The 72089-nt window shown below is 37.3% G+C and overlaps 4 protein-coding genes and 1 pseudogene across 4 annotated transcripts; 3 read left to right on the top strand and 2 right to left on the bottom strand.

Moving 5' to 3' along the window:
• Positions 1 to 9476: 9476 nt before the first annotated feature.
• Positions 9477 to 11710, top strand: LOC137728114 (protein terminal ear1 homolog). The gene is made up of 3 exons (XM_068466995.1): positions 9477 to 10075; positions 10688 to 10829; positions 11486 to 11710. The coding sequence occupies exons 1-3, from the start codon at positions 9477 to 9479 to the stop codon at positions 11708 to 11710; spliced, it is 966 nt and encodes a 321-aa protein (XP_068323096.1).
• Positions 11711 to 16309: 4599 nt separating this feature from the next.
• Positions 16310 to 18473, top strand: LOC137729775 (CRM-domain containing factor CFM3, chloroplastic/mitochondrial). The gene is made up of 2 exons (XM_068468799.1): positions 16310 to 16949; positions 17945 to 18473. Exons 1-2 carry the CDS (start codon positions 16359 to 16361, stop codon positions 18218 to 18220), a joined length of 867 nt encoding a protein of 288 aa, XP_068324900.1. The 5' UTR covers positions 16310 to 16358; the 3' UTR covers positions 18221 to 18473.
• A 9170-nt stretch (positions 18474 to 27643) lies between these two features.
• Positions 27644 to 34495, bottom strand: LOC137728828 (protein DETOXIFICATION 46, chloroplastic-like). Its single transcript, XM_068467601.1, has 14 exons — positions 33961 to 34495; positions 33775 to 33869; positions 32658 to 32766; positions 32442 to 32497; positions 31739 to 31794; positions 31129 to 31267; positions 30852 to 30989; positions 30205 to 30273; positions 30004 to 30114; positions 29682 to 29810; positions 29014 to 29091; positions 28198 to 28269; positions 28043 to 28105; positions 27644 to 27959 (listed from the first exon to the last, which is right to left on the bottom strand). The coding sequence occupies exons 1-14, from the start codon at positions 34415 to 34417 to the stop codon at positions 27858 to 27860; spliced, it is 1674 nt and encodes a 557-aa protein (XP_068323702.1). The 5' UTR covers positions 34418 to 34495; the 3' UTR covers positions 27644 to 27857.
• A 4563-nt stretch (positions 34496 to 39058) lies between these two features.
• Positions 39059 to 70633, bottom strand: LOC137728113 (protein DETOXIFICATION 46, chloroplastic-like; annotated as a pseudogene).
• Positions 49612 to 55321, top strand: LOC137728829 (rab escort protein 1-like). Its single transcript, XM_068467602.1, has 10 exons — positions 49612 to 49747; positions 50619 to 51452; positions 51980 to 52096; positions 52572 to 52671; positions 53156 to 53191; positions 53281 to 53509; positions 53605 to 53683; positions 54030 to 54219; positions 54529 to 54609; positions 55064 to 55321. The coding sequence occupies exons 2-10, from the start codon at positions 50731 to 50733 to the stop codon at positions 55157 to 55159; spliced, it is 1650 nt and encodes a 549-aa protein (XP_068323703.1). The 5' UTR covers positions 49612 to 49747; positions 50619 to 50730; the 3' UTR covers positions 55160 to 55321.
• Positions 70634 to 72089: the final 1456 nt, after the last annotated feature.

Genomic DNA, 72089 nt, shown 5'->3' with positions numbered 1-72089 from the left:
ATTTTGCTCACAAACCCAATGGGTGCTTAAAACTTCCCAATGTTGATTCGTCTTCTACAGTGGTCCAACGGCGTCAAGGTTGGTTGGGTTTTGCTCCTGGGATGATGGGCTACAAAGCCCAAGTGGTGGCATCGGCCATCGCTTTGCCGATTTGCCGAAAAATTGAAAAGAGTGGCCAAAGCACTGTTGATTTTCGTCGACTTTTGTGGCCTCCAACCGCCATATACCATGGTTAATCAAGGTGGTTCTTGGGTGAGTTTTGTAGAGGGGAATGAGAGCTTCAAGATGGTGGTGGTGGCGTCGAAAAACTCCATCGGAGTTGGCTGGAATCGACCTTGGAAAATGGGTGGTCACACAGGGTTGGGCACGGGTGCATGGGAAGCTTTCCCATTTCTTTCTTTTCTGATTGGGTCTCACCCTCTCCCTCTAATTCTAATTGGTTCCTTGACCTTATACTTGATTGGTCCTTCCTATTTGTGCCTAAAATCTGATTGGCCACTTTCCCACAAGGTGGGAATTCAAATAATTTATAACTAAATTTTGAATAACCATTTTCAAACGTCCATAATTATACCGTTATAATCCAGACTCGTAAACGGCTTTCGCCTATGCGTTCACACCAATGAGTATTACGAGAATATGTTAAAATAATAAGTCATACGTCTCTCTAGACGATGATCAACGTAAGTCAAAATCTTTACCTCTAGGGTATTTTCGTAAATTCACGCTTCTAAAATAAAATAAAAACGTAAAATTTGGAACGGGTTGTCACAGTTTATAATTTAAATTATTTATTTTATAAATTATTTTGTAAAAATTATTTTTGTAAAATATTTAATAAAAATAAGATTGTTTAGTTAATTACTGTAACAAATAGATAAACTGTTTATAATTCTTTTATCGAATTCGCTCATTTGTTTTATACAATTAACTGACTACACAATGAGAATTACAATTTAACCCGTTAAATCCGATTTCCGCATGTAATCGATCCAAACGATTTGGTTTTGGAATTAAATTTCGAGTATTGCCTAATTATGGCTATACGTCATAAAAAAAAAATTTGATTTGGAGTTTGGTTATAATTATTGGGGTATTTGCCCCGAATCTATACCCAACATGAACAGTTTTCATTTTTAATAGATAAATATAAATATTTATTATATAAAGAAACGAGTTATCAATAATCATACATTATTAAAGATGAAAATTTGTACTAGTAACTGTATGCATTTTATCGTTCATATGTATCAATATTTCTCGACAATATATGTCACATCCCGGCCCGGGGCGGATCACTTCCCGGGCCCGCTCCACCACCGTAGCACGATATTGTCCGCTTTGGGCTTACCATTCCTTCACGGTTTTGTTTTTGGGAACTCACGAGCAACTTCCCAGTGGGTCACCCATCATGGGATTGCTCTAGCCCCCTTCTCGCTTAACTTCAGAGTTCCTACGGAACCCGAAGCCAGTGAGCTCCCAAAAGGCCTCGTGTTAGGTAGGGATGGGAATATACATTTAAGGATCACTCCCCTGGGTGATGTGGGATGTCACAATCCACCCCCCCTTAGGGGCCCGACGTCCTCGTCAGCACACACGCGGCCAGGGTTAGGCTCTGATACCAATTTGTCACATCCCGGCCCCGGGGCGGATCACTTCCCGGGCCCGCTCCACCACCGTAGCACGATATTGTCCGCTTTGGGCTTACCATTCCCTCACGGTTTTGTTTTTGGGAACTCACGAGCAACTTCCCAGTGGGTCACCCATCATGGGATTGCGCTAGCCCCCTTCTCGCTTAACTTCAGAGTTCCTACGGAACCCGAAGCCAGTGAGCTCCCAAAAGGCCTCGTGTTAGGTAGGGATGGGAATATACATTTAAGGATCACTCCCCTGGGCGATGTGGGATGTCACAATATTGTAGTATCCCACATCGCCCGTGAGGGCGTGGTCTTTGGGCCTTATATATCCATGCCCAGAGCTTCAACTTTGAAGAGGCCTTTTGTGGTGGGAGATGTGGTCTGCGGACTAACACTCGGCCACAAGAACAAAACCGTGCGGTAGCTGGGTGGCTGCGACATAGTCCATGCCCAGAATGCCAAAGCGGACAATATCCGAGAGGTTGGAGTCTGGGATGTGACAATTTGGTATCAGAGCCAGACTCACGGTCGTGGTGTGCTGACGAGGACGTCGGGCTCCCTAAGGGGGGTGGATTGTAGTATCCCACATCGCCCGTGAGGGCGTGGTCTTTGGGCCTTATATATCCATACCCAGAGCTTCAACTTTGAAGAGGCCTTTTGTGGTGGGAGATGTGGTATGCGGACTAACACTCGGCCACAAGAACAAAACCGTGCGGTAGCTGGGTGGCTGCGACATAGTCCAGGCCCAGAATGCGAAAGCGGACAATATCCGAGAGGTTGGAGTCTGGGATGTGACAATTTTGTCACATCCCCGCCCGGGGCGGACCACTTCCCGGGCCCGACTCCACTACCGTAGCATGATATTGTCCGCTTTGGGCTTACCATTCCCTCACGGTTTTGTTTTTGGGAACTCACGAGCAACTTCCCAGTGGGTCACCCATCATGGGATTGCTCTAGCCCCTTCTCGCTTAACTTCGGAGTTCCTACGGAACCCAAAGCCAGTGAGCTCCCAAAAGGCCTCGTGCTAAGTAAGGATGAGAATATACATATAAGGATCACTCCCCTCGGCGATGTGGGATGTCACAATCCACCCCCCTTAGGGGCCCGACGTCCTCGTCGGCACATTTCCGGCCAGGGATTGGCTCTAATACCAATTTGTCACATCCCCGCCGGGGCGGATCACTTCCCGAGCCCGCTCCACCACCGTAGCACGCTATTGTCCGCTTTGGGCTTACCATTCCCTCACGGTTTTGTTTTTGGGAACTCACGAGCAACTTCCCAGTGGGTCACCCATCATGGGATTGCTCTAGCCCCCTTCTCGCTTAACTTCGGAGTTCCTACGGAACCCGAAGCCAGTGAGCTCCCAAAAGGCCTCGTGCTAAGTAAGGATGAGAATATACATATAAGGATCACTCCCCTGGGCGATGTGGGATGTCACAATATAAATGTTTAATATTATTTATTATCTGCATTGTTGCACTATTTACTATTTAATATTTAATATTATTTATTATATGCAATGTATGTATTGTATCATAGTATATTATTCTCTTTTTTTTTTTTAAATTTAAATTCACTATTTCTTAATAATATAAATAAATATAAAAATATTATAATAGGGAAAATCGTTACTTAATAGAAAATTTGTTATTGGACAGGCTTGGTTACGAGAAAAACCCGTTCGAAGATTTTGTGGTTTCGAGTTTGGGTATGGGGATAACACATCTGAACCCAATCCATCTCGTTTCCATCCGTACTAAACGACCTCTATTTTATTAATTTTTTGCAAAGATGATCTTTCTATAGTGGTTCATAATATGAACAATTTTAATTATGAGCACAAAGTTCCATAAATCGGTCCAATATTATCTTGAGGAGGAACTCCTCAATCTTAAGGAACCAAGTCTTTACATTTTTCCTTTAAACTTCTTATCTACTAGTGCTATCTTCACTTGTAAGTATCTATATTCCTCCTATGTGAAAGATGGTTTTTGTAGCGAACTATAGTTGGAACGTTATGTGACTTAATTCAGTTTCCTCACTGCAAGTATTACTACAGTATTTTTGTAAAACAATGATATAAGTAATTGCAAAATTAAACTAATTATTTAGATTGAAAATGAGAAGTATAATCAAACATAAGAGCACCTCTGGTTGTGGCAAGAGCCATTTTATATCATAAATAACAACCCTAATATTATGGCCTGAAGTAGTTAGTAAATAGCTTCGGTGAATCGGTGATGAAGTTTGCCTATTGAAAGGCGAGTAGAATGACCTTAGATGAAGAGAATCATACTATTAAAAGAACTAATAATTTTGTTATCAAACATAAGGCTATCTCCAACCGAGGGCTGATCAAAGGGTTCGTTTTGTAGCGAACTATAGTTGGAACGCTATGTGACTTAATTCAGTTTCCTCACTGCAAGTATTACCAGAGTATTTTTGTAAAACAATGATCTAAGTAATTGCAAAATTAAACTAATTATTTAGTTTGAAAATGAGAAGTATAATCAAACATAAGAGCACCTCTGGTTGTGGCAAAAGCCATTTTATATCATAAATAACAACCCCAATATTATGGCCTGAAGTAGTTAGCAAATAGCTTCGGTGAATCGGTGATGAAGTTTGGCTATTGAAAGGCGAGTAGAATGACCTTAGATGAAGAGAATCATACTACTAAAAGAACTAATAATTTTGTTATCAAACTTAAGGCTATCTCCAACCGAGGGCTGATCAAAGGGCTCGTTTTAACCCTATGATCCTCCAAAATATTAATATTTTAATGAACATTACAGGGCCTCCGTCTCCAACTGAAGGCCAAAGGGCCATATGACTCATTTTACTCTGTCACAAAAAACCGTCTCCAACTGAGGGCCAAACATAATTTATTATTTAAATTTAAAAACTACAACTTAAATTTAAAAACGACGAATTAAATTTAAAAACTACAAATTAAATTTAAAAACAACATTAACTTGAATTTAAAAACTATAACAACTTAAATTTAATATCCATAATCAACATTGATGAGTGGATATTTTACTATATATTTTACCCTATTCTTAGTATTAATTTATTGGTTATTTTGTGAGAAGTTTGATACTTTGTTATATATTTTCAATATAGGACATTCAACTTCCTCTGAAGCAAAAAGTGATCAAACGGATGAATTTTGGAGTGATTCTAATTGGAGAATGTTCGTGTTGTGTCAAAATTTCAGATTTTTCTACCAAGCCGTTTGACCGTGGCGATGAAACTAAGGCCCAGCGCGCAACTTTCCCAACTTGACGTTTCTGGATGTTTGGGTATTTTTGAGGTCAAGATGGCATATTTTGAGGAAGATTCCTTCTGAAGATTTGTAGGGGACATCTTCAGCTTTCAAAAGAGACCTATTGGGACCAAATCGGAGTTGATTTGGTTGGTCAAAAGTATGATTTTCTGAGAAGTCCGAATTTTAGTTTAAATAGGAAACCTTTTATTTTCTGTTTTATTATTTTTATTATGTTTTGTAGTTTTCTTCTAAGACCTTTTCAAGGTAGGATTTTATTTTGTAGTAGTATAAATAAGGCTTTTTTAGCCATTAGGTTAAGAGGGGGGAGGACCCAATACTTTGGCTTTAGAGAGCCTTGACGATTCAAGTTTATTTTCAAGGTATTTTCTATCCATGTTCTTAATAATATTTTATTTTATAGTTGTTAGTAACTAGTTTCGTTTGTTAGGGCGAGGCCACGAGCCTTAGCAAGAATATGTAGTTTTTTTTCAATTTACTTATGATATTAAGCATGCAAGTTTTGAATTATTAATCATTGTGCTTTAAACTATCTACTTGTCTTGATGATTGGTCACCATTAGGATATTTAGAAAAGTAATTTGATGCAATTTTGATGGAGGGCTGTCCTTGGAATTGACGTTGGCTTCTTGTGGTTAATATGTGTAACTTCTTAGGATGGACGACACGTCTTAAGGGTTATATAGTTTTTCATAAGGATTTCACAAAACTTAATGAGTCTTGCATGTTCACATTCGATCTGGATGTCACGGACGGGTTGTATGTTAGATATACGTTCTATGTTGGGGGTTCCAAGTAGGGCATACTTTAGGTAAACCTAACCTTCAAAATATGCATGTGTAATTCATAAGTAATTGAAAGAATTACGTAGAATTGTTAAAGTGACAGCGGAACCCTAGTGCTCAAATTTATTTTCAAAACTATTTTCTTTTGTTTTCTTTACTTTGTCAATTTATTTAATTGTTTTTAATTAAACTTGTTTTTAATAATTTTTTTTAGATCATTAAATCACCTTTTTCTTAACTTTGTTTTCAAATAATTAATTAAGATTTGGTTTTAACATAAATTATTCATTCAATCTCTGTGGAAAACGACATTGCTTGAGCTGCTATACTATGACAACCTTGTACTCTTGCAAGTATTTTTAATTGTTTTTAACCCTTTTGCGCAAGTGGTAAAAAATCAAGAAACTGGCGTCGTTGCCGGGGAACATCATCTTCATCATCCGCCATTGTAGGAGTATAGTCAGAGGTAAACAACTGCCATCGGGTCATAATTTCTTTTTTTCTTTTTCTTTTTTTCTATCAAAATAGACCTTACTCATTGGAGTGTAATTTGAAGTGTTCCTTTCCATATTCTTATCATCCATCTCTTCTTGTATTTGTTTGACCCGTTCTTCATGCCTATTTTTCCTTTCTTTTGCCTCAAGGGCATTTTGCTCCACCATTAATAGCAATGAGGCCGTCACTTCATGTTGAGCAGCGTAATCAACATTTGCCTTGCCCTTTTCCTTCAACCTCCGCGCCTTGTTTTGTCCCACAGCCCTAGGTATGAAACCTTGACCGGAAGACGGATTTTCTACCCTTGTTTGTTGAATGGTTAGAGATCCATATTCATCCATATCTGCAGCTGAGGATGCAGTTCCGAACACCGACGTAAGAGCTCTATATGTGGATCTTCAAATAACACCCACCCTTTACAAATTTTCCAACAACTGTGAAACTGAAATGGTTTTGAGCTGCTCTTCATATACAATTCCTCCGCTTGGCATACCTAGAAAAAAAATTAAAGGAAATTAATTTATGAAATTAAATGTAATATAATTAATATTTAAAATAAATTGTGAAAACACTAACTTTGTCGTAGTAATTAGCGGTGCTTTTATGTCTACTTGCGGCTGCTAACAATGTTTAATGCCATTTGTTCAAACTTGGCTGAAGATGTTTCTTCCATCTTGAAGAACAACTCTCGTGGTTTCGAATATTCACTGGAGTGGTGCCTTCATAGAACTCTATTTTTTTGACACACGAGTCCAAACACTGTCTTTTGTTTTACAATTCCCCCTCACACTATCTTCCAACACCCATCTATAAGCCTTGCAAAGAGCTTTATCTTCTTTTCGGGTCCAAGCCCTACCTTTCATTGTAGACGAGACCATTTGAAAATTATTGAAAAAAATTGAAGGATAGATTTTTGAAAGAGGAAAGAAAATATGAGAATTGAAATGGTGTAGGAATGGTGAAAATTTTGTGAGGAATGGTTTAGGTATTTATAGGAAAAAAAAATTAGAATTTTTGAGAATTAAAAAAAAAAAAGGCCAAAAAACCATAAAAAAAAAATCCAACGATAACCGGCGCCAGCTAGCCGTTGGATTCAAATTTATTTTTAAGTATTCCTATTGGTTATAACCGACAAGATTAAGGTTTTTTCTGGCCAGCCCCGAGCTGGCTGCATGTAACCAGCCCTCCAGCCCTTTGACCCTTTAGCCCTTTCAGATTCCGTGGGGCTCTCTCAGATTCCATAAGCCCTTTGGCCTAAGCCTCGATTGGAGACGATTTTCAGGCTATTTTCGGCTCTCTAGCTCTCTAGACCATTTGGTTGGAGATGGCCTAATAACTTATCGGTGAACATTTCTAACCCTTGGAACCTTCTTTAACCCCAACAGGTGAGCAAAATGTTATTTTTATATATCAATTTGATTATAGACACTTTGTACAGAAATTCAAGATATATACAAAAAGTCCGTTTTTTGGATGGCTTAGATTATCTCTAAGACCATCTCCAACCCTTGGAGTAAAATTCAAATTTAGGTTCTAAACTTATCCCAACTTGCTCTAACTCTTGGGGCAAATATTTGTTAAAACTCAAAACTCATTTATGGGGCAAATTTAGCCTATGATTCCTCCTGGATTATGAGAGATTTTTCAGTGCGACCAGTACATGAGATGGTACATCACGTATCACTATAAATGGTGGGATATATGTGCTAAAAAATTAATAACTTAGAAAATAAAATTTCCCACCACTCATATTAAAACACGTGGTGTACCACTTATATTCCCATCACAACTAAAAATTTCTCCTGAATTAGTGGGGCTGACCCACCATATATGTATATTTTTTTTGGTTTTATATTTACAAATTCATTGAATCCAACGATTAAGATCTAATTTGATCAAATCCAACGGTTAAAGTAATTAAAATTTTTTTTATGTGTTTCATATTCTTTCGTAGTGTTCCACGAGTTTCATGGTGTCAATTTAGTGATTTTTCAATATTTATCGGAATCTAAATATTTTTAGGTTAAAATGTTCGTAAAATTAAATTACGATAGTCTACATAATTTTTTTTTTTAAAGTTACTTTAAGAAAGAAATTATCCTAAATTCTTTCTTTAATAATCTCGGGCTAAAAACTTAACCCATAAGAGTTGGAGAAGAAAAGTTGTTTATAGGTCAAAATCTAAATTTCCGGGGGTAAAAAATTTAGGTTTAACGCAAGAGTTGGAGATGGTCTAAAGGAGATATCCAATTTTAAACATAAAATTTAAATTTGAACGTTTATGTGGTACTTTGATCATTTTTAAAATTTTGTTCTCCACCTAATATGTCAAATTTAAATGATCATTTATTGCATTATTTATTTTTATAATTGTAATAATTATTTTTAGAACAAAAAATAATAAAAAATTATTAGTCACTAAAAATAGATTTCAAGTTGTCAAATTTAGCAGCAGCCACTTTGATTTCACGCCATGCCATGTAGAAATTGTCATTGGAAAACGCTTAAGATAATTTTTTTATTGTTATTGTTGGTAGAAGGCTCGATGAATTAAAGAAAACCTCCTTAAAATTGTTGTCCATATTTAGTTTTTTTTGTCAAATTTTCAATTTCAGATTTTGGTTTTCGTGTTGTACATTCGATCACCAATTCTTCAAAATCCTTTTCTATCTCTAGCTTGAGTTATTTTTTCAAGTGCCAGATAGTCATGTGGTATTTCGTATGTCTTAATATAAGCAAAGAAAATGATATATTTTTCGTATCTCTTCAGTTATATTATGAAAATTTTCTCCTCTATTTGTCTTTTTCTTGTATTTTTGTATTTAATAAATTTATAACAAAATAATTATCAAATTGACTCTTCAAGTCTAATTTCCAGAAGACAAATCATACATATAATAGAACTATTAACTTGTTGATGGTTATTGCGTTATAATTAAGTTAACCATTGATTAACTTCATCTTCAAAGAGATTTTCTAGACATAATCTAAACATTATTCTTGCCCAAAAAAAAAAAAAAAAGGCATGAAACACAATCAATTAGAGGAAAGAATCAAACACAGATATTTCGTAATCATGTTCGACATTAGCTCATAAACAACTGGGAAGGGCTCCTTAAGTGAAATCTTCGAATCTATACAAATCAATTGCCAAAAAAGGAAACGCTCTGTCTTGCTCCTTTTGCCAAAATCGCTCTCTCTCTCTCTCTCTCTCTCTCTCTCTCTCTCTCTCTCTCCCAAAAGCTTCTAAACCCGCCCCTTTCACCTTCCATGGCCGCTGAAATTACAGAAGGGCTCAAACGGTTGAACCCTTTTGCACCCGAGTACTTCCCCTCCTCCTATTGCCCCCCACCGCCACCTCTAAACCCTAGCTACTATTATTCTTCATACTCCCATCAAATTGCCACTACCGTTTTCTTCAATACCTCTGTTCCCACTGCTCAAACCCTACCCTCTCATCACTTTGCACAAGGACCTCAAGTGCCTGAAAAACTGCAGCAGAAAAGCTATGGCAATGATGGGGTCGAAAACCAGAAGACGACGGTTCCTCGGCCCACACGGCTAGTTAGGGGAAGAAGGTCCACCTCCAGTTATGGAGGTCTAGGGAGTAGTATCGATGGTAAAAAGCAAAAGGGTAAGTTCGAGAAGAGAAAGGAGTGGAAGCCAAGGGTTCGCGGCAGCTATAGGATATCTGACGATAAATTTGGAACTATTAATTGGAAGGGATGTAATGATCTCCGTGTGGAATACTTAAATAATTTCTCTATGCCGAAGAAGGTGAAGACCAAAAGTTACGCGGATGTTTTGCATGTGGAAGAACATGGAGAAAATACAGCCGTCATGATCAGAAATATCCCAAACAAATACACGTATGTTTATATGTATGATGTCCCCATAGGTTGCATGATTTTGCTTATCTGGGTTTTAACTTGTCGGATTTATAATGTTTGATTGATAATTATCAACCGGGTTTTGTTTCTATACTGATGCTTTTGTTATTAATGAGAAACATACTAGCGGTTCAATCTTTATTTTCTATTGTTACTGGATTAGTTGTTCAATTTTTTTAAAGCTTTGTTTCTTGGTTTTGAGATTTTGGTTGATAATTGCGTTCTTGAGTTCATCTAATTGGTGCATGTATATATATGCATCATGCATGTGCTGTTATCTAATGATATTTGGTTCAATTTGGGATTCTGTGAATCAAAGCCGGGATATGCTGATGGCGTTTCTGGATGCCCATTGCGCTGAGGAGAATGATAAACTTGAATTAGGAGATGAGATTTCATCCTATGATTTCTTATATCTGCCTATAGACTTTAAGTGAGTTGTACTTACTACCCTACTTCACATTCCAATTAATTAATGTCTGATAACTTATTTTTTGAGCTTTGTTTCTAAATCAAAATATAATTAATGAAGATAAGTACTGGTAATTTAGATGATTTTGATCTAATTGAGGCACATATATATGTACACAGTACTGGGTTTAACAAAGGGTATGCGTTCGTCAACTTCACCAACAGCAAGGCAGTCTGGAAATTTTCTGAAGGGACTGGTGGGAAGACTTGGGATCTTTTCTACTCTTCAAAGAAACGTGAAATTGCCTACGCCAAAATCCAGGTATGGGCTTAATTAATATTAAACATATAAACTTTAGTTTCATGTCTCTAATTAGATTGGAGCAGTCGCTCTAGATTCAATGTATAACTGATGTATCCCTTCAATTTATAGCCTTGATTGATTTTAAAACGGGTGTTTATAGAATTAAATTGGATTGGAGAAAGTCATTAAATTCAATTCGTCTTGAAGCAAGAAATCATTGCAAGCTTGAAAGTTGAAACTTTATTCAAGTTGAAGATAGCAAACGGATTATTCATGAACGAAACATGTAATCTCCATATTCTCCACATCCTACCATTTTTGTGTTGAATTGAAGGGATGACTTTCTTCCGTGAAAAATCCAACAGTATCTTGAATATGGATACGAAGTGTACTAGTTGTATCTACTTCCTCATTTATACATTGCAATTAGCTAGCATTTCATATCAGTCTTATAACTTCAGGGGTTATGACCCAGTCGAATGTAGGAGCGGATTAGTAATGAAAATTTTCATTCATGGAAGAACTGTCATGTGTTAATTGTTCAAAATTTTAGTGGTTTATACAATTACGTTGCAAATTTTCTTTTTCTTTTTTATTTTTTTATAATTACGTTGCAAATTTTCAATTGATTCATTAATGTATGATTTTTGATTTTGGAAAATAAATTTATATAGCAAAATATAATGAAAGATACAATGGTGTTAGTGGTGATTAATTACGACGTAATTGGTGATCAGGGCAAGAAGGAGCTGGTAAGTCATTTCGAGACGATGAGGTTTCCTTGTGCATCAGAGGACGTGCTGCCGGTGTGTTTCGACCCACCTCGAGACGGTTCCAGGATGTCTGTTCAGATCTCGACTGTAGGCCATGCAGTGGATCTTAATCGACATGACAATTAAGGCTCGTCATATCAAAGAAAGGAGGCAATCATGATGGTTGTCGGCCTACGTCAGTCTCATATCTCCTTCTCCACCGTCGGATTATTCCGTACGACTACTGCCCTAGTGTTGTAATAAGAAACGTAAGCCCTAGATTTAGTTTGGTTAAGTCTCCATTTCCCTGTCTGTCCTAGTTGGTCTTCCTTCCTTCAGCTTTTAGGGTAGATGTACTAGATTGTTGCTAGTACAGTAGTGCATGGCATGTAAAAAGGTATGTAGACGGTTGAAGGCCAAACCCTAGAGGGGGTGGAGCTTGGCACCTGGACTTCGTCATGGTCCTTCGTGTCCATCGACATGGATATGAGCCCATGACGTAATGGAGCAGGTGGTGGGTTCCACCTTCCATATATGGACGGCCCTGATTGTCCTGTTGTCCCATGGATAATGATATCATCTCCATTTTAAACTTTTAATTTCAATTGGAGTGATTTTTGCACACTTTTTACATTTCGCACAGGAATAAGTCGCATCCCTAAAATTTACAAAGTCAATCTCCAACTAGAAGGCCAAAGAGAATGGGGCAAAAGAATTAGACTAAGTTTGCCTTAGGTAATATACATGTAGCTCCAGGCATGCTAAGTTTGGCCAAAAGAAGTAAAATGAAAGTGAATAAAATATAGCTTTGCATGGATGAAGGTGAAAAATATAGTACTAAAGTAATTTTGAAAATATTAATTTTTGAAGAGCGAAATCATAATCAAAGGCTACGTTTAGCCTTCAATGACTTGAAGATGACCATAGGGAAATCATACCTTTATACTAGTCGTGTATTTATGGTATGGCAAATGAGGTGTATTTGTTCAGTCAATTAATAAATTTGTCTTATTATATTTGTTACATTATGTTTTATATTTCAATTCACCTTATTCAGACTTGAAAAATTATGGTTTCACAGCTCTTAAGAATTCCATCTGCTCCAATAAAATTAGAGGGACTTTTCTTCAACCGTCAACATTGAGTTTAAACAACCCATCTCGAGGTGGTTCCCAATGAAATGCAAGGGTTGGGGCACATTATATCACACATGGCTGTCCAAAAGTCAGAAGTCGAGGGACTCGAGCACTTTCTTTAAATTGGCATGAACGTTTGGGACACTTAGGTTGAACAGTGATGCGCCACATACTTTTCACTAGCATCTCCTTCTTCGAAGTAAGAATCTTGCACCTACAGCACACTTTACCAAGGCTGCTCATTGAGAAAATTGGATTTCTATATCATCTCTAGAAAAGATACTGCATAACCCTTTTTTTACATGCATTCAAGCGAAAAGTTATGGACCAATCAACCAAAATCTAGACCATTTAAATATGTTATAGTTTTTGGTTGATGTATCAATACACTAATCACTGTCCACACGTATATGCCATTAATTTTCTAGGTGATTTTTACCTTGAGAGTTCACCACCCTGATTAAGTCTAAAATACTAGATAATGCCGAAGAATTTACGTTGAAGATTTTTGGTAATCATTGCATGTTTTTTTTAGATTGAAGTTAAGCATCATGTTCCTAGTTCACCCCCAAACAATCTCGCAGAAGCGGTCATAAAGCGCTTAATCAATTGGTTGCCCGAACCTTAGTGAATGCACCAAGTTTTCGATTCTGCCTAGGGCTATGCAATCTTGTATGCAACTATGTTGGTCTGCTTAAGGCCTATTACCACCCAACCTATTTTTGGTGTAACAGTTGGTTACTAGGTACGACGTGAAGTAAATACTTAAGCATTTGGATGTGCATTTTATGTGCCACCGCCGCAACATATCCAACATGGGTCCTCAAAAGAAGGATATGAACCTTTGTTGATTATGATTCTCCTTTGAATATCCCTTTAGAGCCCCTGCAAGAGATCGCTTATTTTGCAGATTGCCACTTCAATGAGACAATCTTCTTGTCATTAAGGGTGATACGAGCGTCAACGTTCCTGAAGAACAGAGCTAATTGCCATGAACGTGACCATTATGTCTCATGTCTATCTCTATACCGCACAAAATGATAAGCAAGTGTGATGTTTCTAGCTTTCAGAATGTTGCTTCAGACGCATTTATCTAATCTAGCTAAAGTGACAAGATCATATATATTAATTGTAAACATGCATGCAAGGATAGCGTAGCTAACGAACTTTGAGTTTACATCCTTGATTGAATATGCCACTCCTGAAGGATGATTTGTCATCCCTGATAAGTTATTTCGCCTCTATATAGGCACATGGTACAAAAGCTGCTAGCCAATCATTTGTCCTTGGCTAAAAACGTGGCAAATTACTTGGTTCCTAGGATTCACTACCCCAGAAGAGGGAGGATAAAGCATAAAATGAATGCCTACTCGATCACTATTCAACCATTCCATCTCAAGAGATTAGTTTGGATTACCTCGAGACTTGAAGTTGTTGGTCCAATATACTAGCTTGGGTAAGATATGAAATTGGAATGAAATTATCTCGATGATGTTTACTTATATAGTAGCTACCGACATAAATGAAAAGCGACGATGTCGAACTGCGTTCTGTTGATTAGTGACAACGTAGAACTTATTGGTCAAATTACAATCCGGGTGAATTATATTCCTTATCAAAGTGTGGTTGGACCTATGGTTCCTACACTGCCCAAGGTAACCCCGTCGTGTTACAAGTAGGAAATGAATTGTAATGAGATAAATGAAATCGTGTGATATAATGCAAGCCTTATAGAACAAAACTTCTCTTAAACGCCCGGTGATTGATTGCAACTTATGAATGTGGTTATAACGTCTCTCTACTAGGATTTGGACACGGAGATTTATATGTAAGTTCATAAAGAATTACATGGTTTGCTGTGATGAGGTGTCCACTTTGGATTCAAACAATCAGGGCAAATTTGGTACATCCGTCTAAGTGATTATTTGACTAGCCATGAATATGTAAATAAACTATGCCTCTAGCGTGTTCCTTAAGAAGTATTCCGAATTTGCTAGAGTTGCAGTCTATTTCGATGACATGAATATCACTAAGACTCTGGAAGAGCATTAGAAAAATGCCTTGAACTTGAAGACGATAATTAAGATGAAGGGTCTTGGGAATACTTCATGTCTTAATATGAAGTTTGAGCATTTTCTAACGGTATTTTGGTCTACTAGTCAAATCAAAAGGTGTTGCTTTTGAGTACACCCATAATCATCCACACACTAGAAATAAATGAAACTCTTGAAGATGTTTTGGAACTCGGAATTCTGTATCTAAGTTCAATTTTCACTTTATGGTAGTTAGCTCATTGCATTAGGCATGGCATCACCTTGGCGAATGATAAGATACAACACTATGCATCCCTAACAGATTCAACCTTTCTAATCCTGAGAATGATGCTTTCCTTTTTTTGTTATGCTTACGTCAGTTCTTTATCAAACTTGCACCAGGCACAGTCCCAAATGGTTGTGTATTTACCAATATAGGACACCACAAAATCTTGTAGATCCACATAATAGACCTTAATTGCGAAATCTTCAAATCGTGCTAAGCTCACTGCACCTTACTACGCCCCACATGAGAGATATGGTTGAGGTCTCTTTTCGATCATATTCGAAGTACCTGCGGAGTTCCATCCATCATTGGGTTCTAAACTATCCATAAAACAATGCCACTTATATCAACTACACAATCCGAGAAGTTAACACCAACAATGTTGTGCCATCGAAGTTCTTCTTTACTCATTAGCAAAGCATCAGAAGATTGAAGTTAAGGAGATCCGATCCTAACACAACCTCACTGATCTCTTCACGAAGTTATTGCCGATGTCTATCTTCCAAAAGCTTACCAAGGTATTGTGTCATTTGACCTATCTCATTTGCAATGCTTGTAGTGTCAGAAAGAGTATCCTAAATTATACTCGCTTTACTTTGTTGTACCCTTTTCCCCTAAGATTAGGAGTATTTTTTCTGTTGAATTTTTGCTAACCCGATGAGGTTTTAATGAGGCACCCACATCGGGATGGACAAACCTTTGTGTGCATTTTCTACTACTTGATGCATTTGAAGATGACATTGCATTAACTTGTCTTTTCTCCTTAGACTATGGGTTTGTCGCACTTTGTTTCTTGTAGCCAAGTTTTGACGAGACTTTATCCTTTTTATGCATCCTTACTTTAAGACTCGTGTATGCATTGCTTGTACCAAACCAAAATTGACAACAATCCCCATCTCCTAATGATGAAGACTTGATGCAGTTACTTCTTAAGTTCTACACACTCAACAAGGAGTGATATAAATAGTGTCTTACTTTATGAGTGATTGTGTAAAATAAAAGTAGGAATCCAATAAGATCTAGAAGATCATTTTCTTGTACAACTTGTATTACTTGTAAGACAAGTAAAACCTATTATAATTGGTATAAATAAATGTATTAGCATGAAAAACGTGAATTATACATGTACTATTGAAAAATATGTAAAAATAAACTTGTATTAAACAAAACAAAAAACGTATATTACGTTTATAATACGCGAATTTACTAACTAGTCCTCCATATACGATCTGCTCTTGGGCTTGGGCGGATTGTTATTAGAGTGACTCTGCGGCCCGCATTGTTAAATAATAGACATCTTTCGGGTTGTTGGGTAAAGCTAAGAACCGACCGAAAAGAAAATGGCGGCGGCAGCAGCAGTAGGAGCTCCAACCTGTCACCGGCTCCACCTTCTCCTCCACCGCCCACCACCACCACCATCTTCTTCCTTCTCCCTTTTCCTCAAACCCCTTCTCACCTCCACCACCACCGTCACCACCACCACCACCACCACCATCACCATTCCATTCTCTCACCTCCCACGCCGCTCACTTATCTCCCATTCCCTTCCTTCCTTCTCCTCTCGACCTCTCTTCTTCTGCCACTCTCCCACCGCTACCCACTCTCCTCCCCCCAAAGCCTCTTTACAAGAAGAAGAAAAAACCCAACAATTCGAAATTCCAGAAGATAATGATAATGGTGAAGAAAGTGAGATCGAAATTGAGAACTCGGATAATAAAGAGGATGGCCAAGTGAGTTCGGAGTCTTCACCTGCTCTAAAGAGAGATGGGGTGAAGCCGCCGACGCTGACGGTGAAAGAAAAGAAGGAACTTGCGTCTTATGCTCACAGCTTGGGGAAGAAGCTCAAGTCCCAGTTGGTGGGGAAGTCCGGCGTCACAGCCAGCGTCGCCGCTTCTTTTATAGAGAACCTTGAATCCAATGAGCTTCTCAAGGTAATTTCTTATTCATTTGTTACTTATTATATTTTGGAAAACAAGATTTTGGTGGTTCAATTAGTACCCAGTTGGGCTTTAAGGGTTTATGCCGAAGTTGAGGGATTTTGTTGTGCTAGTCTGAAATTGGTATGATGTTATTGAAGAGAGTTTCTGCTTTGCAAGTTTCACTTTGTCAGATTTGTCATAGGAATGGATTCAATATTGTTTAGAGTCTTATCCTTTTCTGTTTTGGTCACAGAAATGTTCACTTTTTGAGTTCTTCAGTTTTCGAAATGTGAGATTATTGGTTCTGACAGTTGTAGAATACATCTGTGTTAGCTTTCTCACTGCTCTTTGAATATCTAGCATCAAGGGATTTTGGTAGGAAAGATCATAAATCTATACTCCATAAATTGTTTGCGAGGATCGGACTGATATTCATCTTACACGTGGGGAATTCGAATTATTTGAGGATTAGGGCTTTGTTGAGTTGAGATGATATATTGAGCAATCATGCTTAGGTAGTAGCAGCTTCCCTTACAATCACAGTTGAGTTAAACTTCGTAGTAGAAAAAGAAAACAGAGTTTACAAATGTACGATGTTTGTAGCATACACTGGGGGCCTTACTTCAGCTGCTCGGAGCCTCAGACTCGCATAAGAGGTAATATATCACCATGTCCCAATTAGGGGCTATGGGGTTGGTTGAAGCACCACAAATTTAAACCAGCAGTATCCAACTTAGTTTTGAATGCCAGTTCATGTAACTGCTGCATATTCTGATACAGAACTCCATAACAGCTCTCCATGGGAACTGAAATCCAGAAAACTCTTAACATATCTCTGGCTTGTTGAGTTGATTTGAATGTCTGTCCACGTATCCAACTTGGTTTTGAATGTCGGTTCATTTGTTGTACGCCATTCTGTTTTGTCTCTTGATTATACTTTTACCAATTAAAAGCAAAGAAACATAGGTGTGCTTAGCTAACACATTGTCACCCAATGTTCTGAACAGGTGAAAATACACGGGACATGTCCTGGTGAGCTAGAGGATGCCGTTACACAATTAGAGGAATCAACTGGTTCAGTTGTTGTTGGCCAAATTGGTAGAACAGTGATTCTTTACAGGCCCAGCATCACCAAGTTGAAAGCAGAGGAGAAAAGGCAGCAGTCGCGAAAGATATTCATGAGACGTAAGACATATTCGAGACCCACAGCAATGGAATTTCAGAAAAAAGGAGAAAGACCAAGAATGAATGGGCGTGACAGCCGAGGGAGAACCAGGGTCTAAGTTCCTGCCACATATGGTTATGGTTATATAATTCCAGAACTGTGTTGAGAAGGTTCTACGGTAAGGTGTTCTTGCATTTAACTTTAAAGCTATGCATGTTTGGATACGTGCAGTATGATGTTGAGGACAAAAGTAGACGTGTTTGACAAATGTAGGATGAGATACTTGCAATATGATGATGCTGTTGCTGCTGCTTGTATTTTGCTTGTTTGGATGAAATCTGCGTTGTACTTATCAAACTGGCATTAAGATTATAACTCATTTATTTTTTCATTGAATCCAAAATTTACATTTTTCCGAGAGCAAAGGATAATAAGGAAGGGATCGACGATCCCTTCCATCCGGATCCAAAGGATCCTTCAATCCTATCTGTTCAAAAACAAAATCGAACGGCTAGAAAAGATTTAGGCAGCCTTGATGCCATTGGAATGAGAAGAAGATGCGATGGCAGCTGCGGCCATGGTGTTGACAGCGAGAGGTTTGAGAGGGGCGTGGAAGTGGAGGAGATGACGGCGTTGTTGGGATCAATGGCTTCACAGTCCTATTTCGAGGCAAGGTAGCGATTGTGACTTTGAAACCCTGTTCGAGGAAGAAGTAGCTGCGATGGCTTCTTGGCTCTGTTGGAGGCAAGCCTTGCAGACAGTCTTTGGGATCCTGAGGATCCTATAGGAAGGGATCCGGAGAGGATTAGGTTGGAGGGGATTCGGAGAGGATTCTTTCCCAGATTTTACATCCTCTGGAGACGTAAATGGCGATCTACATGTGGTTATAGCCCTAGAGTTATTTTTAATAAAATTTTACTAATCTGTAATTGGAATGAAAACATCGAATTGGATTGCGGTTATGGAGTATTTTACCAAATAAGCATGAAGGAATCAAAATAGTCGTGGTGTCCACACGAAATAGGAATTTAATTTTTCATTTGAGGAATTGGACTTCGAGGAGAGGTGGTATGCGCATCAATTGCAAACAAACTAAAATAAAATAAAACCAAGAAAAGATTGTTCATTAATAATATACATGCATCCATGTCTTCACACAAATTCTCATCCTATAAAATAACATTAAAGTAAAAAAAGGCAAAACGTATGTTAGAATGAATGTAGCAAATTCGGAATTTTATCCCTAATTATAGGAATGACCTTTTTATTATAATTATTTTAGGATTTCTTCCTCATAAGTTTTGTCGAACCCTAAATGTATTTTTAAACTTTCTATCAAATTAATCAAGGAATGTTGTAGCCTATTTTATCTGACAAAGGGAAGGGGGCCGGCGGCAAGAAGAGAAAAGAGAGAGAGATGTGTTTGTAGAATTGTAGGGAAATGTGTGTGTTATTCCCTCTTACGTAGTGTTTTTATTTATAGTAATAAGAGGGAGAATAAATCCTTCATTCCCAAGGAATACAAGTCCATATAGGAAAGAATAACTAGAATCAAATCTAATCTAGGATTTACACATCACACTTAAACTAGGAAAGTTTACAACACTCCCCCTTGAGTGTGTAAATACTCAAGGTAGATTCAGCATCATGTAGAAGTTGAGGAAGTCGATTCGTCGGCACTGATTCTTGGAACAACGTTATTCTCAATAAGGTAGGAACTTGCGCATAAGGAAGTAAGTCTCACTAAAAACCCTAAGGCTATGGCAAAACCCCAAGTAAGGACAAAATCCATAGTCTAAGGAAAAATGCATGAGTAATGCAAAGTCAAATGAAATGTCGACGGGACGTCATTAGGGATATGATCAACCCAAGATGGGTGTCTCATTAAAACCTAGTTAGGTGGCAAAAACCCAGTGGGAAAAATGCTCCTAGTCGTAGGGAAAAAGAGTACATTAAGATCAAGCAAGTATTCTTCAGGATACTCCCCCTGAGTTTGACACAATTCCAAAGAGAACTAGCAATGTTACAACTCAGAAAGTTTACGCATACCAATTCCTTGAACAAGCTTCTGAAACATCGCATTCGATAGTGATTTGGTGAAGAGGTTGGCCAGATTGTCTTGTGAACGGATTTGCGTGACTTCAATCTTCTGATGCTCTTGTTGTTGATGTGAGAAGAAGAACTTCGACGCAATGTGGTTGGTGTTGTCTCTTTTGATGTGACCCTTCTTGAGCTGTTCGATGCATGCTGCGTTGTTTTCATAGATCGTTGTCGGGACATCAACGATGGGGTAAAGATCGTAGGAGCTTCGAATATGGCCCACACCTACTCTCAACCAAAAGCATTCCTGAGTTGCCTTCATGTAAGGCGAGAATTTCAGCATGGTTAGACGAAGTGGCAACTAAGGTCTGTTTAATTGACCTCCAAGAGATTGTGGTGCCTTCAACGGTAAAGAAATAACCCGTTTGAGAACTTGCCTTGTGCATATTAGATAAGTGTCATGCGTCAGCATGACCAACAAGGCGAGAATCGACTTAAGAAGCGGGGGTGCGGCATCACTCGAGGATCCGTAGGGATAGAACAAGCCCAAATCCATAGTACCCTTAAGGTAACGGAAAATGTCTTTAACACTAGTCCAGTGTCTGCGTGTTGGTGCATTACTGTATCTTGCCAAAAGATTAACATCGAAGGAGATGTTGGGTCTAGTGCATTGAGCTAAGTACAATAAAGCGCCTATCGCACTTAGTTAAGGAACTTCAGGTTCCAAAATCTCTTCATCATCTTCCTTCGGACGGAAGGGATCTCATTTTGCATCTAGTGATCGAACGACCATAGGAGTACTCAAAGGCTTCGTTTTATCTTCGTTAAAGAGGTGCAACACCTTCTGGGTGTAGTTCGATTAATGTACTAAAATTCCATCGGAATAGTGCTCTATCTCGAGATTGAGATAGTATCGAGTATTTCCCAGATCTTTCATCTCAAATTCCAACTTCAGGTGCGTGACAGTTCTCGCAAGCTCTTCAGGAGTTCCGATAAGGTTCATGTCATTGACATATACTACAACTATTGCAAAATCGGAATGTGACTTCTTAATGAATACATAAGGGCATAGTTCATTGTTCACATATCTCTGACTAGTCAAATACTTACTCAGACGGTTATACCACATTCTTCCGGATTGCTTTAAACCATAGAGTGAATGCCTCAGCCAAATTGAGAACGCTTTTCGGGGTTTGGAAATATTTGATCCAGTCAATGTAAGTCATTCGGGACCTTTCATATAAATTTTTGTATCAAGATCCCTATAGAGATACGCAGTTACTACATCCATTAGCTGCATACTCAGTTTTTCAAAAACTACCAAATTGATAAGGTAACAAAAAGTAATCACATTCATAACGGGTGAATAAGTTTCGTCATAGTCAATCTCGAGGCGTTGTGAGAAGCCTTGCGTAACAAGACAAGTTTTGTAATGCATAATTTCGTTCTTCTCATTAAGCTTATGAACGAAAACCCACTTGTAGCCAACGGGCTTCACATGTGGAGGAGTAGGAGCTACAGGTCCAAACACCTTACGTTTAGCAAGCGAATCAAGTTCAACTTGGATTACTTGTTTCCAATTTGACCAATCGGTTCTACGTCGACATTCATCAACGGAACGGGGTTCAATGTCATCGCTCAATGTGATCTCAGTAGCTACTGCATATGCTAATGCATTGTCAACGATCATCCTATTTCTACACCACACATCATCTAAGCTAGCATAATAGACTGAAATCTCACGCTTCTTGGGAGGTGGATTCATCTTTTCAAGGACACTTCCATAATCTACAATTTCCTCATGAGTTGGATAGGATGAGTAAGCCTCATTCGAATTCACGGTAGGCTATTCAGATGCCTGTGTCGTGGGTTTCCTCTTCTAAGGGTGTGAATCCTTTGAACCAGGAGGTTTGCTATGCTTTTGTGTAGGGGCAGATGATTGGCTAGCCGCTAATGTACGTGGATCACCAAAGTTGATGTCTTGGGCCTCCAGGAGGGAAGTTCGTCGTACATTTGGTACATCCATCTTTGCAGACACATTCGCAGTTGGAATATGTGATCTTGTCACTCGTGCTAGATCGATGAAAGCATCTGGCATGCTCTGAGCTATGCTCTGGAGATTTAATATACGATGCACTTCAGTTTCAGACTGAGTGGTGCATGTATTTAAATGAGACAAAGTGGGAGTTGTTCATGATAATTTGCATTGTTCTTCAGGAACATTGATGTTCTTATCTCCCCTTAATGACAGAAAGACTGTTTCATAGAAACAAATGATCGAAGGAGAATCATATCCGACATAGATTCTCATCCTTCACTGAGGCCCCATTTTTGTACGTAAGGATGACGACATTAGCACATAGACAACACAACGAAAAACACGTAGATGCAATATGCGAGGTTCGTATCCGATAACCAACTGAAGGGCGTTATATGGTTGGGTCGCAACACGCCTCAGGTGAACTAACATAGCTACATGCATTATTGCATGGCCCTAAGCAGCGATCGGGGGCTTGGTAAGTATGACCAACGATCAAGCAATCACTTGTAAGCACTTAATGAATGCCTCTGCCAGGCTGTTCTGGGTGTGAACATGGGGTACAAGATGTTCAACTTCAACCCCAACCGACATACAATAGTCATCAAAAGTTTTAGATGTGCATTCTCCACGATTATCCAATCGAATAGATTTGATTGGATAATCAGGGTGGTGAGCCTTGAGCTTGATAACCTGAGCCAACAGTTTGGATAATGCAGCGTTCCTTGTGGACAACAAGCACATGTGTGACCAACGTGTGGAAGCGTTAACCAAAATCATAAAATATCTAAATGGTCTACATTGAGGGTGAATTGGTCTGCAAATGTCCCCCTAAATCTTTTGTAGAAAAATGGGAGGATTTGAGCGAATCTTGTCATAAGAAGGCTTAGTAATAAGCTTTCCTATATAACATGTTTGACATGCAATTCCTTGAATCGAACCTAAGCTTCGGGGGTTAATGGATGCCCTTGTGATGATTTGAGGATACGGCGCATCGCTATTCGTCTAGGATGTCCCAAACGATCGTGCCAAAGTGTAATTTCGTGCGCGATCCCAAAGGTAAGGTCGGCCACATAGTGGCTCTCTATGGGGCGTATGGTCGTAGTATACAGACCACTCGGGATACGATTCATCTTCTCTAGAATATGCTTCTGGCCATATTCGTAGGAAAATTATGCACAAAAATTCAACTTCATTTTCTACATAGGTTTTAGTGTGGTAATTATTATCTCTAATATCCTTAAAACTCAACAACGTTCTTCTGGAACGCAGAGAATATAGTGCCTCATCATAGTGCCTCATCAATGGTCAAAATTGTACTATTGGACAACATTATACGTGCCTTACCATATCCTTCGATCATGTTAGATGGGCTTGAGAGGATTGTCAGAGGTGCATTATTAGATATGAAGTTAGTGAAATAGATGCGTTCACACAAAACGGTGTGCGTGGTTGTACTATATGCCAGACAACTAACTTTCCCACTAGTCATTCCTAGAATAAAAATTAATTTGAATCGGTCACATGCATAAAAGTTCTAAAAACAAATATCCATTCAAAATAATTTTAAGTATTCAAGGACGGAAATTAATTAAAAACTTAATATCCAAAAACAAATCATCAACAAATAATCCAAAAATAAAGGAAAATTGTTCAAAATTAACCAAAAAACAAGGTGGGGTTCGGCCACTACTGCGGAATTCGACCCCATTGTCTTATTTTAACTAAAAAAAATAGTTTATGTCTAAGATTCTAATCTTCCATAGGGGTAATGGTCTTTTGAAAGTTAGAAACCTCCATTTTGGTACTCTCTGGTTCGTCCACTTGCACAAAGTTTGATTCAAACTTCTTACGACGAGAATGATATTCAACTACAACCTTCTGGGGAGCTTGACAAACACAGGACCAATGGTTTCAGGTGCTTTGCCCTTATTCTTGAAGTTTGGGGTCTTGGGAGCGAGGTTTAGGCTCGTCTGGGCTTTGTTTCCTCCCTTAGATGAGCCTTGGCTTTGTTAACCTTGATGAGGTGGCTTCTGGCCGCCCCTACCATGCCTCTTTTGGCATTTTGGGCGTTGGTTTGTGCTATAGTGTGATCCAGGCATAGCAGTCGCCCCAGTAGGTCAAGCTTGATGATTCTTCATCAACAGCTGATTTTGCTTTTCAGCAAGAAGTAAAACAGAGATCAAATCCGAGAACTTGGTTAACTTATGAGCTCTATATTGTTGTTGCAAGACAATATTTGTAGTAGAGAATGTCGAATAGGTCTTCTCCAGGAGATCTTCTTCGGTCAAAGTTTCGTTACAAAACTTGAGAAATGATCGGATTCAACAAACTTCAGAATTATATTCATTCATAGACTTAAAGTCTTGGAAGCACAAATGCTACCAGTCATGTCTTGCTTTAGGCAAGAAGATGTCATTTTGGTGATCAAAGCGATTAGCCAAATCGACCTATAGTGCTCATGGATCTTCATCAGCAAGGTACTTGGTTTGCAGTGCGTCATGAATATGTCTTTGTACGAAGATCATGGCAGTGCCTTTCTCAGCTTCGCCAACTGGGTTGTCTATCTCATCTTCAATGGAAGGACGCAAATTCTTTGCAGTGAGGTAAAGCTTCATATTTTGGACCTACTTGAGGTAGTTCATTCTAGAGACCTCCAAAGTAATGAAGTCGAGTTTGTTCAAATTCGACATGTTTCTATCACAAAATAAAGGACAAGATGTGATTAGTATAATGGAGAAAGAAAAATCAATCCATTTACATAGGAGTAGAACATTTAGGTTCTAATAGACATGTATTGGTTAAAATTCGCATGAAAAAACTTCGGGTTTTCATGGGTGATGTTTTTAAGGAAAACTTCAGGTTTTCAAACAAGGCATGTTTATAATAACTTCAGGTTTCAAAATAATTATGAACTTCAGGTTCATATGTTCCTGCAAACAAACGCAAATATATACTGAAATAAGCAACAAGAAAATATGCAAATAGAACTTCAGGTCTATAATTATAATTGAATTAATTATTTGGACTTCGAGCCAAATTTAAAGTATGGGTGAAAAAATATAAAACCCAAAATTGTCTAAAAAAAATTAAACAATTAAGCTTAGGGCCGAAAAACATGGGCCAAAGCCCTCGGGTGGGCTAAGCAAATCTCTACCGTGAGGTCTAGGCCCAGATTAGGCTGGAATTGTCTCGGGTAGGCTGCAGGCCCAAGGTAAAAAAAAGAAAGGGTAAAGGAGATGGGCTCGAGTAGCAGGCCCAAAAATGTGGGTTGGATCCAAAAAGGAAAAGCTCGTGCAAGGGCAGGAATCATGTGCTATTGGGTGCAGGGAACATCGGGTGCTCTATGGGAGTGAGGTTCCACTGTGGTGGGGATACGGGAACACAAAGCATAGGCCCAAAGGGCTGAAGCATTGCCAAGGGGATAGGCCAAGCCCAAGTGGGTTGGATTTGCTGTGACATAGACACCCCAACGCGAGCTGGGTGAAATCGCTAGAGAAAAGAACCGGCGCCGCCGTTTCAGGCGGTCGTGTCTTGGTGCAAAAACGATAGCAAAGATCGTGGGTGCAACGGCAACCCTTAAAATTGAACGGAGAGTGAAGAACTCTTAACGTAGTAAAACCCTAGAATTTTTCAATTTTAATCGAATTTCAAAAACAAGAACTCGTTGGGGACGACTTCAGGTCGTCAAGGGGTAGCCGGAGGTGGTTGGGCATAGCTGCAAGCCATGCTACTCGACGGTTTCATGGGGGGTGACACCTTCTGAGCGTCGAGTCTAGGTTTTGGGCCTGGAGTCGTGGCTCCAGGGTTGGGTTCTTGGCTTGGGAAGGTAACGGGGGTGGCCCATCATGGGTGGGTTTCGACGAAACCCTAAACAAAATCCTTTATATTTTTTTTTCAATTCCAGATTTATAAAATTCAATTGCATTTATAATTTAATAATTTAATGCATGGACATATATTTAATGCAGTTCATGGCAATATCAAATTCACATAATTCAACAATTATGAATATAATGCATACACAATTTATGTAGAATCTAAAATTCGAAAAACGTAATGTTGGGTCATACATTATGGTGAATGTTCATGCTAGCAGGGCTGCAAAAATATCGAGATAAAAACCATTGTTTTGGAAGAACCTAATTGCGCGATGATATGGATGAATTGGTTTGATGCAGAAAAAGCTTCAACGTCAGATTCCTAAGCACAGCGGTAGGAGCGTGCTAATAACGTGTTACAGCCTATTTTATCTAACAAAGGGAAGGGGGCCGGCGGCAAGAAAAGAAAAGAAAGAGAGATGTGTTTGTAGAATTGTGGGGGAATGTGTGTTTTATTCCCTCCTATGTAGTGCCTTTATTTATAGTAATAAGAGGGAAAAGAAATCCTTCATCCCCAAGGAATTCAAGTCCATATAGGAAAGAATAATTATAATCAAATCTAATCTAGGATTTACACAATCACACTTAAACTAGAAAAGTTTACAACAAGGAATTATATTTCTACCTAGTATTATTGGTTTAGGTTTTCAAATTAGGTCCTAGGATTTTCTTTACCTCTCTGCGTCAGCTACAAAAGAATAAAATAATAATAATATAAAATTTCAATCCTCCCCTCCTCCTCTAGTCTTCTATGCGTCTTCTATATATATATGGAATAGGTCCACCGTCACGTCCCAACCTAATAATATATTGTATGAAGAAAAATTTGCACATGACAATGCATTATTGGATAAGAAACATGTGGCGATGAACCCGTTCCATGTAAGTCCTTGCAATCCTTGTTTCGCCGCTTTGTCAAGCAATGCGGCCACGGCTTTTTCTATATTGAACCCAAAGCTAAAGATTTTCTTGTCATGACAGAATAGGTTCTTTGGAATCCTACACTTCAAAGAACCTACACTTTCTGGTGCATGATGACAAATTGGCAATTGTTTATTTATTTTCATTACAAGTGATCTCCTACGCTAATGGAGAGGAAGGAGGGTTTGAAACCTTGACACCATGGATTCAAAACCCTAACCACTAAGACGATCCACCACTTACAACAATTGTTTAATTCTCCCTCTTTAGTTGCTGGAGGTATGAGCACCGTGGCACCACCAGGTACAAGCATTGTTCCAAGTCCAAATTTGGATAGAGAGAGAGAGAGAGAGAGAGAGAGAGCAATGCTAGAACCTGGAAAGGGGCCCACTGCGCGTTGTAGCACTCTCCCAGACCAAGCCCAGGCACCAATTCTTCACTCTCTCCACCTGCCACACAAGCATGCAGCAAGGACTTAGCACCGGCATGGTGTCCCAGTGCCAATTATACAAAAACATGTATTACCTTTCTTTCATGTCTGAGTTATTGGCACGAAACGTTACCGTGATGGTGAACTCTTGCCATACAAGAAGTTCTCATTGTTTAGAGTAGTCATTTGGTGATGAGCATGCAAAGTATACTATAATACTGACACATAAAGTGATTCGAAAAGAAAGCCAACATTGCTTCCTTCTGCTTTACGGATCTTCAAGTAGACTACCTTGCTCGTTTCATTTATGGATACAAGAAATGTGCCAAACTCATTTTTGGCTTCTAGGATATTACCGCATCTAATTTTGGTATAATTGACTACTCTTAAAATGGTGAGCATGAATTTAATCGTGGTAGTATCTTGTGTTCTTTTGATTCCTGGACTAAACAGCCTTGAGTTTTTCCAATTCGAAGCGGGTCATATCTTCAGAATAAAGTATGCCGTTGGGAGAAATCAGCCGTTGTAGAGAGAGGAAAAACCGACTCTGAGAATGAAGACTGGTATTCAGACAAGTTCAAATCGGTAAATACTTTAAAACAGGCAGAACCAGAGAGATATTGCACTTACCCACTGAAATGCTGCCAGTGCCCACCAGCAGCCTGCTAAGCCAACTCCTCTACTGCTCACAAGCTGGTGGAAGAAAAAATAAGGAGGGTAGTGTTAGTGTATGTATAAAGAAAGAACCGATAACATTTTAAGAAGACACCAGAAAAATATCTTACCAGCAATAGCAGTGCACCTAAGGAAAAGCATCCGCTCATGGACAGACTAATAAATCTGAGATCCCGTCCGGCCTGAAAGAAACAAAATATTGATGCTGGAGAAAAGTTTGTAACTATGATTGGAGAGAGCTCTCTAAAGTAATATCTAAAATCAACAAATAAGTTGAAGTCTAATTTAACTCCAAACATTTCAATCATGAGAGGGTATTTAATTATAATTTGGATAGTGGATACCAAGAAAATATAACATTCAGCAGAACAATCTTGTTGAACACGTGTTTGTCCTGCGATACTCAAATTTCACAAACAAAAGAAAAGGCTACTTCCAGAAGTACGATTTCCCAAAACCTAACATCTCGAGAGGCTTATGTGTTTCTTTATTTCTCTTAAGTGTTAATTCTGATAATGTAGACACCTAACATCAACTAGGACGCACATACAAAATTCCTAGGTCAAAACATTTCAGTTAAACTAATATTAAAACTCATATTAGAGATAGAAAATTGAGCTTACTATGCATATTTCATGAAGTTAACACAAATTACAAGAAGCATTCATCAGACGTTATACCATGCCATGAAGATATTAGAATCCCATTCAATATCTAACATGACCATCAGATTTCCTATAACCCTTCCAAGAGAGCATATATTCCACATTCAAAAACAGGATGAACTGCTCATTATTTCCATGGGAAACACAGTATTGTAGTTTTTACCAATTTTGGGTCAAAACGACAGGCACAATTTGTGTAAACAAAAATTCTTATAATAAGAATGTGAGAAAAATCAACACTAAAGATAAAATTAAACATACCAGCAATGTTCCCTCAAGGCTGTGAGTGGGGGGCGTCACAATTAATGCAAGAAAATATGGTACCAGCACTTTATGCATCTGCATTAACACATACCAGAATATTAGTACATTTGTGGCACATTTTGTCTGTCATTACCATTTTTCATGACCAGCCACCTTATGGAACAAACATCAGTTAGTCCAACTTTTTTGGCTCAACGGATACCCTCAATCAAAAATCATATACATACATACATATATATATATATATGGAGCTCAAAAGTTGGATGTTATTGGAAGAATAAGTGGTAATGATTCAGTTTAAAAGCAGTTGTCACGACTCACAACCCACTTATACCATGTTATCTGGTGGAAGCTACAAATGGATCAGTGATTTGCGCACTCTTTTTCTCACCTTGCACACCCCTAAATATTTATGGCCATTGGATTAAATAAATCAATGGAAAATCAAGGGACAGAAATAAAAAAAGGGTATGTAGAAAGAGAAAAGGGGCGTGCAGGAATCATTTCCTACAATATTGTAGAATAATCGATATAACTTGTGATGGAGCAATAAAACCCAACTTGATCTCCCCTTGATTAAGATACCACAAAACCACTTATAATTAATGGCAACAAGAAACAGGAAGTAGGACAACATTAACAAGTTCAAGAAAGCAAGAACCAACCTCCTGAATGATCATCTGATCAGGTGTAAAGATATTGGGAAACAACCAAGGAATACATGTTCCGACAATCCCTAATACTGAACCAAGTACAGCTCCAATGATGACAAGTGACTTGAGCAGCATTCGAGCCTGTTTCATATCAAAAAATTTCAGAAGACAATGAATAAATAAAGATTAATACAGCATATTCATTGAAAGAGGAATATTCTATCTAGTTTATTTGTCGCACCAAAATACACATGAAGAATTTTCGCATCTCAACCAGTACAACCAAGATTGAAAATTAGATGTTACCATATTAATAGAATTGAGTAGGACAAACCTTTGCCAAACTTCGATTTACTCCATATATAAACTCGGGCATAAACGATTGTGCAGTTTGAGAGAGAGGTTCACCCCACACCGTACACATGCAGAATGTTTGAATCATGACCTAGAGAAAATGGTGAGGGATCAATGCAAATAATCATCTTATATACAAAAAGAAAGACCAACTAACAAGACAAATTTGACCAAAACCAACCTGATGAGCAGCCATGGTATTTGTTCCCATAGATGTCGCAAAATACACAAGGAGAGAGTAGAAAGCCACCTATATATCACAGTACCTCTATTAGAGAACAAAACATATTTAGTTGAAGGTTACAGTTAGGTAGAATATATTGGTTGCCTAATCTGGTTATGGGTGTGAGCTAGTGTTTTCCTGAACTAACTGATTTGGTGGTTGTTTAGATTACTATTATGCTTAGGTTGTGTTCTCTTTAAATCCTTCTGTGATTAAAGCAACTTTCTCCTTTCTTTCTCATCATGGTATCAGCGCATTGATTTTGACACTTTGAGATCCAATCCTTCTAGAAAAGAGAATTTTGTTTCATTTTTTCGACAAACTTCGCTTTGTTATATCTATGTCGTCATATTTCTGAACAAACGTCTCTATCATGTCTTTGAGTTGTGAAGACACATAATGCCATCTAGTTGTATCACATGATGCCTAAGTTGTTAAAGCAGACTAATATTTCTCATTGTTCTTCAGGAGAGCATCAGCATCCAAGAATTTTGGAGTTCCAGTTCAAAATTGCCCCTTATCAATTTGAGGGTGAGTTCAAGAGTCTAAATGATGAAAAATTCGCATGAAACTAGATAAAGAAATCTAATTGAGTAAACTATAACCTTTGACATCATTGTAATAAATACGGGAGCAGCAAGTCCAAGTACTGTTAGAAGTTCCTTGGATGAGGGAACAGAGATGGCATAGGCATTGTATCCTTTCTTGTTGAGAGCTTCAGTCATCATATATCCTGCAACAACCTAAAATAAACCAGTGAATAGTTGTGGAAAGCAAGTTAATGCTTCGACAAGGTCATGATAGGAATATTGAAACCATACCGGTCAATAGCAATGAAAAAGGAAGTTAATTTGTTAAGAACATATGATAAAATATTGAAACCTGTGACACCATTGTTGCCCACGCTGCACCAGCAATACCATAGCCTAAAAAGCTGCACAAGAGTACATCACCAACTCCATTTACGGCACTGGCTACAGCCAATGCCTTCAAAGGACCCCAGGAATCTTTCATACCAAGACTGGGAAACAGATTCAGAATATCAGATATTGAATGAATTAACAGCTGCTCACAAGCTCATTAACCTTGGCATCTAAATTTCCTACCAGAGATGACCTTCCCTTAGGCAAAAAATAAGTGATTCAAGTCAAAGTAAAAGGTCAAATTGAGAATGCTCGTCTCATACTTGTTTCTGATATGTAAATTCATAAATTAAATTATATTAACTTAGCAGAATTTGATTTTTCAAGTCCTATACCATGCCAATTTTCTTTCTCCGACAGTGAATTCTTCTCAGCACTCACAATATCAAATCAATATCACCCGGGTTAAAAAGATATTAAAGCCGTTAACATATCCATTACATAGAGAAGTTGCTAATTATTTGAACAAACAGGACAACTGGAGCTTCTATGATTACAGATTTACGTCTATATCTATAAACGGTTAGAAATGTCTGCTGTAGATAATCCAAGGGTAGAGATATAATAACCTTGCACTCTGAGCAACCCAACCAACAAGAAGTGCAGGCCATGCCAATCCTCGTATCTGCCAACAGATTCAGTTAGATTACGAAACATTTAAAGAAATACAATGCAGGGATTCTTCTATTTGTAGAACATGAAGTAGAAAGATACGTTAAACGATCATCCATTGAAGTGGAGGATGACATTGACATCATAGCAATAAGGTAAAAAGAAAATTCACTCTGAATTTCATCTACTAATGATCAATGAGAACTGAGAAGTAATCACTTAATTTCTGGGAAAAAAATAATGTCGCAGAAGCATTTAGTTTGAACTTCCCCCACACCAACCCATTCACATGAAAAATACAAAAACAAAAAGGTAGACTATTTTTTGTGGACCTTCCATAAGATAAATATAAATCATGGCAATAAACAAAAAGAAGGCAGTCTTGGGTCAAATAATATTGACATGATATTGCAAAGTCTAACACAAATCTCATTCTCAATGTATGTATCATTGTACAGCATAGGTGTGACCTAATAACTAAGAGCAAGTCAAATGTAACAAAAAGAAAAAGTAAAATGACAATCTGTTAGACTTGTTATCCCTGTTTACATTTTACCATTTATAGAGAGAAGAATCTTCAGTAAGAGGTGTAATCAAGCATGTTTAGCTTAAGGGGAAAAAAATAAATGAACGTTTAAAAGAAAAAAGAAGGAAATAAACCTGAACATATGTATTTGCTGCATGAATAATATCCACATTCTTTGATCCAGTAAAAGCTGAAAAGGCCAGAAAAATTGGATCACTCAATAATTGTCTATGATTCTATGCTAGTTTTACAAACTCTGAAAACTCTTGCTATGTACTATTTTCTAAGATGCACTACTTAAAAGGAAAAAACAATCAAGCGATATTTAAATATGTACCAGTCCTTATTACCAGTTAGTGCCCATGAACCAAAGAATCTTGTAAATAAAAGCATTAACAAGCCACTGGCCAATCCAACAAAGAGCAAAATAGATATCTGATGTTGCACTTCACTTTTATCCTGCACCAATTCTAAGAAGTCAAAAAAAAAAAAAAAAAAACAGTAAAAGTCATGGAAAATAGTGATTAAAGTAGCAAATGAATCCAGCAAGAGCATCCCCAAGCATACAGAATAGAATTTTTTTTCTCTCGGAAAAATAAAGATGAAAGAAGAGAGAAAGAATACATGGTTTTATGCCAAAGCAATAAATGTAGTCTATTACAATGGAGTGATAACAATTAACAAATGTACATACTGACAGTGCACGAACATAAAAGTAACAGTTGAACAAGACACACAACAAAAACTCATGCCCATGCTCACAAGCAACTGAAGCAAGTCATCAGCTATCATTGTCTGTGTTTAACTAAAGAAGCCCTGCAATGACATTTTAATAAAGAACCAAATACATGGTTGAGCAAAAGACTACCCATCCAATGTGCATGATTCATGCCCACCTACCTACGGCCGTTCAGTTGAATCCAATTTCGCAAAAGACTATACCTCCCTGGATTCCTTTGACTTGGAATGACTACTACTATATCAGCAATCACGACTCATGCTTACAGAACTTAGGTGTTCTACACTATCTCATGTTGAGAAAAATTCCCCTAGGAACTTCCCAAGGACGTGCCGAAATATCAACCACTGAAAGCCCCACCATGACATATCATTTTGACAAAGAGAAAGCTATCATCAATCCAGAATGGCCTCTCCTTACCGCATGAAAGTAATATAATAAACAATAGCAAAAAATCCACAGCTTCTGTTTTTTAAAAGAACAAGTTAATGATTGATCTCATAAAACCGAATCCAGGAAAAAACATCTCAGTTTGTCAGCAACCGGAACAAGTTTTTACATTTGCTGAGTGATACATAATACAATTCAGAATACTTTCAAGTTGCATTGCATGGCCTGCGAATCAATGTGACACAAAAATACCCAAAAAAAATAAAAAATTCATAGCAAACCCATCTTGTTATCAACGAAAGCCTGCACATATATCCAAGATGGAACGAGAAACTAACCCGCCTAGCAAGCGCAGTGGCAACCATGTTTGAAGTTGCAATTGAAAGGAACATGAACACATAACTCATATAATCACACATCACAGTTCCAGGGCCTGCACACAAAATAGTAAAACAGAGTAGCACAATTACAATTTACAAAAGTATAAATTAACAATCAAATCAAAGTAAAGTAGAGCTAAATACCCAAGGCAGCAAGCTCAATGGAGCTTCCCTGACCGATGACGACGGTGTCGATGAGACTCATAAGTGGGCCACACAGCCAAAGCCCAGTGGCGGGTCCTGTAAACACTGCAATCTCCTTCATCCGACTCCACAGATTCTGACTCTCCAGCACTTCTTTCTTAACCTCCACAACTCCCTCCGCAGACACCCAAGCATCATCGTCCCCTCCATCGTCTGAGCCGCGGACTCCAGGTGTTTGGGCATTGCAGGCGGTTGAGAACCGATTACGACGCCGTATAGGCGCGGATGAGCGTAGCCATGGGAGGCAAAGTGCAGGTGTGTGGTGAAAGCATGGGGGGAAAAAGAGAGATGGACTGGTGAAGGAGAGAGAAGGTTGAGAAAGAGCGTTGGGAGTAGGGTTTTGGAGGAGGGGAGAGTGAGGAGGGTGAGCTATCAGGGTTTTGGTTTGCATTTTCATTTTTTATTTTCCGGGAAAATGGGCAGGAAAATCTCTGGCTCGAGAAAAGAAAACGGAGGAGGAAACTTGGAGGAGCCTACCAACGCCAACAAGTTCGTGTTGGGTCTTCGAACCCGCCTATGTACCCAATTGGATATTAAACCCGATCAGCTGGTAATAACCCACACAAATCCAACCCGACCCCAATCTAATCATTTATTGGGCTAGGTTGAATCGGATCCCCTTCAAATTCAAAGGAACTGAGCCCAAAGATCAAATGATCCGAATCATTAAAATTTGATTCATCGACTACAATTATTATAACTTTTAGAGGCCCCCTATATGTAGCCCATGAATCAAATTTCAATAACCCGGATCATTTCATGAGTAGGCTCAGTTTCTTTGGGTTCGGAGGGGATCCGATTTCGTGTTTATACTTTGCTCGCCCATATCAATTCAACCAGAATCTAATTTTTAGTCCGAATTGCTCATTCATATAATACATGTTCCACTTCATATTATATAAGCTAAGGATATGATTGAAGTTTGTTGTTTGGTTTTCAATTGCAAAATGAATGATAGGGTTGCTTTTAGCCTTTTTTTTTTTTGTTAAAACTTTGATATTGTCTTGTAATTAGTTTAACTTTGCATGGTTAAATTTTAGAAATGTATCCCACGTTATTTGGTTTATTTTTTGTATAGATGATGATATGTAAAATTGAACTTTAAATAGTTTTGACGTTGTTTGCTTCGAAAATTGATATTTATTTATAAAATAATGTATTACAAGATTGAACTAGATAAAGTTCATCAAATCCGAACTCAATTTAAACTTGAACTCGAATACACCCGCATAAATTCAAACTCAACCTGAACCTAATTTAAATTTGAAACCGAATAAATCCGCATAAATCCGAACACAACCTGAACTCGAATTAGGAATGTTTGTTTAGGGTTGGGGCCCGAGTTGCACCCTTAGCCCATTTTCCATTTTCCACTTTTCATTTTTGGTAAAGAGAATTTCATTGAAACAAGGAAGGGCAATATGAACAACAGAGAAACCACCAAATTAGAGAGAACAGAAACGAGGGAGATTGGCGGTCAACAAACAAAAGAGCCCAAGCACAACCTCCACCGTGCAAGTGTTGCCAACGAAGACAAGGGAAAGCAGCTTTAACGGCTCTAATTTCACGCAAAGTAGGGAAAATTGACCGGCGAACTAATAGTTTGTCGTTGCTAGCAACCGTGACGCAAACTTCGGAATCAACCTCTCTCCACCAAGATCTTGAGTGGTAAACTTTGGATTTTGCAAGTCTTAAGCCTCCCAAAGCCGGCTGAAACTCCACCGCGCAGCTGAGGAAGCATGAAAGGATCTCACGTCTCAATATATCAAAAGCACCATGTTGTGTTTTTTTAGTATTACAAAAGAAAAATACCACAAGCTGGCCACTGATGATGTGTTTTTTAAATATTTCAAAATGAAAATACCACAAGGTGGCCACATGTGTTTTTAATGTTTTTCTTTTGTTCAATGTGTGAAACACACGAAATTTCTAGAACAAATGAAACAAGAACACGTAAACAAAGTAAACGATCGTATTAATGTAGAATTAGGGTTACAATCTCTATTACAATGTTTGAATTCTTTAATTTGATATCTGGAGTTGTAGAGTGTATGTGTATGGTCGTTGATCCAAGCACTGCAATGACTTGATCTCGAATGATCGGATGCTGCAAGGATTTGACTTGTGGGGATGGAGGAACTGGTATGTGTAGGGGTGCTTAGTGGTTCTTCACTGGTGTGGCAAAGAATGTAGAGAGTTTTCTGAATCTTCTGACTGTTTGGGAGTTTGAGCACCTGAGTGTGAAGATGTATTTATGAGGGGGCTTTGTTTGCATTGGCATTTTAAATCATCCTTGACTTGGCATTTTAAATCAAGTAATTTGTTTGATTTAAATTGAAATTAATTAAAGAATAAATAAAAATAATTCCTTAATTACTTTTCGCCAAATGTTGACATGTGTCACTTTTGATGACTTGTTTGGTTTTTTGTGAGTCATATGTCGTGTGTACAATTTGTGAGACACACGGTGCATACCAGTAAGCCCTAAGATGTTAAAATTTAATGTGTTTGTGAGTTTTTATTTCATCGACATTTACGCATGTCTACAATGTGTTTTTAATGTTTATTACTTGTTCATTGTGAAGTTAAACCCACACACATCCCTTTAGTGTAGATACTGTATTTTGTTCACAAAATAAAAACAACTCATCTCTTTTTTTTTTTTTTGGTAATTTGGGAGAAAACCCTCTCTCTTTTATTTCCTTCTATGTCCCTACTATAAAAACAACACATAACTCATTTTTCACTAACCTAGCCACTCCTCTCTCTGTCAAATTTTTTTTTCCTACAACGTATATGTAAGTTTCGTTGGTTGATGTGATTTGTTCGGTTTTGAAAATTTTGTCAGAATTTAAAATTTTTAAGTTAAAACATTCATAAAATTTAATTAAGATAACATAACTCAAAGTTACAAAAAAAAATTTATCGAAAAGGAAATCATAGTTAAAATTATTCCACAGAAATAAAAATATTTTAGGTCTTGAAATTTAAGTCTGGAAATTACATTTATTGTTAACCGTGCTAAATTATATATTTAGTCTTAAGGCTTAATTGGATTATTAGTCTCCGTGGTGATAGGATAGTCGGAAGATAGCTCTTGTGGTAAAAAAAATTAAGATTTAAGTCTCTGTAGTGAAATCTGTTAGAATTTAGGTTCAAAATTGAAAATTTCGTCAATTCTTCATTAATCCAATTAGGCCAAAATCTAAAGACAACAAACTTCTCCCAATCCTTTTTTATAAGGGTTTTTATCACAAATGGTCCCTGAAATTGACCCTCACTATCAAGATGGTCATTGAAATTGAAAATCAATCAATATAGTCCCTAAAAGCAGGTATCACAAATCAACGTGGTCATTCCGTCACAATTTTGTTAAAAATTCCGTTAAGTACTGATGTGGCACATAAATGGGTCCAATAAGTTTTTTTTTTCTTCTGACAAATGGTCATTGAAATTGACCCACAACAACAAAATGATCCTTGAAATTGACTTGCAACATCAAAATGGTCTCAGGAATTGAAAATCAATTAATGTAGTCCCACAAGTAAGTGTCCCAAATCAATGTAGTTCTTCCATCACAATTCTATAAAAAAATTTTGTTAGGTGCTGATGTGACATATAAATGGATCATACAAGTCTAATTAAATTAAAAAAAATTACAAATGGGTTTAATAATTTAATAGTTAATAAAAAGTTGTGAACTCAAAAACCCAGTCATGCAATCACCTTCGATCCCAGTCCATATTTCTCTACCTCTTTCGCTGTCTATTCTCTAAAAAAAAATCTTAATATACCCATCTTTATATACTTCGACACCCTTCACCGAATTGAATCTGGATCGAGATCACCTTTGGTGATGGCTTGGCTTTTGGAATATCACTGTTAACATTTAGGCGATCAACATCCTCACAACCTTAATCTTAGAGAGCTTGTTCAACACTTCACTGATGGTCTGGTGACTTAAAGAACGGTGAGGTCTGCTTTAAGATAATGAGGTTATAACAAGGTGCGTCTAGTGTTGGTTGAAAACTATTTCCAAACCCTATTAAGCCTTGTGCCTTTGAGAATTTATGGAATAAATCTTTCTTTAGAGTAAAGTCCTACTATAAAAAAATAAAAAATAAAAAATTTCTATGTGCAAAAAGGCATTTAGACAAGTTTTTAATTAATTATTAAACTCACATCAGCAAATAACAAAAAAAATTTACAAAATTGTAGCAAAATGATTATATTGATTTGCGACAACTATTTGCAAGGATTACATTCATTGATTTTCAATTTTTAGGACCATCTTAATGGTTTTGGTCAATTTCAAGGATCATTTGTGATAAAAACCTGTAAATCTTGTGGAGCCCATTTATGTGCCACATCAGCACCTAATGAAATTTTTAACAGAATTGTAACATAATGACTATATTGATTTGCGATACCTATTTTCAAGGACTACATTGATTGATTTTCAATTTCATGAATCATTTTGACGATGAGGATAAATTTCAGATACCATTTATGATAAAAACCATTTTTAAAAATTCAAGCCTAACCCAAATTTAGATAGAGAAATAGCAATGCTAGAACCTGGAAAGGGGCCCACTATGCGTATAGCACTCTCCCTGCCCAAGCCCGGGCTCAACTTCTTCACTCTCTCTACTTGCCACACAAGAATGCAGCAAGGACTGACACAGCACTGGCGTGGTGTTCCCGTGCCACTTATACAAGAACATGTGTCACATTTTTTCCACATGTCTATGTTATTGGCACCGGAAACCACCGTGATGGTGATCTCGTGCCATACAAGATCTCCTTGTTTAAAGTAGTCATTCGGCGATGCGCATGCAAAGTATACTATAACACCATATATTATGGATCTTCAAGTAGACTACCTTGCTCGTTTCGTTTGTGGATGCAAAGATTTGTGGCAAACTCATTTTTGGCTTCTAGGATATTATTGCATCTAATTTTGGTATAATTGACTACTCTTAAAATGGTGAGCATGAATTTGATCGCGATAGTACCTCGTATTTTTTTGATTTCTGGACTAAATAGCTCTGAGTTTTCCCAACTTGAAGCGGGTCATATCTTCAGAATAAAGTATGCCGTCGGGAGAAATCAGACGTTGTAGAGAGAGGAAAAACCGACTCTGAGAATGAAGACTGGTATTCAGAAAGTTCAAATCGGTAAACACTTTAAAACGGGCAGATATTGAGAAATTGCGCTTACCCACTGGAATGCTGCCAGTGCCCACCAGCAGCCTGGTAAGCCGACTCCTCTGCTGCTCACAAGCTTGTGGAAGAAATATGGGTAGGGTAGTGTTGGTGTATGTATAAAGAAAGAACCGATAATAGTTCAAGCAGACACTAGAAAAAAATAAAACAGATGTTACCAGCAACAGAAGTGCACCTAAGGAAAAGCATCCGCTCATGGACAGACTAATATATCTGAGATCTCGTCCGCTCTAAAGTAATATCTAAAATCAACGAACAAGTTGAAGTTTATTTTAACTCCAAACATTTCAATCATGCGAGGGTATTTCATTATAATTTGGATAGTGGATACTAAGAAAATATGACACAATCAGCAGAACAATCTTGTTGAATGCGTGTTTGTCCTGTGATACTCAAATTTCACAGACAAAAGAAAAGTCTACTTCCAGAAGTACGATTTCCCAAAACCTAACATCTCGAGAGGCCTATGTGTTTCCTTATTTCTCTCAAGTGTTAATTCTGATCATGGGAAGCATGGCAGAAGGGGGATGTAGACACCTAACATCAACTACGACGCCCATACGAAATCCCACGGTCAAAACTTTTCGGTTAAACTAATATTAAAACTCATAAATGAGATAGAGAATTGAGCTTATTATGCATACTTCATGAAGATAACACAAATTACACGAAGCATTCATCAGACGTTGTACCATGCCATGAAGATGTTAGAATCCTATTCAAGTATATAACATGACCATCACGTTTCCTAAAACCCTTCCAAGAGAGCATATATTTCACATTCAAAAACAGGATGAACTGTTCATTATTTCCACAGGGAACACAGTATTGTAGTTTTTACCAATTTTGGGTCAAAACAACAGGCACAGTTTGTGCAAACAAAAATGCTTATAAAAAGAACGTGAGAAAAATCATCACTGAAGACAAAATTAAACATAGCAGCAATGTTCCCTCAAGGCTGTAAGTGGGGGGCGTCACGATTAATGCAAGAAAATATGGTACTAGCACTTTATGCATCTGCAGTAACACAGAACAGAATATTAGTACACTTGTGGTGCATTTTGTCTGTCATTACCATTCTTCATGACCAGCCGACTTATGGAACAAATAGCAGTTAGTCCAACTTTTTTGGCTCAACAGATACCCTCAGTCAATAATCATATATATATGGAGCTCAAAAGTTGGATGTTATTGGAAGAATAAGTGGTGATGATTCAGTTTAAAAGCAGTTGTCACGACTCACAACCCACTTATACCATGTTGTCTGGTGGAAGCTACAAATGGATCAGTGATTTTTTGCACACCCCTAAATATTTATGGCCTATGGATTAAATAAATCAATGGAAAATCAAGGGATAGAAATAAAAAAGGGTATGCAGAAAGAGAAAAGGGGCGTACAGGAATCATTCCCTACAATATTGTAGAATAATTGATATAACTTATGATGGAGCAATAAAACCCAACTTGACTCTCCCCTTGATTAAGATACCACAATACCACTTATAATTAATGGCAACAAGAAATAAGAAGCAGGACGACGCTAACAAGTTCAAGAAAGCAAGAACCAACCTCCCGAATGATCTTCAGATCAGGTGTAAAGATATTGGGAAACAACCATGGAATGCATGTTCCGACAATCCCTACTACTGAACCAAGTATAGCTCCAATGATGACAATGACTTGAGCAGCATTCGAGCCTGTTTCATATCAAAAAATTTCAGACGACGATGAACAAATAAAGATTAACAAAGGTACAGATTCAATACAGGAATAATCTACAGTATATTCATTGAAAGAGGAGTACTCTATCTAGTTTACTTGTCGCACCAAAATACACATGAAGAATTTTCGCATCTCAACCTGTACAACCAAGATTGAAAATTAGATGTTACCATATTAATAGAATTGAGCAGGACAAACCTTTGCCAAACTTCGATTTACTCCATATATAAACTAAGGCATAAACGATTGTGCAGTTTGAGAGAGAGGTGCACCCCACACCGTACACATGGTGAATGTTTGAATCATGACCTAAACAAAATGGTGAGGGATCAATGCAAATAACCATCTTATCTACAAATAGAAAGACCAACTAACAAGACAAATTTGACCAAAACCAACCTGATGAGCAGCCATGGTATTTGTTCCCATAGATGTCGCAAAATACACAAGGAGAGAGTAGAACGCCACATATATATCACAGTATCTCTATTAGAGAAAAGATATTTAGTTGAAGGTTCCTGGTAGTTGGAATATATTGGTTGCCTAATCTGGTTAGGGGTGTGAACTAATGTTTTCCTGAATTAACTGATTTGATGATTGTTTAGAGTACTGTTATGCTTAGGCTGTACGCTATATAAATCCTTCTGTGATTACAGCATCTTTCTCCTTCCTTTCTCATCATGGTATCAGCACGTTGATTTTGACTCTTTGAGACCCAATCTTCTTCTAGAAAAGAGAATTTTGTTTCATTTTTTCAACAAACTTCCCTTTGTCATCTCTACATCGTCCATTTCTGAACAAACGTCTCTATGATGTCTTTAAGTTGTGAAGACACATAATGCCATCTAGTTGTATCACATGATGCCTAAGTTGTTAAAGCAGATTAATATTTCTAGTTCTTCAGGAGAGCATTGGCATCCAAGAATTTTGGAGTTCCAGTTCAAAATTGCCCCTTATCAATTTCAGGGTGAGTTCAAGAGTATAAATGATGACAAATTCGCATGAAACTAGATAAAGAAATCTAATTGAGTAAACTATAACGTTTGACATCATTGTAAAAGTACAGAAGCAGCTTGGACTGTTAGAAGTTCCTTGGACGAGGGAACAGAGATGGCATAGGCATTGTATCCTTTCTTGTTGAGAGCTTCAGTCATCATATATCCTGCAACAACCTAAAAGAAACCAGTGAATAGTTGTGGAAAGCAAGTTAATGCTTCGAACAAAGCTATGATACGAATATTAAAACCATACCGGTCAATAGCAATGAAAAAGGAAATTAATTTGTTAAGAACATATGATTAAATATTCAAACCTGTGACACCACTGTTGCCCATGCTGCACCAGCAACACCATAGCGTAAAAAGCTGCACAAGAGTACATCACCAACTCCATTTACGGCACTGGCTACAGCCAATGCCTTCGAAGGACCCCAGGAATCTTTCATGCCAAGACTGGGAAACAGATTCAGGAAATCAGATATTGAACGAAGTAACAGCTGGTCACAAGCTCATTACCCCTTGGCATTCAAATTTCTTGCCAGAGATGACCTTCCCTTAGGCGAAAAAAAATATATATATATGTAAATTCATAAATTAAATTATATTAACTTAGCAGAATTTGATTTTTCAATTCCTATACCATGCCAATTTTTTTTCTCCGACTGTAAATTCTTCTCAGCACCCACCATATAAAATCAATATCACCCGTGTTAAAAAGATATTAAGGCTGTTAACAGATACATTACATAGAGAAGTTGCTAATTATTTGAACAAACAGGACAACTGGAGCTTCTATGATTACAGATTTACGTCTATATCTATAAACGGTTAGAAATGTATGCTGTAGATAATCCATGGGTAGAGATATAGTAACCTTGCACTCTGAGCAACCCAACCAACAAGAAGTGCAGGCCATGCAACAGAAAATATTCTGTTAGATTACAAAACATTAAAAGAAATTCAACACGGGGATTCTTCTACTTGTAGAAGAACATGAAGTAGAAAGATATGTTAAATTATCATCCATCGAAGGAAATAAACGATTAAAAGAAAAAAGAAGAAGGAAATAAACCTGAACATATGTATTTGCTGCATGAATAATATCCGCATTCTTTGATCCAGTAAAAGCTAAAAAGGCCAGAAATTGCATTAGTCGATAATCGTCTATGATTCTATGCTAGTTTTACAAACTCAGAAAACTCTTGCTATGTACTATTTTCTAAGATGCAGTACTTAAAAAGAAAAAACAATCAAGCGATATTTAAAATATGTACCAGTCCTTATTACCAGTTAGTGCCCATGAACCAAAGAATCTTATAAATAAAAGCAGTAAGAAGCCACTGGCCAATCCAACAAAGAGCAAAATATATATCTGATGTTGCACTTCACTTTTATCCTGCACCAATTCTAAGAAGTCAAAAAAAATACAGTAAAAGTCATGGAAAATAGTGATTAAAGTAGCAAATGAATCCAGCAAGAGCATTCCCAAGTATACAGAACAGAAATATTTTTTTTTTTCTCTCGGAAAAATAAAGATGAAAGAAGAGAGAAAGAATACATGGTTTTATGCCAAAGCAATAAATGTAGTCTATTACAATGGAGTGATAACAATTAACAAATGTACATACTGACAGTGCATGAACATAAAAAGTAACAGTTGAACAAGACACACAACAAAAACTCCCATGCTCACAAGCAAGTCATCAGCTATCATTGTCTGTGTTTAACTAAAGAAGCACTGCAATGGCATTTCAAAAAAGAACCAAATACATGTTTGAGCAAAAGACTACCCATCCAATGTGCATGATTCATGCCCACCTAACTAAGGCCGTTTAGTTGCATCCATTCTCACAAAAGACCACACCTCCCTGGATTTCTTTGTCTAGGAAAGACTACTATATATCAGCAACATGACGCATGCTTATAGAACTTTGGTGTTCTGCACTATCTCATGTCTAGAAAACTTCCCAAGGACATGCCGAAATGTCAACCACTAAAAGCCCCACTATGAATTTAAAAAAATGAATTATGGCCGCACGATGTACGATGAACAGCTAACATGTAAAGATCCCTAGGATCTCCACAATTTGGATTCGGATGAGATCCAAATCCAGGATTTGTAGCCCTTAGGTTTTTAATGTTTGAAATTTAAAATGGGGTCATATTAACATGTGGCACCTAGTCATTATCCACGGGACGCCACGTTACCGGTTAACAACACCTTTGACGGAACATCAAATGTGATATTTTGATTAAAAAAAAGTAAAGATATTAGAAACTTTGGTGGTGCTTTTAAAAAAAGATTAAGATTCTCTCTCCCTTTAATCTCTCTCGTTTTCTCCCTTTCAATCTCTCTCCTCTTTCGTCACCTCTTATTTAAGTGGTTACCATTAAGTCATGTCAATATCTTGTTTTAAATATTTTTTTTATGGAGAACAAGAAAAAAAGGACAATATGAGAGGAGAGCAGGAATGGTGACACATCTTGACCCGGAATGTCCACCTGGACTTCGAATTGTGTTGTGTTGGCTGACACCAGGAGGGTGATGAAGCCATAACGTGTAGTGAAGTGGAAAATGTGAATAAATTTAAACCTAAAAGTGCCTAAATATAAGAGTGCGCTTGTGAGCGGGAATGAACTCATTTCACACGTGATGTCAGAGTATAAGTAAAATACAGTAAGGTATGATAAGAATTATACCATCAAAGGCAGCCACCTATACCGAGATTTGCCAAGAATCCTTGTTGACACGAAAGCTCAGCACTAAAACCTGGAGGGGCGAAAAATAAAGGTGAGTGGGCCTAAAAACAAAGCTTTATAAAAACCTTTTTGAAAACATTATAACCCCTTGCCGTAAAACAAGTATACTTTCCAAAATATACATACTACGTATAGTAAGAAAATACTTACCATAGTCTGCCATATCTCAAAAATTCAATACGGCACAATATTTCGTAAGTAAACCATGATGTCCGTAATCATATAATCTCGCATAAGCAAACAAATCATATCGAGTGCTTATCGACACATGCTGACACACGAGTTCATGCAGAGATATTTTGACATAAACATGATTGGGTGTAACAATGATATACGTTCTAGTACTACAATCACGTGAAGACTAGCGCTATGCGTGGCACATACAAGTCCTAATTTCCTATAGCAATCTAGGATAAGACTGTCACCTACAATGGATCCAAAGTGAGCATACGATGCAATGTGCACATACACATGAAAGACTGGTCCTGACCCGAACGAGTATTAACACTGGTGCAACAACAATGAGCAAATAAAGTAAATACAATCATGCAACAATAAATTGATAATTCACATCAACATAATAGTAATAAATAAAATATTGATCATGACCGTAATTAAAATCCCATAAAAGTACGCATACATGTGCATCCCGTAGGACTTAGGAAAATTTCATAATTTTCGTTATTTCGCTAATTCTTATAAACATTAGTCTAATCTAGGCATACGTAGGAAATCCTTTTTCAAATGTATAAATGGAAACCAAATAAATATATAATACTTAAAAGCAAAGACCCACTCACAGTTACTTGTGAGGTCGCAGCTGTTTGAACTAGGCTAGCCGAAGTCTCCGATAATAATCGCACCTAAACATAATATTGAGACCCATTAATAAAACTCAATTAAAACATTTGAATTTGGAGAAACGGAAGGCGGATTTGGAATCAGTCAACGGGAAGGTTTCGTAAAAAGTTAACGGTCAACCCTAAAAAGTCAACCGAGACTGAACCGAGACGCACCAGTGGTTAACTATGTTAAAACTTTAGAATTTCACTAAATGGATGTCAAGAACGGACTTAGGACGTCAAAATTAGTCTAGGAGGGTTTTCGAGAAATTTTGAACAAGTTAACTTAAGGAATATTCCGAAAAATATTCCTAAAATATTATGAGCCCATTTCGGAAATGGGCCGGGCTGGGGTTGTGGCCTAAAGGTTAGGGCTTATGGTTTGGGCCGAGTTTGGGCTTAAGCCCTTTCTATTTTTTTTTTAATTGAATTGGGTTGACCTAGCCCTAGTCATGGGTCTGGTCGTCGGTTTCTGGAAAAATCCGAGAAACTTCCTTTGCTCGGATCAAATTCAAAACTCAACCTAAATCCACCATTTAAAGATCAAAATGAAGCTAGGATGGTAGGGATTCGAGTTATACCATTTTGGTTCACATCATGGCTGAAAAGTGGATGAAAATGGCCTGCAACACACTGGTCCGCCAGAAAATCTGGGGAAATAGTTTTCCCAAATTATTTCTGTTACAAAACCTACCCAAAATTACTTATCACACTTAGATTTACATTAAGCAACTAGAGATATTCATCCCAAGGTATTTTCCGACTCACCTTCACCCAAAATTTGTGACATCTCGTTGACACTTATAGTGGATGGTTTGATTGCATCTGTGCAGTAAACGTAGGGAGAAGAGAGAGAGAGAGAGAGTCTCAAGGTTTGAGATGAAGAGAAGAGGGAGAATTGGTGAGGGTTAGGTGGTCGTTGGCCTCGACGTCGGTGGTTGCAATCTCACGGTGTGGAAGAACTAGAAAGGATGAGAAAATGAGAAAGTTTGAGGGAAGAGAGGGACAAGGTGAGGTGGCAGTGTGGGATAGGTCCCAAGGTTTGAAGGGGGACATGTGAGTAAGGGAATGGTGGAGTGTGGGCCCCACCTGGCTCACAAAACAAGACACAAAAATATCTCTAAATATGAAATTACCAAATTGCCCTTCACATTTCGTAGTTTCGTAAAATCTTTATCGTAGCTCCAAATTCATTTCTGCTTGCACCTACGTGTTCCTACCGTCGAGTACATCGAGAATACGGTAAAATAGTGGCTTGTACATGTCACGAAATGACAGTCAATAATAGTCAACAATTCACTTCAATGGGCATTTTGGTCAATTCACACTTTTAAAATTTATAAAATCGTAAAATTAAGGATGGGTTGTCACAAAGGGGATGGTAATAGGAGAGGAAAAAAATCTAGAAAATCAAATGTATTTGGTTAAAAAAAAAAAAAAAGATTTTTTAAAAATTGTTGCCAATGACAGTTGAAACGCATAGAAAAGCAGAAGCATAATCTACCATACTTCGAACAAAAATGTTTTTTTTTTTTTCTTTTCAAAGAATAGTGAATAGTGGCCATTTAATAAATTTTCAAATGGTAAGTATACCCTTGCATATTTTACAAACTTACAATCGTTACCCCTACATTAGTCTCTTTGATAATTATTATATCACATCCAATACCATATCTTTTTTAGGCATTTAACATATTCACAATAATTTTATATAAAAGTTTACCAAACACTCGAACACTATTTTTTTTTGTTAAAAGTTTACAAAAACAAGTTTACCAAATACTTAACAATTTTATTTTACAACTGTTTATTCTCACAACACAACAACAATTTTTTTGAAAGCACAACACTACCAAACTAGGCCTTAAGAGCATCTCCAATGGGGGCTTTATCCTCCTTGAGGCTACCACATTTGTAGTTTTAATTAAAATTTCATCCCCAATAGCCCGGAAAATTTGGCTACATTTATCACAGGGGCTAGTAACTCAATCCTTTGGTAGTAAAAAATTAGGTTACATCTAGTCCCAAAAAGTAGGGGGACCCACACCAAATTGAGGGCCCAATCTTTTTTTTTTTTAAGTTTAGTTTTGAGTGAGCTTTATTTTTAATTCCGAAACATGATTTTAAGGGTTTATTTTTCAACCGTTTAGGATTTTGAAGGTTTATTTTTAACCATTTGTTTGATACAGAAAACATATACAAACAACGACTATTTTTTGTGTGATTGATTAGAAAAAAAAATGTAGTGCTTTGTGTTTAATTTTCTAGATTGAAAAAATTCATAAAAAGTTATGAACTTTAACATTGGTAGTTTAGAGATCTAAACCGAAAATATAAACAAATGGAGTAATGCTAGGAAGACTAAATTTGTAGACTAAATTTTGTAAACTAAATGACATAGAAGTTAATGATTAGATTATTACTTAAACGTTGATAAACGTGATCATTTCCTATTGATGACACATCATTGAGTTTGCAAATTTAGTCTCCCTAGCATTACTCAAACAAATAACATAAATAAATTGTGATAAGATAATCCAATACAATGGTTGTTATGAAATGAAAATCTTATTTGATTTCGGAGAATGGGTCAATCAGAGAAATGAACTAACGGATGAGAATGAGATAAGATAATCAAATCCAATGGTTGTTACGAAATGCAATCTTATCTTGTTTGATTTCATAGAAACAAACCAAACGAATTAGATTGAGATAAGAAAACTTACAACAATGCATAAGTGATGAAATATAATTATGTCAGAATTTTTTTGGTTAAAAAGTTCATAAATTAAAATTTAAGATAATACGTCCAAAAATCAAATTAAGAAAAAAATAAATTTATCACGTAATCAAATTAGTACATAAATAAAATATATAGCCCCATATAGAGCTCGAAAGATATAGCCCATTCTTGGGAGAGATTCTTTTTTAGAGCCCAAAAATTCTTCGGAGCTCTAAATTGGCTTTATCCATCACTTTTCTATCCCCATATATAGCCCTCGTTGGGGATGTTCTAAGCCATCCAAATTTGCATACACCCCCTAACTTTTTACTTTTACCAAACGGGCCTATAGGGGTGGGCACTTGAAATCGAAAACCGAAACCGAAATATGAACCAAATTGAACCACACCAAACGGTTTGGTTTTGCGGTTTTGAAGCGGTTTCGGTTTAAAACCGAACCGCAACGTAGGGAAACGGTTTGATTTTGATTTTGGCTTTTGAAAACTGCACCGAAACTAAACTGAAACCAAACCGCACCACAAATATTAAAAAAAAACATGATTGAAGTAGATCAATTTGTTTAATTGTTTTTTTGTGTCTTTGATTCGGTTGAGCCTTTTTTAATGCTTGTAGACTTTGTTTTATTTGCTTAGGGTGTGTAATCAAGGGCACATGAATGCCATTAGTGTCGGTTAAATTAGGGTGTGCATACCTGATTTTGTATTTATTTAATATCTGTGTGTGTGTGTGTTTTATATAGAGAGTTAAAACTTGTACCTGCGGCAGCTATGGCAAAAGCCCATTGGGGTAGCAACCTTCAGGGGTTGGGGTCAAGTTTTTTGTTTACGTAGTAACAGTTGGTCTTTATTGTCTGGCATATTTCGTAATTTTATATGCTGCAGATTAACTGCAGGTATTTACTGCCTTTGAGTAATATTATCAAAATGAGATGGCATTTGCTGCCTTACTGGGGTGCGATGTCCTTTGAAGGCTTGAATATGCACCTTGACTTTGCATCCAGGAAATTATTGAAAATGGTTTCAAATAAGTTTGAATTGTATATTTTTTCTTAATAATACTAATGTTATACAGGGGGAGAGAGGAAGGTAAATAGATTTTTTTTTCCTTGTGTATTTAAATGATTTGAAATCGAACCGAAAATGTTTAAAATCGTATCGAATCGAACCAAGTCAAATGATTTGATTTTATTTCAATTTTAACTTCAAAATCATACCGAATCAAACCGTAAAAAATTTCAATTTCAGTTTCAGCTTTTCTCAAAACCGTACTAAACCAAACTGTGCCCACACTTACGGCCTGAACCCAATTTCCCTTTTTATTCCCTCCATCTTTCTCCTTTTCTTTCCCGCCGTTGTATGATTTTTGGTAAGAATTGAGGACTCTGCTCTCTGAGACTGATTTGCTGAATTTCTTCTATTCACTCCGACCCTTCCATATGTAAGTCGTCTTCTTCTGCGCCCTCTCTCTATTTTCTTTCTTCCTCTTTCCTTTTCCTCCTCTTCTTCTACTCTTATTTTTTTTTTCTTGCAATAATTTCTGAGATTTCTTAAATACTGATTTAGGAATTAGGGTTTTAGCTGATGTTTACTCTAGCATTAAGGTTTGTGAAATTTACGTAGAGTGTATAATATCATGGTGTTTAATCGAATGTTTGAAGGGGTCTGTAAACTGAAAGTTTTGTTCATTCAGTTCAGCTGTGATGAAATATGATAGGATATTGGATTATCAAAAAAGTCATGTCATTGTGTTGGCTTTGAGGAAAGGCAATTGATGACGCTTAATGACGATTCCCGTAGTCGTAGATGCTGTCATCATCTATTTTGTGGGCAGATTTCGGGTTTTTAGTAGTGTTACTAGATTGATCTTGGTCACAGATTGCAGCTTTTTGGTTGTTTTACTGAAATTTTATGATCTGGGACAATTTGGAAAATGTCATAAAAGCAAACTTTCTACTTGGGAAAATTGGCTTAAAAGTTCAGCCCACTCCATTTTCAAATCCGAGAGTCAAGACGTGCCTGATTAGTACCTGAAAACAAAAAGGGCGATCAAGCCAACAAGGCTCCCCGCTTTGTGAGGGTCACCGGGGTGACATCTATTGTATGCAAGCTAACCCTTGCTTTGCAAAGAGGCTGTCTTCACGACTTGAACCCGTGACCTTTTGGTCACAAAAGAGCAACCTTTCCGTTGCTCCAAGGCTCGCCCTTGTACCTTTCAAAAATATATGTGCTTGTTCTCCTACAGTATTATTAGCATTGAGCGTTCTTTTATTTGGTCTATAATAATTATTTTTATTTTTTATTTTTTATAGGTGGTTTGCTTATACTGTGCATTTTAGTGTGCTGAGACACTCCTGCTGTTAGTCCTTGCAAAGGCGGGACTTTTAGTTGACTCTTGCAAGTTTGAAACGTTTTCACACGGCCATGACAACATTTTCTTCTGATGATCCCATCGAACCCGCTACATTTGACCTTATTATTATTGGAACGGGTCTACCTGGATCAGTAATTGCTGCCGCAGCTTCTGCTGCCGGAAAAACTGTCCTCCAGCTTGACCCTTACAACTCTTATGGGAGTCACTTTGCCTCTCTTCATCTCAATGATTTCACCTCCTTCATACATTCCCATGCTACCCCATCCTCTACTGCCAGCAGCAATATCACCCCTACAAGTATTGACCATGACTACACCGTTTTGGACCTCAAACCCCAGTTGTTATACTCCAACATTGAGATTGCCAACTATGCCCCTGAAATCCTTGCAAAACATCACCCCGAAAGATTCACCATTGATCTTGGCGGGCCTAGGGTTTTCTTTTGTGCTGACAAAGCCATTGACCTTATTCTGAAATCGGGTGTATATCACAAAGTCAAGAGCATTGATGCGAACTTCATTTTTGATGGGAAAGGGCAGTTATGGAATGTTCCGGATTCTCGAGGAGCAATATTTAAAGACAAGAGCCTTAGCCTTATAGAGAAGAACAAGTTAATGAAGTTCTTTAAGCTTGTTTGGCAGCACTTGGCAGCCTCTGACGGTGGTGATGAAGGGAGTCAAAATAGTGAGAGTTCCAAAATTTTGGAGGAAGATTTGGAGAGCCCCTTTGTTGACTTCTTAAAGAGAATGCAGTTGCCACACAAAATAAAATCGTACAGATCACAAACCCTGCCTCTATTTTTTATTATGAATTCTATGATTCTAATTTTTTTTTTCATCAGAATGTTTATGTTCCTAATTGCCTCAGTAGAAGTGCTCTTAATTTTCTGGATATTTTAGTTTTTAACTTTTTACCATTGAGTGTTTGTTATTTGCAGTTTAAGCATTCATATGACACCCTTACCACTCTGCGCTGTTTTTTTTTTTGCAGTTTTTTAAAGAGTTGATTTATGAACTCTGTTTTGTGTTTTTCTACAAATACTTGTTTGCCTTTATGCTCTACACCTGAACAAAATATTCCTTTTTTTTTTTTTTTTTTTTTTTTTTTCATTCATCTCGTTTCTCTAGGAAGGAATGTAACAGCTGTATGTTCTTTCTACGTATGACATTTATGGGTAGGCAATTTTAACATTCACCGCATCAGTTTGTCCGATTAATTATTCATTATAGTTTGTAGTCCTTCTGAAATACTTTTTTATCTTCAATATGCTGAGAATTTGTGTCATCTTTTCGTGTGTAGGATTATTCTATATGCCATTGCCATGGTAGACTATGATCAAGGCAACTTGGAATTTTGTAAAAGCATACTTAAAACAAGAGAAGGGATAGAGCGCTTAGCACTCTACCAGAAATCGAGGTTGGTTACGTCCCTTGTATTTTGTACTCACCAGCTATCGTAGGATTTTTAAATTTTAGGTAGTATTATTCTAGTGATTCTTAACCTGGTTCTCTATAATATTGATACCATCAAATGTGTTCCGTTTTAGATAAACTTTGATCTGTTTGTAGATACTGGAGAGCTCTGCATGTGAACAATAGAAAACTGAAGAAATTTTACACTGTTGAATGGTCAAATTAATGATTATGAAAGATAAGCTCATCTCTCTAGAAGGGGAAACAAGTTTTAAATAGGTGGAGTCCCATCAAATTCATTGAAATAAAATCTGAAAAGAGAACTTTTTTTTTTTTTTTTGATGTGTTATGTTTCATACTTCAACTAATGGTTTCAGTATAGATCTTATCTCAATACTTACAGCGCGTATATATTTATAAGAAGCTAGGTACATTCGTATGCCCTAAATAAGTTCTCTAGGGGTTCTTCTTCTTATTAGGTTGACTAATGCACCTGAGGCTATGATTTATCCAAAATATGGTCATGGGGACTTGTCATACGCCATTTGCCGCCGTGCTGCTGTTAAAGGTTGCGTTTATGTAAGTTCAAGTGGAAGTATCTGTTACTTATTTTTCAAGGAAAAAGTATCCTACACCATTATTGGTCTGTACATACTTCTTCATTTATGTGCACGCTTATTTATTTATTTATTTATTTTTGTACCAATACATTTAGTCTTTTTCAGTACTTGCTCTTTGCTGTCTTGAAATTTTGCATGCCTCTATATTTCCCAAAGTTGTGTATCGTGTATTTTATAAAAGTACTTGATTGGGCTACCTTAATGTTTCGGATTTGAATTGGAATGGATAACCCACTGTATTAAGGAATAAATGATAGATTGTGGGCAACTTGAAGTTAGAAGATGAATTGCTAATCGCCCCTTCAAAACAAAATTATAGGTCCACCTTCAATATACCGTTTTATGAGTTACCAGTCCATTCCAATCTCGGGCACCCAATGTGCCCTTGAAGTTATGTTCATATGCACTAGGTCATACTTATGCCTAAGATATCTACCATGCAGGCTGAACGAGTTCCAGTTTCGGTACTTATGGACAAGGTATGAAATTGAGAATAGTTATGTTTGAATCTTTGGTACCTGAAAGTTGCAAACTAATTCATATTTGTAATTGGTTGAGACTTTTGCAGCACAGTGAGCAATATAAAGGTGTTAGATTATCTACAGGTCAGGATTTGTTTAGTCATCATCTAGTTTTGGACCCAACGTTCAAGTTCCCATTGCCACCAGCTTCATCTCCACCTGATCTGAGCACAAGTCTAAAAGATAATAAAGGAAAGGTGGCTAGGGGAATATGTATTACAACCAGTTCCATGAAGCCAGATATATCAAATTGTTTTCTTGTATATCCTCCTGGATGTAAGACTTTATATTGGTCATGTTACTATGATATTCTTCAAAATAACAAACATAATCCATAGCTTTTTTTTTTCTTTCTTTCTTTCCTTCGCTAGCTTTGTACCCTGAACAACGTACTTCAATCCGGGCTATCCAGATAGCTGGCAGTTCGGCTGAGGTTTGTCCAAAGGGCATGTAAGTTTATGCCAAATGTTTTATAGACAATAACGCAGCCGAAATGAAATTGGTCTTTGTTTCTGTAGTCTTGATATGGATTGCTAAGTACTTGGCACTAAGGACTTTAAGTGAGCGAAATTGGGTGGCTAACTGTTATAAATGAATATAACTCTTACGCAGTCCGGGATATTACTCTATCTCCCTTTTGGGATTGTTCACATAAATAGAGATTTCTAACGTTTACCAGGTCTCTACCATTGTGTATACTTATTGCTTACGTATTTGATTAGATATACGTATGTATGCTGCCTTCATTCTGTTGAGAAATCTGTTAAATTTTTCATTGTTATCTTCTCTTGTTCAGGTTTGTGTTGTACTTTTCTGCTTTATGTGATGACGCCGAACAAGGAAAAAGATCACTACATGCCGCCATGAATGCTCTTCTTACACTTCCTGTCTCTGGAAATCGTCGTGGTTCCACTGTTCACAGTGAAGATGCAGAAATAAAACCAACCTTAGTATGGAGCACGTTGTATATTCAGGAGCTGATCATGGTATGCCAATCATCTTGACCTTCATAAGTTTGCACTATTTTCTCATTAGTTCTGCTCGCATGGCGATGATGCACTTCAATAGTGATACGCCCCCACCCGCACATAGAGACACCATGATTTAGGGTCAAAATGAAAAACGAGGAACGCATATAATGTAGATTAAAGACATCTGAATAACCATATCTATCCGAGGAGTCTGCAATTACATTCATATATAGGGAGCTTCTTGTTGAAATGTGGCTGTGGACTTTGTATAATCTTGATATAGGTTTGACCTGTCATGAATTTTTTGATTCGCTTTGATTTCAGGATCAACATGAATATTTCATCTCAACTCCCATGCCAGATGGAAACCTGAATTACAATGATCTGATCGATGCAACTGCAGAGGTATATATCTTTTTATTAACAACCCGTGTTTCATTATGCATAATTTCTTGTTGCCATAATCGCCTGATGTTGACCCTTATTTGGTTATTCCTACACCCTCTCTTTGGAGAACAAAATACGATGAAAATTGTAAGTTGTGTTCCCGCTGGGGGAGGGGGTTACTGTCTATCGTGGACCTCTATGGTAGAATCACGCTTTATTCCTTTGTTTTATGGCGCTCCCTGGGATCCCATCCCCCACCTTTGTGAAATACTGGTGTTGGACCAGAAGAGGGCGTTTAAACGTCTTGCCAGTTGTGTCTGAAAGATGACAGCTTCCCACAAAAAAATTGGGAATGAAAGGGAGCGAAAAATGAAAAAAAAGTAGGTTTTATAGAGTATCTGTCAATTTTTTTGTTCGTTTATCTTTCATAATCTGATATGTAAACTTCGGTTTTGATGCTTGTACTTGACAGATTTTCCATAGGATTTATCCAGATGAAGAATTCTTTCCACTGACATCCTCGGCTCATAGTCTGGAGGATGATTGTGGCGTTGTTCTAGAGAACTAGGGCTCGTTTGGTAAGTGAATTGGATCGATCCATGTATTACTGTGCACTACTTTACCGTATTATATTTTTTACTTTTGATCTTTTATAAAATAAATAGTTCCCAAATTGTATATTTCAATATAAATTTTGCACAGCCCTCATCTTTCGTAGGACGTGTTCGTTATTGATATCTATGAGCGGGTTTTAGCAAAAAGATGAGGGAGAAACTCCTTAAGATGTCGGAGAAGCGAAATATAAAAGATCACAAATTCTTTGTTTACTGACTGAATTGGATCGAAAGTAGCTGAGAGTAGAATCCTGAAGCGTAATCTTTGCTTTTCTCTTCTAAACAAACGAAATTGGACACTGTATTTGATTCAATTTTCATAAATAAAGTGGGATGTGTGAGAAGCTAAAAATGGTGTATGAAAATTACTTCCCTAAGTGAAAAGTATGGTTTGTTTATCTATTAAATGACTCAACGATTTCAAATTTAGTTAATTTTTTGCATAAGATAATCTTAAAGGGTGATTTAGAAAGTAGACGGTTTCAATCATCAAACAATATTGCATGATGAGAAGGAAAGCCAAGAAGGAACAACGAGAAGATTCAAGTGAAAAGGTTGCTAGCATTCTTCTTTACATAATGTATACATGTTAGACATGACAAATCATATTCATACGTGACACGAAACGATATGAAAAATTCAATATTTTGGTTAACACCTGATCATGTTTAAAACAAATGGACCCGTTAACTAATGGATTGTGATTGTGTTAAAATGGATATGTAAGTAACATGTATCTTCGTGATTATATACTATGTTAGTTCTTGGGAATTGTTATTGACACTCCAAAAATCTTATTCTACACTCCAAATTTTTTATATTTGGAAAGAAAAATACACTTACGAGGAGTGTAGAATGAGATTTTTGGAGTACCAATAACACTTCCCTAGTCTTTTGCCAAGTACTATTCATATCCTTCCTCACCTCTTCTTTCCCCGTTGCCTCTTGCTTCCATAAATTCAAATCAATGAGGTATTTCTTCTAACTTCTGAAAGAATTGCAAGCACTTGAGTTTTGTACACATTTTTGTTTACAACATGTTCAAACGCAGACCCCTTGAACGTTTTTTCGAAATCTTTGCACGACTGTCTGGGAAATCACTGTTGCAGTTGAGATGCGTTTGCAAATCTTGGAACGCTTTAATCAGCAACCCAAGTTTCTTAAACGCGCATCTTGACTGGAATGCCAGGAAAAGTGCTTGTGATCATTTACTTATCAGCACTAGCAATGCAAAGTGCTTGTCACTCTTGTGTGCTGAAACATATGTCGAGTGTTTCGATTTTGAGCTTCCTAGGGACGTGATCAGTTCCGGTTTCTCTGTTTTCGGTTCAAGCAATGGTTTGGTTTACCTATCTGATGCTACAACTGATAGTTGTACGTATCTATGGAACCCGTCAATCAGAAAAATAAAGACTTCCCAAATGCCTCATTTGTTTGTTGCACGCAATTCGCTCTCACAACACTCGGATTTGGCTTCGATATTGGAGAAAACGATTATAAAGTTGTGACAATCGTGAGGTCTGGGTGCGGGCAGAGAGTATCTTCGAAGCTGAGGTTTACAGCCTTAGGTTGGATTCCTGGAGAAGAATCAGGTCATCAGTTCCCCAGGTTTCACACCATGCCTATTTGCAGGATAAATGTGCATGCTTGAATGAGGATTTCTCTCCGCGGTTCTATTGGATCTTGTCTTTTGATCTGCGCAGTGAGAGTTTTCAGATGGTGATGCTTCCTGATAGACTAGTAAACACGATCAATATGACTAGTAATGCAATTAGTATTCAAGTGTTTGAGAAATCACTTTCTTTGTTCCATCTAAGACAAGACGCGAAAGACCGGTATTGTAACATATTTGTTGTGGAAAGGGATACTTGGAAACTGATTCGCACAATTCTTCTTCCGGAAAGTAGATAGCTTGCGTGGCCATTAGGCATTACGACGAAGGGTAAAGTTCATCATGCTGCAAGAATTGAAAATTTGCAGTCCCGAGAGTTGGTTTTATATGATCCTAAATCACAACAGGTTAAGGAAACTGGAATCAAACTGAGTTTCTATGGCTTGAGCAGGTACATTAACGCGTATTGGGAGAGGCTAGTTTTACTCAGCTGAGTTATGATTCTCTTTCGGCCTTGTTGTATGCGTCTCATTCCAGATATTTTTTGGAATGGAATTGGAATACATTGTGTAAAACTGAAATGACATCTTAATGCATATGAAACTCTTACGTATTTAGATTCATATTCCACGTTGAAAAGCCACCAATGCCCATCCAAACCCACCAGCCAGCCAAACCATACCCTCTACTGCTCACAAATTGGTCAAGAGAAATACAAGCGGTTGTTAATGCTGAGGAAAAGGCTAGCGTCAATTGTGTGTGACGCTTCTTCAGCCATTGATGTGTGTTTGGACTCACAGTGAGTCGTACACTCATTAACAGCTGAGTAACACCATGGGAATCACAGTGGATCCGACACTCATCAATGGCTGAAACAAATTAATGTTCATTGCTAATTCATTCCTTGCCAATTGCTTATTTCCTCTTAAACTTTTTGCCCTTTTCTGGTGGGTTAACCAAGGCACAATTTCAGCATCAGTTTTCAATTAGCAACGGAGGGTAACGACTCTGGCACTCATCGTTGACTGCACAACTTGACGGAACAAAAAACATGTAGATCTCTACCAGTAGTATAAGAGCACTCAAAGAAAAAGAACTGCTCATCGAAAATCAGATGAATTTGAATTCCCATAGAGCCTGCACAAGAAAACATGTTTTGATGCTGCGATACAAGGGCGTTGCATAGAGCTAAGCTCATATTCAACTATTATTCATCTTACACAGGAAAAAAACAGAAGGATCTGATTGGATTATCGACCATACCAGCAATGCTCCCTCCAGGGTGCGAGTACAGGGCATCAGAGATAACCCGAGGAACAATAGAAACAATACTTTGTGCATCTGCTTGACAGACAGAAAGAATGAGACATAAGCAAATATTCGAAATCATAAGCAATATTTGAAATCAGAACTAAAAAGATAAATACATTCCTCTCACATAAACACAGTGAGAAGATTACTAATGCAATATTCATTATTCTCCAAACAAGAGCTAGGATGCTTGCCAATTTACTTATGGGATCAACTTTACTCGTGCATAAGTAGCTCGGCGTTATGTATTGTATTGAACGACAAATAGAAACCAGTGACAATCAATTGTCAAATGCAATATCATTATCCCACTTAAGCAGCAATTATAACGTGCAATACTGCAAAATATAACAAATTGTACAAAAAGAAATAAAGATCTTTTGTGTTTCACAGTGAAAAACTTGTAGAAACTCATGATTCTGGGAGAATATTGAAGGTAGAGAGAGAGAGGGAAATTGTAGATAGAGTAATTAAAGTTGTATCCTTCGTTACATCAAATGAGTGAGTACAAATGTATAAATACAATATTAGCTGAGTCATCATAACAACTAACAAACTTATCTTAACAGCTAATCTAAGATTTAATATGGTGCTATACATCCATGATTAGATGGTGGACTTTTTTTGTCCTTAACACACCCCATCAAGCTAAGGTAGGTGATCTAACTGCAAGCTTGTAAGTCAAATCTGCAAATCTATCAGCAGCCAAGGATTTGGTGAAGATATCTGCAATTTGATATAGACAAGCAACATGATGTGCACTTGCATGACCATAGAGAACCTTTTCAAGGATGTAGTGGTAGTCTATCTCTACGTGTTTGGTCCTAGCATGAAAACTTGATTGAATGTTAAGGCAATAGCGGTCTTGTTATCATAGAAAATAGCAGGAGTTTTCAGCAAAGAAATGTCCTTTAGAATTTCACACCCAAGTAATTTCTGTAGTTGTGTTTGCTAGGGATCTATATTCTGCCTCTGTAGATGACCTAGCAACTGTGTTTTGCTTCTTTGCCCAATCTGCATTAGACCAAGCAGTTAGGTACCAAAGACCTTTAGTAAACCATAATCTTGAATCAGGTGAACCCTTTAAGTATCTAAGGATCCTTTTGACTGTCTGCAAATAAATTGTCCTTGTTGCATGCATGTATTAACAAACTTGATTGCCAACATATGCTAAATTAGGTCTTGTCCATGTCAAATATTGGAGTGCACCTACAATTGATATGTAGAAGGTAGGATCATATAACAATGTGCTCGAGTGATCTAACTTTGCAAAATTAACTAGTGTAGAACATGGTTTAACACCAACCATATCAATTTTGGTAAGAAGATCCAATGCATACTTGGATTGATTCAGAAACAATCGTTTGGCGGACCTATAAACTTTTATGCCCAGAAAATAATGAATGTCACCTAAACCTTTGACATGAAACATAGTCTGCAATTGAGAAATGAAAGATTGACAAACCAAACTAGAGCTGCCAGTTATTATTATGTCATCCACATAAACCAAGATGAAAGTAATGAATGAATCCCTCTTGATGAATAGGCTAGTATCAGAGAAGGATGAAGAGAAACCCAATGATAAAATAGCAATGTAGAAAGCATCATACCAGGCACTAGGTGCATGTTTAAGGCCATATAGTGACTTCTTAAGTTTACAGGCATGATATGGCTAAGCAGAATCCACAAAGCCAGGTGGCTAGACCATATAGACAACTTCTTTCAATATACCACACATGAAAGCATTATCATATCTAGCTGATGAACAAACCAGTCATAATTGACAGCTATGGATAATAGAATAGTTATAGTTATAGGTTTTGCAACAAGACTGAATGTCTCAGAATAATCAATTCCTTCTTGTTGACGAAACCCCTTAGTTACTAGCTACGCCTTGTACTTTTCAATTGAACCATCTGTTTTTGTTTGATCTTAAAGACTCACTTGCAGCCTACTAATTGTAACAGGGATTGAAAGGAACAGGATCCCAAGTTTTGGTAGTTTGTAAAGCTTGAAATTCATCCTTCATGGCTGTCATCCATTTGGGATTCTTAAAGGCTTGCAGAAATGTAGTTGGTGTAAAAAGACGACTTGTGAGAGAATTAACAATAGCTAGAAGTTGGTGTTTTGTTACAGTGAAAACCTTAGGTTTAAGAATTCCTGCTTTTGCTCTTGTAAGCATAGGATGAGCATTTTATACATCAGATTCATAGAACATAGGATAAAGCCAACTCTATCTGTATCCAATTCATGTGGTAAGTGAAATGGCCTAGTAGAAGCACAAGGCAAGGATGAAAATGGAACCTAGAGGCCTACCCCAATTAACAATCAGAACATATAGATAACTTATTAACAGAACCAATAACAGGTAATTGATTCTTATTGACAACATTATGTAAAATAGAACTAGAAGGATGTCCTCGTCTTTTATGCCCTATGTGAACATCAGCTTTAGCAACCATCAAGGCTTGAGGAGAAATGGCAATGCCAGAGATGCCATTGGATGCCTTCCGGTAGAAATGGTATAAACCACCTTCACAGGGGCTTGGAAAAGCATCCACACAGTGCTTAGATCAAAATGTAGCATTGGAAGTACTAATTATAGCAGATCTAGTGTGAGAAATACACATACCTTTACCATCTCCAACAAATAGTTGCTCACTGCCAGTGTATGGAATGGCAGGATTAAGAGAAGCTGGATTAGGAGTGACATGATGAGAGACACCACTATCAGTAAGCCAATAGCTTGGAGAAGAAAAAGTAGTAGTAGTTATGCCCATAAGAGATCCATTATGAGATTGCTAAGATGCAATTTAAGATAGCCTACCACAGTTGAGAGCTTCATGGACAAATTGAAGAAATAATTAGCATTGAGGAGTATGTCTAGACAAAATGATGATTGACCAGAATTGTAATTATTGTTGTTTGCACCAGAGAAATTAGGTTTAGAAGATGAACCAGGTCTAGGTCCAAAAAGGCTCCCTGAGTTATTGTTGCGATTTTGATTGGCACCAAACTTGCGATTCTAATTGAATCGATTTTGATTCTGAAACCTACCACAAGAATTTACTTGTACTAATTAGATCCAAAAGAACCTTGCTAAGCAACAAAGGCATGAAAAAGTGTAGTAGATGAGGATGAAGATGCTTTTGTCTTGTGCTTTTTTGAAGAGAGATTTCCTTACTGAGAAGCATTCCATGCAGTTCATCAGTATACACAAATTCAGTTCTTGTTTCAATCGAGTCAATGAAAAACTTATAGTCATCAGGGAGGCTAGAAAGAATATACGTAATCATATTGGACTCAGAGATTGGTTTTCCAACAGCAGTTAGCTTATCATCAATTTATTTGAGAGAATTGAAGTAATCAGTCATAAAGGATTCTCCTTTTTGAATATTCTGAATCTTTGAACGCAAACTATGAACATGAGTGCGAGAGGCATTAGCAAAATGAGGTTCTAGAGTTTGCCAGAAAGATCTGGAATCATCCCTACCAACCTTCAAGGGAAGAAGATCTTCAAAAAGCGTCAAGTTAATCTAAATCATCAGGATTTGATCTCATTCACACCAAAACTCAAAAGTCAGATTAGGAACTCGAGAACCAGACTAATCATGCACAAGTTAAGGCAGACAAAGATCAGTACCATTAACAAGCCCTAAAAGTTTGAATCGCTTTAGAACAGGCATAAACAAGCAACGCCAAGTTATGTAATTTTGACGGTTGAGTTTTGTTAGTACGATACCTGTGATATTCTGAACGGTGATTGTGGAGTCAAAAATAATCAAGAGACGACACGTGGATTTTTGGGCAGAAAGGACAAAAGTACCCTTGAGGAGCACCGGAATTCCCACGCGCAAGCAGTGGACAATCATCACACAATTGAGTCAAAAGTGCTCAAAATAGGTATTTATTCAAAACATATTTCATCCATCTTCTCCACAAGGCAACCCCCAAAACATTCCTTTTAAATTATGTTAATTAGCTAATTAATAGATTTATTACCTAATTAATCTATTAATGGCTAATTAAACTACCAATTAACTACAAAATACACTCAAAAACACCACAAAGGGCAGACCACCTTCTTCCCCCATGCCCTATATATACTACCCCATTTTCTCTAAAAACCTAGGTCTACACTTTTGCTAAATACTCAAAATTCTCCAAACACTTATTCTCTTTATATTCTAACTTTGGCATCGGAGGTTCTTCAGAAAGCCGCCGCCCACCCCCCGCCCCCCTTCAAATTCATCGTGGGCGCGTGAGACTCTTGGCCTTAACCTAAGTTGTTATTTGTTTTGTAGGTGCAATTTTGTCCAAAAATAAGGAGGAATAAATTTGCATCCACAATGCTCAAAGCAATAGAAGTAATTGACGGATTAGAAACATCGCCAAGAGAATCAAATGAAGCAACTGGAGAAGAAGAATTTGCAGAATTCATAGCAGTTGCCATAAGAATTCAAGAAAATTTCACAAAAATTGGGGAAATTCGAGAAGAGATCTAAGAATTTGAGAAGGATAAGACCTGTTTGGGAAGTGAGAAAAGGTGAAAAGAAAATTAAGTAGGTGGAAGTGGAGGATCGAAGTCGGTGGACAAGGACGAAGATATATGTAGAAACTCTATGATTCTGGGAGAATATTGAAGGTGGAGAGAGAGGGAAATTGTAGAGAGAGAAAGTAATTAAAAGTTGTGTCTTTCATTACATTGAATGAGTGAGTACAAATGTTTAACAACTAACAAACTTATCTTAGCAGCTAAGCTAAGATTTAATCTGGTGCTATATATCCATGACTAGATGGTGGACCTTCTTTATTCTAACCTCTTGTATGACTTTTAGGATCAAATGTAAAGATATTAGGGAACAACCAAGGAACAGACATCCCAATAGTCGCCGTTGCCAATCCAAGCATGGCTCCGATCATTAGGAGTGACTTTAGCAGCATCCGAGCCTGTTTAGTATTAATCTTCAAAACGTTAGAATACTTCTTGCAAACAGAAGTCCATTAGGAAGCACATTTTGCAACTACGAAAATTTGTTCAGCATGCATACATCGTGTTCATTAAGAAAAATGAAAATCTACGTCAAATTGTCAAATATTTTACTTGGGTTTGGTAGCAAGAGATAGACAAAAAATATGATGGTAGGACAACAGAAGTTGAACATTACGAATCTTCTCCAAACTTCGGTTAACTCCCTATAACAACTCAGGCATAAATGACTGCAGTTTGAGAAAGAGGCTCACCGCATACCATACAAATCCTGAACATTTGAGTCATGACCTGCAGTGAACGGCACATTGTTAAGATACTTGCCTATTCTATGCAGATGGAAACTACAACTATGAATGGACGTAAAGCTAACCTGATGAGAAGCAACTATGTGTACCCATAGCCGTAGCAAAAGATTCGATGAGAGAGTAGAAAGCCACCTAAACATTATTAGGTCTCCAGATGCTTAGAATATATACGCTGACATGTTAGTTGTTTCAGCTACAAAACTAAGATAACAGCAAACCTTTGTATACAATGTTTTGAACACTGGCGCAGCAACCCTATCACTGCACCATGGAACGGAGATGGAAAAGGCACTAAATCCTTTCTTGCTCAGAGCTTCAATCATCATATAAGCAGCAACAATCTGGAAAACATGGTGATCAGTGGCAGCACTATAAAATGCGTATGTTAAAACATTGAGTTGTTGAGAATGTCTTGACAAGAACGTATTAAATAAGCAAAACTAGATATCTTAAATATAGAAATGTTTATCCAACATACTTGTGATGCCATTGTGGCCCATGCTGCACCAGTAATACCATAGCGTAATAAGTTGCAGAGGCTACATGACCAATGCCGTTCACAACACTAGCAACCACCAGAGCCTTTAAAGGTCCGAGTGAATCTTTCTTACCAAGACTGGGAATAGAAGAGGACGCATGAAAGTAATTTTAACAATAAGAAGCTCAATTTTATAATTACCAAAGGAAAAGAGGTAAATAGGTATAGGGTTTAGCATGCAGAGATCATAAAAGCAGTCAAAACTAAAGATTAGAAACCAAAGATATCAGATTTTGAATGCCTTTATGAGGCTTAACGAGATTGATATAATGGTTCCTTGTAACTACAAGAATCGAGTAATTATAGAACGACTACACCAAGATGCTAGCAACTGATAAGTTGATTGATGATATAGGAGAGACGAATTTCATCACACCTTGCACTTTGAGCGACCGATCCAAAAAGAATTGCAGGCCATGCTAACCCCCGAATGTACTGACAGAAAATATATCTTGGTTAGCAAGACTGCAAAAAAATTGAGTGAAAAGGTAGTCTTAATTAACCCCTGAATCTACTGGCAGAATATCAAGATAACAAGCTGCTTTGACTAGTGTTATGAAGATTTTTCATATAATCCCTCAATATTATATTTGAGATTCCACACAACAAAAGCTAAAGAATGGAAAACATTCAACGGTTATGCATAGGAATTAGGATCAAACAACATTTCTTTTAACCGAAAAAGGATTTATCCAAACCAAAACGAATCTGAACATATTTGCTTGCTGCAGGTATAACATGTTCATTCTTGGGCAAAAGCTGAAAAAACCATCAGACAATTCATCAGACACTACTGGCCTATGTTTTTCTTGCAAACTCTAAAATGGTAAAAACAAGTTATTTAACAAGCCCATCTATCTGTCATATAAATATAACCAAAAGTGGAACCAACCTTGATTACCGGTTAGTGTCCATGGACCAAGGAATTGAGTGAACAAAAACATCAGAATTCCGCAAGTCAACCCAACAAAGAGAAAGATATCTGATGCTGCAGTTCATTTTTATCCTGCGTAGTACTATCGTGTCAGAAATGTAAACTGGAAGAGAAAAGAACACATATCAAGGAGGGAACGATCAACTGCGGGAATTCTTGACTAGAGCAGCATAAGACAAGGTGCAAAAAAGTTTAACGTCAACAAACTAATTACTAGTGTATACTCAGTAGTGGTTTAAAACTGCAGAAAGCTGTATACAATATTGCTGTAATCATGTAGGCATAAGGTACCGGTTAAAAAAAAATTCAAAACTCTATAACAGAAACACCTAACATTTTATTTGGTAAATTTCCACAAGTTGCCATTGAGAAGCAACTTCTGTTTGCAATATGCTTTTGAGACGATTCAACAAGGGATGCTTCTCAAAAGCATTGTAAATTTGTGTTGAATGAACTTCATTGAACTTTTATCTACACCATAACTCAAGCCACCTCAGGTTCTCCTAAACTATAGTTCATAGTAACTCCTGCATAGCTTGTATAGCAGCTTTTTTGAAAGCCTTACGCCATCTTCAACCGACCCGGCCAAAGAACTATAGGGCTAAAAATAACCTGTTCTGACACAAAAACCATCTCCAACCGCGGGCTAGGCCAAAGGGCTTGTGGACCCCACTCGGCCAAAAATCTCAAAACATGCCAGCGGGCTGGCCAAGATCAGCCAGCCAGCCAGCCCTCTTCGCTTCATCTGCTTCATCTCCGTTCCCAATTTCTTTCCAGGCAGTGAGTTAATTTGAAACTGCACAACGAAAGTCATCGGGATGGAACCAGCCTTCAGGTTTCAAGTTTCAAATCCTGATGGAACCAGCCTTTGAAAAAGACGAGTGGTAAGGATTTTAGTTGAATCTCCTTAATTTTGTTGGTTCACTTTACAACAAAGGAAGTTCATGCATTCTTTCCTAATTGACTCTAAATGGCTTGGACTTTGTGGTAGGATTAGTTGGAACTTTTAATAAAATGTTCTAATTTTTAACGTTTTCAATGGATTACAACTTAAATGAAAATTTGTCCTAGTCAAGTTTTAGTTTCTAGTTTGTTAGTTTTTATTTTTGTTTTTGAGTTTTGTTTTGCTTGAGGACAAGCAAAAAGCTAAGTTTGGCGGTATTTGATAAATCGATATTATATCATATAATTTATCATATACTTAGCATTAATTTATTGGTTATTTTGTGAGATTTTGATATTTTGAATTATATTTTTAATGTAGGACATTCAATTTCATCGCAAAAAGTGATCAAGTGAATGAATTTTTGAGTGATTACAATTGGAGGATGTTTGTCTCTTTCAAGATGATTGTATCAAAATTCTAGATTTTTCTACCAAGCCTTTTGACCATGGCGAAGTAAAAAAGCCTAGTTCGTAGCTTTCCCAAATTAACATTTCTGGACGTTTTGGGTATTTTGTGTTGAAAAATTGGTTATTATGTTATTAGTATATATGGTTTTCTTCTGGGCGAAGGATATCAGAATTTCTTACCCGTTAAAGATTATGGTTTTGCTTTAGTTTACTATATATAGTAGTGCTTGTATTAGTTTATTTCAACAAGTTAGTCACGATATAGCCTCTTGTGATCTGTAACCGTTTCGGCATTCTTAATTATTAATAATATTCTTATTATTTTGTAATCTTGTTTGTGACGCACTCTAATATTCAATTTGGTATCAGAGTAGTTTAATCCTTCGGAATTTAATCAGCTAGTTGGTATCATTCTATTTGTCAGTCTATTTGAAAAATTTGTCGTTGGTGTAGTTTGAATTAAAAAAATAAAAAATAAAAACTGAACCTTTGTAACTTTGTTGCACCGAGCCGCCGGAGTCACGCCGCACGGGGGCTGAGCCAAAGCTAGAGCCGCGCTGCTATTTGCTGTTGCTGTAACTCGATTCCTGTCGTCCGTCTGAAACCAGTTGGTGAACCAACCCTCTGCCCGTCGCCGCTTGGCCATCGTACCAGACCATCACCATTTCGCTGCCGCCTGGAACCATCTGCCTGACGAACCCAACCCATCACCCCTGCCTTTCTTGACTGCGCTTGCATCTCGCCTGCTATCTGCACCCCCACCCAGTCAATCTACACAAATGCTCTGACAAAGTCCGCTACTGCCTAACCGCCTTCGGTTCACGACTGTCCTCGAACACACATCGTGCTGCTGCTGTTTGTTCCCAACAAGAAGAAGAAAGAAAGAGAGAAAATATATGAAAAAATATGTTTTTTCCCCTTAAACAACTAGTTAAAAAAAAAAAAAAAAAAAAAAAAAAAGGAAGAAGAAAAGATTGGTTGTTTGATTTTTTTGAGGCCTACACAAGCAAGGAGAAAAAAGTTCGCTATAAGGACACTTTGAATGCGGTCTTTAATTATCAATGTTCTTTGATTGAAATTTTTGTAGTTTTTAATTTTTGATCGAAGTATCTTATATTAATGTAATAATGTATTTTTATGCAGGTTATTATATTTTTAACTTAAAAATCAAATTTGTAGTTATTTATATTAATGAGATTTAAAATAAAACCCATAATTTATGGGATTAAAAATATTAAAGATAAATTATACTCTCCAATATATATTGTGTGTGTATATATATGGGTACATTCATAAAAAAAACTAACCAAAAAATTATTGTACCAAAACATGGGTACATTTTTCAAAAAACACAAAAAAAAAAAAAAAAAAAAAGAAGAAGATATTAGGCTTAATAACATTATTTAATTTCTTCTATTAAACTTGACATAGATACATTCTCAAATCGACGAAATAGAATGTACCCATATAAGTTTAAAATGGATTAAAGAAAAGATTGAATGAATTTTATATAAAAAATGGGTACATTTTATATTTTAAAAAAGGTACATTTTTCATATAACAAATCGGTACATTAAGAATGGGTACATATCAATTTTATTATAAAAATTTAATGGGTACAAACTTATTCTAATTTTATTTTTTATATTTTTGAAAATGTTTGAATTGAAAATTAATTAGGAGTTTAACAAGGGTGTGAGTATTAAAACTCCGAATTAATTACTAATTTCTATTATAAGAAAAACATGTAATTCATTAATGTATTAATGATAGGGACTTTGATCAAAATCTAAAAACTAATAAGATATTAATCAATGAACATTAGAAACTAGGGATCAGATACTAATTTTTCTTTGGCTATATGTAGGTTTTGGGGCCTATGTGTTGATGTTATTGGTCTTGTGTCTGTAGCCTTTTGTTGATTAATACAGCTATCGCTCGAGTGCTTAGACTTGTGACTACTCGAGTGATGTTGTGTACCTGGTTATTTGGATTGTGGATCTTTGGCTGAAATCTGCTTTTGATGGTTGAGTGCTCGAATTGTTTGATTGCTTATCCTCTTGTTTGCTCACTTGAACTGCTTGTTCGCTTGGATTTCTGGTTTGCTTAAATCGCTCGCTTGGATTGCTAGTTTGTTTGAATCACTTGTTTTGTTGTGTCTGCATAACGAAACTTATCTTGTCGTGTCCACCTAACGAAGCTTGTGTGTCTGCCGCTTGCATATGCATATGTTTGTTGGAAAACTCATGATGTGTATTGTCATGAGTTTGATAAGGTGTTGAAAATTAGTTATTATTTTATTACTATTTATGGGTTTCTTATGGGTCAAGGATATTAGTTTCTTGCCCGTTAAGGATTAGGGTTTTGCTTGAGTTTACTATATATAGTAGTGCTTGTATTAATTTATTTCAACAAGTGAGTTACGATCTAGCCTCTTGCGATTTTGTAACCATTTCGGCATTCCCGTTTATTAATAATATTCTTATTATTTTGTAATTTGTTTGTGGCGCACTCTGATATTCAACTTTTTGGAGGTTAAGATGACAAATTTTAAAAAAGATTCCTTCTGAGGATTTGTTGGGGATGATTTAAACTTTTAAAAGAGACATTTTGGGGCCAAATGGGAGTTGATTTGGTCGGTCAAAAGTCTATCATTTTTAGAAGTCCGAATTTGATTTTAAATAGGAAATTTTTTATTTGCTAGTTTATTATTTTATTATGTTTCCTAGTTTTATTGTAAGACTATTTTAGGTAGGGCTTTATCTTGTATTAGTATAAATAAGGCTATTTAGCCATTAGGATTCTCTACGCACTAATTTGGAGAATTTAGCTTGAAGAGCTTTTGACGATTGAAGTTTATTTTCAAGGTGTTTTCTATCCATGTTCTTAATAATATTTTGTTTTATAATTGTTTGTAACTAATTTCTTTTGCTAGGATGAGGGCACGAGCCTTAACAAGAATATGTAGTTTCTTTTTATACTTATAATATTATGCATGCATGTTTTGAATCATTAATCACCGTGTTTAAACTATCTAATTGTCTTAGTGATTCACAACCGTTAGGATCTTTAGAATAGTAATTTGATACAATTTTGGTCGGAGGGTTCCCTGAAATTGGCGATAGCTTCTTGTGGTTAATAATTGTAAGTTCACTCAGATTGAACACCATGTCTTAAGGATTGCATGGTTTTTCAATGAGTCTTCACAAAACTTAATGGGTCATTCATGTTCATATTTGACCCGAACGTCCGGATAGGTTGCATGTTAGATATATATTTTATGTTGGAGGTTCCAAGTAGGACATATATTAGGAAAACCTAACCTTCGAAATATGCATATGTAGTTCATAATTGATTCAGAGAACAATGTAGGATTATTAAGGTAATGGCGGAACCTAGTGCTTAAATTGATATTCAAAACCGTTTTCTTTTAGTAAGTTTTACTTTTCCAATTTTTAATTATTTTTATTTCAAATTCGTTTTTATTATTTTAAATTCCAAAATTAACATTTTCTAAACTTCATTTTAAATACAAATTAGGAAAACGACTTTACTTAAGCTGCTATATTACGATAACTTTGTTCTCTTTTTAAGTTTTTTTATCCTTATTTTTGAAAACTTTACCAAACAAGTACAAACATTTGTGCGTATGCGGGTACATGTGTGTAAAAATCGATGCCATCCTTGCTATGCTTATTACAATTCATCACATCACACCACAAAAAAACAAGAATACCATTTATAAGGTGAAGAAACGAACACTTTTGGTGAGCACGGTGGCAACCATGTTTGAAGTTGCAATTGAAAGGAACATGAACAAAAGATTCGTGTTATCACAAAACACTGTTCCAAGACCTGCCCATCCAAATCCACAATCAAATTGATCAACCCTTTTTCTCAGTTGCAAAATTTAAATTCAAATCCAATCTTTGAAAAAAAAAAGGGGTTTATGTACTAAAACATCAATACCTCAATGAATCTCCGATGCCCAAGTCAGTTTCTCTGAGGAGAATAAAGTGTTTAGGGCTTTTTAGGGTTGCAAAAACTTACCTTAATTTGGTAGAATATGAGGTATTTATAGGGATGGGCCGGCCATAGTGTTAAGGTTTATGGAGAAATATTCTCAAGATATTAAATAGGAAATAATATGTTGAGATAATGAAGTAATTATCCATAATTGATTTAAATTGAGATTACTTACTTGATTGGAGTCAATCTTCAATTGGAAATGTATTAAAGATAGGATTTGGGTAATTAATCATTATCTTTAATGCTTTGACTTTTCCTTGCCAATGGCATGTGAGCTGTGAGCAGTCGCATTCAGCTGTTGGGACCTTCAAGGGTGTGAGCTGCGCGTGGGAGCATCTGAGAAGCCTGCCCATTTATTAAGGGCAATCTTGTTTTTTTTTAGCAAAAGTCCATGTGTCACCTCTAGAATTTTTGGGATTATTTTAGGCTCCACAAATGCCCCCACACCTGGGGAGTCATGGGACTCGAAAAATTGGCTCGATAGGGGCTAAGGTTGTGTGGAACACGTGGCAGGGGTGCCATGGTGCTGCTGTGTATAGTAGGTTATGTGGCACAGGGTCAGCTCGGCTTGGGTCGAGGTGTTGACGGCGAGACCTACACTAGGTGCGCAACTGGCGTGGGTTAGGCGATGGGTCGGCATAGGCCGTGGGCACAAGGGCGAAGTGCGAGGCTTGGGCCCATTAGAGTGTATGAGAGAGGGAAAGAAGTGCTCGCCCCCTGGCAGATGGACTGGGTTGTGGCCCATTAGGCCTTTTTGGAGCACTGCTAGGCACGGGCTTATGCAGGTGTGAGGTGAGAGAGTGGGAGAGAAGGTGTGGGCCTCCCCCTGTGTTGAGCCGTGCTGCTTGCGAGTGAAAAGGCTGGGGCGCGAGGTTCACAGTCCTATATATATTTCTTTTTTTTTTTGTTATCTTCTAGCGAGATGCCTTCTAAATATTTTTCTTCGTACTTTTGCAGGGACTTTGAGATGTCTTCCTCTTATTGCAAAAGTGACGAGTATCCTCCACCCTTGTACCGTCAAGATGGTTCTTCTGGAAAGGTGGGCTATTTTAAGGTTGTGCATGTCAAGATCAATTTTGATGAGCTGTTTCGAGATTTTCTTGAGGCGTACAAGCATGTGATTTCGTCAGGGGTTCGCATCAAGCGGGTGAAAGATGATAATGTCCATGAACCATGCGGTGAGGCCATCACTGCTAGGAAGAGGGCTATCAAATTCCATCTGTATTACTTCATGTTGGGATTTACTTTTCCCATGCTGTGTCTTTTCTAGGAGGTGATTTGCTCCATGAGATGTGCGCTTGCTTAGTGCTCCCCAAATGCAATTCGTGCAGTGGTGGGGTTCTTAAACTTGAGCAGGTTCTTTGATATTGCCTTGACCATAAATGAGTATGGTACTTTTTTGAAATCAGCTACAAGGAAGGCATGGGGCAGCTGAGATCTCGCCATAGGCTGCTCGATGCTCCCTGCAAGGGTGATCATGAGTGGGCAAGGGACACCTTGGAGGTAAGTGGAGATTGGGAGTTTGACTTCTCTCTTGAGCTGTGTGTTTCGACGGTTTTTATTAGTGGCAAGTGAACTGCTTTATTCTTGACTTGCTTGAATTTTTGTTGAGCTGCTCCATGACTTCAGTTTACTGATCATCTTTCTTACTTTGTGTAGATTCAGAATTTGGCTCAACTTTAAGAACTTCGACGAATATGAAGAAAGTGCACTTCGCCTTGGGCATTCCTGCTGAGTACCTTAAGTGACGCTGGCTGTTTAACCCTCTTCGTCGGTTGAAAGGCGGGCTGCCTCTGAAGGAAGAGATAA

Source organism: Pyrus communis, chromosome 3 (assembly GCF_963583255.1).
Source record: "Pyrus communis chromosome 3, drPyrComm1.1, whole genome shotgun sequence".
Classification (NCBI taxonomy): domain Eukaryota; kingdom Viridiplantae; phylum Streptophyta; class Magnoliopsida; order Rosales; family Rosaceae; genus Pyrus; species Pyrus communis.
This window is presented reverse-complemented; position numbering and strand designations above follow the sequence as displayed.

Bases quoted from the DNA above. Each gene is read 5' to 3' on its own strand.
- LOC137729775 (XM_068468799.1), top strand. From the start codon at position 16,359: ATGGCGGCGGCAGCAGCAGTAGGAGCTCCAACCTGTCACCGGCTCCAC. The intron at 16,950-17,944 runs GTAATTTCTTAT...TGTTCTGAACAG, and splicing joins AATCCAATGAGCTTCTCAAG to GTGAAAATACACGGGACATG.
- LOC137728828 (XM_068467601.1), bottom strand. From the start codon at position 34,417: ATGAAAATGCAAACCAAAACCCTGATAGCTCACCCTCCTCACTCTCCC. The intron at 31,795-32,441 runs GTTTATTTCCTT...ATCTGTTGGCAG, and splicing joins CAGCAAATACATATGTTCAG to ATACGAGGATTGGCATGGCC. The intron at 30,115-30,204 runs GTTGGTTTTGGT...CATTTTCTCTAG, and splicing joins ATACCATGGCTGCTCATCAG to GTCATGATTCAAACATTCTG.
- LOC137728829 (XM_068467602.1), top strand. From the start codon at position 50,731: ATGACAACATTTTCTTCTGATGATCCCATCGAACCCGCTACATTTGAC. The intron at 52,672-53,155 runs GTAAGTTCAAGT...TCTACCATGCAG, and splicing joins CTGTTAAAGGTTGCGTTTAT to GCTGAACGAGTTCCAGTTTC. The intron at 54,610-55,063 runs GTATATATCTTT...TGTACTTGACAG, and splicing joins TGATCGATGCAACTGCAGAG to ATTTTCCATAGGATTTATCC.
- LOC137728114 (XM_068466995.1), top strand. From the start codon at position 9,477: ATGGCCGCTGAAATTACAGAAGGGCTCAAACGGTTGAACCCTTTTGCA. The intron at 10,076-10,687 runs GTATGTTTATAT...ATATGTACACAG, and splicing joins AATATCCCAAACAAATACAC to TACTGGGTTTAACAAAGGGT. The intron at 10,830-11,485 runs GTATGGGCTTAA...AAATTTATATAG, and splicing joins TTGCCTACGCCAAAATCCAG to CAAAATATAATGAAAGATAC.